Here is a 71615-nt window from a genome sequence, read left to right as displayed (position 1 = left end):
AGCTATCATCTACGCACAGTGGGTAACCCCCCCCGCCCCCCCCCTTACAACAGAAACAGGCTCACTGTTCATCTACTGACTGCGTTGCCCTTTAATCAGTGAAAGGATTTTCACAGTCGACTATAAACTAAGCGAAAAGCTTAGAGAGCCGAGTGCTTTGTGGCGAGAGAAGACAGGGGGGGTAGGGGGGGTGGGGGGGGGTGGAGCGTGGAAATGAGCGGCGCGTGAGGCTGTGACTCTTTGTGGACACAAGAATTTGTGTGTTTTTTTTTGTCTTTGGGAGGGAAGGGAGGTGCACAAAGTGTCACTCGGAAAATACCGCCTGTGATTACATTTACGCCGCTGAGAGTGCGCCGCGCTGGGCCCGAGGGTTGTTCAATCACAGGCGCTTTGTGCTACAGGTGTTTTTGTTGTTGTTGTTGTGTGAAAAAAAAAAAAAAAAGCCTCACCTGGTGGCATGTTAGGAGCAAGGCGGCCCAGACAAATATTCCCGAGAGGGCCTGAGCAGCCAGTGTGTTTAAAAACATCTGGTCCTCTACGATGGTCCCGTTGCTGGTCTCGATGATGGTCATGTTGGAGGGGTCGGCCTTCACCGGGAGGATGGGTGCAGCCAGGTGGACCATGGTGTCATTGTCAGCCGATGGATGCGTGGACTCCAGAGAAATATTCATCTGAAACACACACACACACACACACACACACAGAGAACGTGTAAGATAGGCAACATGACTGAGTGTACAATAACGCACACATTGTACTGCTGTTATAAGATCAAATGAGTCAAATAAACTCCAGTACATGGAGGTGAAAGGTAGCAGTTCTGTCATCCGTCATCAGCAGAGCGCTCACCTTGTCCCGATGGGGGGGTTGGGGGGCAGCTTTATCCCGGTCCGATGGGCAGGCGACCGTCCCGAACGCGCTTATAGGATCAACATGGGAAACGCGATCGCACCTTCAGAAGAACACAAACGCGACGTTTCACGGAGGGACCCCGACGACTGGCGCGCTGGACTTCCTCGTTTCGAAGCGGATCGAAGTCCACGAACTCGGCGGAGTAAAATCTCAAATAAAACGTCCAACAAAACTCAGCTCAACAGCTCGCGTCCCAACCGGAAGCAGCTAAACGGCAGAAACGCGAGTGGAAAATACCGACTTTTAAAACGCGAACGACGAGGAACCGGAGCGGAGAGTCGCAGGCGCCAGCGGAGATCAACAGGTCGCGCACAGGTGAAACCGGTCGACGTGGGTGTGACGTCATCACGTCGACAGATTACGTTTCAGCCGACCTACTTGTGCTGCTTCACTCATGTTTTGTTATGCGTGGTCACTGTGATCCGGTTCTGGGCAATAAAGGTGTAGTGTGACTTGTGTGTGATTAAAATAATCGAATATTTCTATTACAAGTGACTTGCATATGTGGGCTATTGCAATTCAATAAAATCAACCACCCATTAAAGTGAAATGAACACAACTCTGACCGAATAAAACATGGAGTTAAAGATTGATAGTTGGCATAATATACAACTGGCATATTATGAATGCAGCTTATTCGCTAAATCCATATTTTACTAGTTTAATCTTAAAAGCGAAAAACTTTAATTTAACATTATCACGGCATTTACCTAAACCCAAATATCATAATCAATCACATACAATTCCAAAAGATACTCACATTTACTGATGTTTAAAAATGGTAAATCGACAATCAACCCAGGCCACGGATCCTCAATGATAACTCTAACTTCATGATCTGCTGTTACACACTGTGACTACAGAACACGTTGCTTTAAAATGTGTTGAAAAATTAATGTTTAACTGCTTTTAACGCAATTTGCTAAATAAAGCAATTATATAGGGAATGGCCCACATTTTCTAGACTGACGGGATTATTTGATGCTTGAAATGTGTATTCAGTACAAATTCTAAAATACCCTTCACTGAGGCTGAGGAGACGAAAAAAGAAAAGTTAAAGGTTTAGCTTTATTTTTAAATTATCTTTATGAAACCATTTGGAACATTTGCATTCTAAAAAAAAAAAATAGCAAACAACATTAAGTTTTATACAAAGTAAAAGGTCAATACATATTTCAAACAGTGATGAAACCGAAGCTATTTGCCATCATTTTGCAAACCATAACGTAGTCAATGGACATTCTTATTTTCTGACAACAAGACACAGCACATCACAAAGACCTCAGTCACTTCATTCTTGCATAACCAGCAGGTTTCTTTTTGCCCTCTTCAAATTTTAGACTGGCAATTTTAATAAATCGTAAAGACCTTCAGTTGGAGAAAAAAAAAAAAAAAAAAGAACATGTACAAAAATGCGACATTTGCAAAAACACAGATGGTCTGCATTGGAGCCAGCCTTCAGGCTTCAGGCTTTGTGTCCATTCCGTTGACTCCCTACCAGACTTTGCAGCTTCTGATGATCTCTTTCATTTGTTTAATTGCATCTATGGAGGAATCCTTGAGGGACAGACCCATTAAGACGGGCCTGTTGCCAGCTTCTTGTGATACAAAAGTTGCCAGGTTTTTTGCGCAAACATGTGTCAGTGGCTGAAAAGGGAAACATAAATCAGGCGTTAGATCATCCCACAGATAAGAGCTTTGATGGAACATGTTTATGTCAGTAGAAAATTAACTGAATGACTTATTCAATCCTTGTACATGCAAAGGCTGGCCTTTGAAAACACTGATAAAATGAGGCCTGGCACAGACAGTTTGATACCCTGTGCATTTATAATCTTATATATTTACAATATCTTCAAAACAGCAAAGTTTTACAGGTCAGAGCTTGCTTTCCAAATCATTCCCACCGGGCCAAGTTTCCCGTGAACAAATACAACTTTTCCAATTACAGCCTGTTCTGCTGGCATCACCTACGTGGCAGATAGTTACAACTCTCAATTACAGCCGTGTGGCATTATTGATTGGGTTGTAACACACACACACACAATGTGTAAGTCTCTAAATAGGACTTACAATGTGATTACATTTTAATGAAACCCCTGACTTGGTGACTGGTTTTAGGTTATCTGGTAGCTGTGCGATCCAGAAAACTTTCCAACAACAGAGATGGAGATTCTGCTGTGGACTTGAGGCTTAAGTAAATTATACAGCAACATTAAATCAGGACCATTCCTACAGTCAGTGTGACTGGGCTTCAGCACTGTGCTTTCCTCCCTTAGTGTAGCACTGAATGTCAGTTACAAATGAGACGCAACACATTGATATAATATTGATCAAAACAAATTCACCCAGCGTACCTCGTCTTTGCCCAGCAGGACTTTGGTGGAGAATGCTGGGGTGCTGATATCATTAGATCTGGTGTCCGGTGTGACAGATATCAGTGTCCCCATTTTTCCGTACTGGGTGAGAACTATGAAGATGTAATTGCTGAACTCGGTACAGACGACCTGGGTAGAAACTCCGTTGACTTCTTTCTCGGTCTGCCTCGAGCGGATGATGGGCTCACTAGACGACATTGTGTTGATCCTGTGGAAGAAAAAGAAACCAATTATTATTATCACTTGTGATTATTCTGCAAATCATTTTCTTGTAACACACATTGGACAAGGTGGTGAAAAAGTTTAATGTCAACAGCTTATTATGATTAACCAATATAAATATATCTTAATAAATACTTCAGGAGTACAAAGGGAGAAATGTCACTCATTATGTACGACCGATGCACATAAAGCCGCACTAGTTTCAAATATGTGGAAATAATCAAAGATGAGATAAACACAAATGACTACAGGGATTCAAGTCGTATGGTTATATTGCACATTGTTAGTAAGTAGAAAGTAAATAAGCAAAGGACATTGTACAGATGCAGCAACGTACACACGCATTTCACATTTGTGTTCAAATCTACATCCCATCACTTGCAGAGACCATATTATTACTTTACAGCGGAGTTTGATTAAGATTTACTAGTAAAGTGAAAGAAAAGCTCAGCTGGGAGGAGGTTTAGCCAACGAGCTAACGCTACTGCTAACGCTATCGCTAACCTCGTAGTTGCTCTTACGAGGACAGCTTTCTCAGCACGTGTGTGGAATAAAATAGCAATCCTCACTCTTTATCCTCGTCCGTGAAAAGCGTAAATCTCCTTCTGCACAAAAACACTCCACTTTCGGCAACTTCAGCAGCGATCTGTGCTGCTCTGTCATTCACCAGATACGAACGTGCGCGGTCAGGTGGAGCGTAACCGGGCCGTGCGTGATGACGTAGATGAAGTCCCGACGTACTTCCGGGATGGATGTGAGTTTTTACATGTCTATGAGCTCTTATGCCAGGGAATAATTAAAAAGAAACTACTTCTAATTTAGATTATTAGCACCCATTAGGACGTTTAGTGCTTGAGACTGAAATTAAATTAAATTAAATTAAATTAAATTTGAAAAGTTTTACAGATTAGGCCAAACATTTTGCAATTACTCCTCAATTTGATTAAAGACAAATCCAATGAAAACAAAGATTCTGGAAGTGTGGAAGCAAATACATCATCACAAGGATAAATGCTACCATAAATATTTAAATCCTTGAGGAACCTGCAGCTGAATTGTTAACTTGTCTGAGAACAAAATATATCAAAAGATTCGATCATTTGTATTGTCCCCATAATTAAGCATCCTAACAGGTTCACCATTACGCGAGAGTCCAAACAAGTACAAAGTGTTTTAATAAGTATGATTTTAGCGAGGATTCGTGTGATTGTTATTAAACGTAGTCTTCATTTAGATTAAGACTTTTCTGCAATGAACATGGAGGCACTAAAACAAAGTTTTCTTCAAGAATTTAAAGTAATACAGAGCAAGTCATTGATAGACTAATGGTTATTTCATGGATGAAGTATTTCTTGCATATGCATGGTGATATTCATACAAAGGATGATTCTACTGAACTTAATTAAGTATTATCATGAGTAAACGTCTTTAAGTTTAAAATTAAGCCGATCTTCTGCCCTGGTAAATTTCAATCAACGTTAAGTAAGAGAAGCAAATCTTCGAATGCAAGAAACCACAGAGGCAAGATGTTTTCTAATTAAGCGTAAATGGAGCTTTAATTTTTAGGAGCAGATGAAATCTTGCATTCCTTTCTTCATTTCATTTTTGGGCATTTTTTTTAATAAACAGGCAAAAGAAAGAGAAGACAGGATCAAGTTTTTTGAACATGGTTAACACTTTTACAATACCAATGAAATGGAAGTATATATGGTCCATGGATTGTTTTAATGTTTTGCACATACTTTTTTTCAGTCCAGAGCTGAAATGTCAACTGAATTCAAACCCTATGTGTAGGCTCTGCAAGGACGGTTTAGTATGACCTTTACTCATTGGTTACATTTGACAAATCCAGATGTCACATCTGCATTCACAGCTCCGCGAGAGGTGAGCAGCGAAGGGATTTTCCCTGTTAGAAAAGGGGCTTGCGTGACCTTTTTTTTTTCAGGTGCACGTGCTCCACTGAAGTCTGCAAGTGCTGAAATAAGGCTCACTGATTCAAACGGAGCCATCCACATGAACATGGGACACTCACAAAGTCAAATAGAGCTGCCTCAGCGGAATCGTTATGCACCCTGAGTAGGCAGCAGTAGGTATGAAATTGGCTGGATCATCTGTGTCCTTGAATGGTAGAACATTCTGGCATTAGTTGTGTCGTACCGTCACAGAATCTGTCACATGTTCACGTGCAAAGGAATCTTTTTTTAAAAGCACAGTGAGATAATGAAGTCGTTTAATAAATTATGACATTAATAAAACATTTTTGGAATGAATATGCATTACTTGTAATTAATATGTATAACTATGCCAAAATGTAAATGACTCATTCTTGAGGGTAGAAAACTGCAAACACAAATCATTGACTGTACATAAGAGACGTTGTCATGGTGACATCCCCCTGTGGTTTGTAGACTGTTATTTTATAACCTCCAGCTTGGCATTTTGTTTATTCTACAGCTAGAAATGACCCGGCAGGGTTTGGCTAACACAACAGCTGAAAAACACACAGTGAAAGGGTTAAAGGTGCGATGACAAAAACAAGGAGGCACTCTCAGAACGCACAAGGCCTGCGGTGAGGACCTGTCAATCATAACGTAGCCCTGCCCTAAAGAATCCTTCGCTTTGTGGTCAATTTCACCCATTTTCAGCCATGGCTTGCTCAAAGAACTTCATGCTGTATTGAAGAGGACTTGAAACTACCGAATGAGACCCTGAACTCACATCACCGCGCGTTACAAACAATAAAACAGCTAAATGTTTAAAACACACTAGAAAACCCTTTTTCATATCAGTCTGAATCCAATGCACCTCGCTTCTATGTCACCATCAGCCATAAAAGGAAAAACAGACACGGTTTTTATTTCCTACATTTTCCATATCATTGCTTTTTGTTAACTTTGCCATATTCAGAAATATTAATTGCCGTTCGGGAGCTTAGAGAACACCCAGTGGCTGCTGAGAGGGTTTTTTTTTTAACGAGAGAAAATGGTTAGTGAGTTTCTTATTACTCGTTCCATGTCATATTTCTCAGTGAATTAGTGAAAAGGACTTATTTTGCATAATGGATTGTAGACTCACACCAACGCTTTCAGGGGGGGGGGAAAAACGGAAGCAGTCTAATCCATTTGAATTTGATTCAGATGAAGATATTTGTGAAAACACAGAGTACTCTTCCCCTTTTTCCAACGATCACCCTGATGCTCTGAAACGCATCGCAGGGCCGCCAAGCTTTGGACGGCACATCAAAGAAAGGCACGATTTTCGTTGTACTCGTCGGTGGTGATTATTGGTTTGAACTCATCACCGTTAACCTTCAATGACAGCTCCACGCGTCCAAGTTTAGGAACCAAACGTCCCTTTTGAACTGTCCCCCCCGGAAGACGGGATATTGTCTCATGACGTGTCTTTGGGCTATAAAAATGCTAAAGAAAACACAACGCTGACCGTCACACACATTTCGCGACGAGTGGATGGAGCTTAAGGCTTTTGTCAATTTCACCTCCTCCTTCTCCACCCGTGGAGCGTCGTATTTGCTGCATGAGGCGTCTCCCGTCATCGCCCTGCATTTCCCGTTGCTTTTGTTTGTCTCTCTTTAAATAACAAGTAACTCAAATTTGAGGTCATCAGTGAAACATTTTCCTCACACCGTGCTTCTTTTTTTTTTTTTTTTTAAATCACAGAAGTCTTTATGGAGGCTGGAGGCACAAAAAAAAAAGGGAACTTCATACCTCAGCGATGATTCTCACTCACTCACTCACTCACTCACACACACACGGACGCATACACAGACAGTTTACAATTATTACCCCTGTGGCCACTAGAGTGCTGTGCTGTATTGCAGATCGAGCTCACCGGCGACTCTACCGTGACATTTTAAAGTTGTGCTCAGGCCCCTGGGGTTAGTTTCCATTGAGTGTTTAAAAAAAAAAAAAAATAGAAACACGCCAGGAAGAAGCAAAAGGGTAGAATGCCAAATGTTCAGGGCGTTTTTTAAAGAAAGACTTAAGAAATAGTGATTTAACTTCTGTGCCTCCGGACCAGCCAACAACAAAGTGTTATAATAAAGCGTTTTTTCAGGAGTGTTTTAGTGTGACAATATGCTTTTATTAGGGTTCGGGCCTTTATTTTTTTAAAACACCTAAATCAGTACGAGCAGCACAAAGTCAAGCGGCGCTTTGTCTGCTTTGTACCGTCCAATAGCAGAAGGTGTTTTTAACCTATATAGTGGGGCAGGAATTAATAACCAACAGAGGTTTGAACAGCACAAAACATAAATCTCTCCCTATTTAAATGACGCGCTTGAGCAGCCTTCCGATCGTCTTTCCGTGAGACGTTTCTCCTTCATTCCAGTATTTCAACCCCACGGAGGAGCTTATGCCAGGGTCGGCATTGGGTTTTGTGACTGACAAGGCAAGACATACCTCACTCTGTCACATCTCAGCCTTTCACAGCGCTGCAGAAATCGTGAAATCCCGACCGCAACTCCTTCCCGAGGTGTCTCCGTGCTCCTCAAAAGGCAGAGACGGAACAACGTCAGACGCCAATTCCATCCAACTGTCACGGTTTGGCTTCGCTTCCTGTTTTAGTTTGAAGTTTCATGTCTCTTGTGGTCCTGGGTTAACTTCACTTCCTGCCTTGTCTTGTGATTGCGTGATTGATTCCACCTGTGTCCAATCACCTGCACCTCCCTTGTGTATTTAAGCCCTGTGTGCCAGTTGTCCTTGGTCGCGTCATTGTCCATGTCAGTCCTCGTTGGTGCACGTTTTTGGCTTCTGTTTGGTTCTGTGGTGAATAAAGATCACCTTCTGAAAACTCTGCGTTTGAGTCCTGCCTGCCTCCGTCAACCTGCACCCAGCACAGATTGTGACACCAACTGTTAAAAAAAAAAAAAAAGAAACAGACTCGCTGCATCGGGTCGTTTATCATCACTGATTTAAGGGCCTGTGCAATGTCGACGTCCATCCATAGCGCACAAGATTCAGACATTTATCTTCTTTGTTTTCTTAATGGATGCAGAGGCAGCAAATGAATACCTCACGGTGTAATAAAGTGGACGCTTTTGGAAGGTGCAAACGTAGCACGCCGTGGTAAACTTTTAATCCAGCTGCGATTAAGTAGTTCAGCTGAATCTCTCAGCTCACAAGCGATGTTTTCATTTTCTTCCTATCATCACGACACAAGGCGCGATGTATTGTGCAAAATCATGCGTACGTAACAAATAGTCAACACGTTTTTAAAGATTTCCATAGAGAAAAATCCAGACTGAAGGGGAGGACAGAATATACACAATTTCCACAACACTTTGTCCTCTGATGGAAAGTTTCAAGGTGCAGAGAAACCCCTTCTGGAACTTGAGATTCCTCCGTGTCCAGGTCAGCTGTGGAAACGTTCTCTGCTCACCATTGTTTGTAGATTTTCATCCTCGGTAGTTTCCTCGAGGACATTTGACTCCTTTTGTGTGTTTTTTTTTGGAGGGAAAAGGGGGAGGGGGGGGGTCTATCTTCATGTTTCCAGCAAGAATATTTAGATAATTAGCAGCGGCGATGAATAGCTTGAAACAAATTGTTCCCGTCTCAAGGGTCCTTTGGATATTAAGTGCTTCACATTTACGTTGTTCGGCCGTGTTTGGTTCTCACGCTTCGTATTTGTAATCATGAATCATCACTAACGACCTTCATTAGGTGCTAACTTAGTTCATCTACGTGCAGTCTGAGAGCCAGGCCCGGCCAATTTACCAAAAATATAATAGTTACACGAGACGTGATTAACGTCATCATGAGTGTGGGCCCATTGATTGGTTTCACCAGCATCCTTTCTCAATGGTCGAGCGAATTTGGTTGATGAGATCATTAACGGTAATCACTGTCAGCTGCTTTTTGACACGCGCGTGTCAAAAAGGAAACGTAAGCAGTGTGCCCTTTAGTGTTGTGTACATTTTCACACAAAAAATAAATAAAAAAAAGTGTAATTCACCTGATTAATTCAAACAAGTTTGCTAATTTGAGCCACTGATTATATGCTTGGACTTTGATGCAGAGCCTCATTAGAGCCGGAACGGCCACGAGGCCTTCGAAGCTGAGAAGTGACATGTTCCAAACTAATATTGATGTTCAGCAGCACAATGCGCCTACATTTGTTTCCTAATTGAATTATTAAATGCACACCGGAACCCTATTCAAAGCCTCGGCGCGCTGCCTGCGAAGCCAGTTCAAGGTGTTTCAACATGTATTTTCACACGGGCAGCGATTTTGTCCTTGAAGCCTCGGGAACTGGACTCAAATAGCATCCATTTGTTCTTCGCCACTGTTGCTTGGTGATTCCAAGGAGAATTCACAAACAGTGCCTTCAGGCTCCTTTGGTGACAGACGAGACGACACACACCGAAAACAAAAACCAGCGAGTTCACGTTGCAGATCCAAAACGTTCAGAAGCGAGGTTACATCCAGAGAGTATCGAGGAGCTTTACTTTCCCCTCTGATACGAGAGAGAGTCACGCCATCAGAACGTCTGGCGGAGCTTCTCACTCGTGCCGTCGAGAGGCAACCCGTCACGTGACCAAGTTCTTCTTCTGCTGTAATTCTGCTTCTTCTTCTACGTAATGGGCCACAATATTTTACCACGACGTGGCAATGTCTTCTCCCTAAATTCATCCATCAATCTGCATCTCTGTTTGATGACCCGGGGGGGGAGGCACACAGATGCATTACACACACCTAAGAAAAGGTCACAGAGAAAAATGGGGGGGGAACGGCGGGCAAATTGCCTCTCCTCGCCATTACGGGGTCTTTGTTACCGCGATGTGCCACACTGGAGGGCTGCCGTGAACTATGGGCTCTGATTTAGGCCCCGAGAACCTGGACTGGGGTGCATTCGTCATGTCGGGGGGTGTTTTCCACAAGAAACACAATTCCTGGTTCAACCTGCCTAGGGGGGGGGGGGGGATTAGGAAAAATCGAAAGAATTTTTTTTTTATCATCACTTGTTTATTTCTTTATTTTTGTGGTTGTCTAACATTCAATTAACTGTTTACTCAGCGCTATTTTACTTTCATTGGTTCTTTCTGTTTACTTGCTGCTTTTATTTTCGGTTAATTTCCTCTTTGATTAATACATGAATTGTGGCAGCATTTATTTTAAGTATTCAAGTGTTTTGGGGAAAGATCTATCAAATAATCAGAACAACTTCTTGGACTTCTCATCCCCCCCCCCCCCCCCTCCCCTCGGTATGGGGTCCTTCTCACATTCTACTTCGCTTTTCCACTGACGGGAATTCTTGTTATTTAATTTTTCAAATGAGCACTGCAGCAGTGTGCAAAAATAAACTTTAAGAGAATAAGTTAAGAATGCACTTGAGGCAATACATCGGTCTCACTCAGTGCTCACTCACTCAAGCTCAATGAATGAAGGAGACTTTCAAAGCCATCCCATCCTTTTTCGTTTGAAGACGCCAATGAAACAAATGTGGTCCCCGGACGGCAAAACAACGCACATCCGGGTTGTGTCACGATCTGTGAGTTTCTATTAAAGTTTAAATTCTTTCTTTTTTTTGTCTTCTTTGAAACCAATATGTTTTATACATACATTCTTACTGACCCAAATTCTATCTGAACCTTAAAAAGCAATCTTTCAAGCCTACACAAGGTCGTTTTTGGAGTGGAGTTTATTCGGAGGCCATGAAATTCTTTCTTGAGAGGAGCGGACTGGCGATTTCTTTCTTCTTCTTTTTTTTTTTACAATCACCGGTTCGGTTTTACTGAGTGAATTTAAGGCTCCTTGTGAAAAATGAACGCGAGCGGCTCTCTTCGGGGCTGTTTGAACCGGTGCCTGTTGCCGTCTTTTGGACCTGTGAAGTCGGCCCGGTGCAGCGCGCACGAATAACACACAAAAGCGCCACAACAAAGCAGACCGTTCACCGCAGGTCACCGCGACCTGCGAGAAGGAACCGGGCCCCAGACTGATGACACAATCACGCTGGAGTAATTCAATTGGGGAAAAAAAAGTAAATGACTTAACCCCCCCCCCGGGCCTTTCTGGCGGCTGGTTGGTTGGTTGAGTAACCTCGACACACAGAATCTGTAGGCAGGAAAACCTGCAGTCATTTTTTTTTTTTTTTATCGGTATAAAATGAGCTCGTAAAACCGGGCTACTTTTGAGTCGTGGTCATCACTCAGTTTCCGGTCTCGCATCTCACGTTTCGAATCAGACTGAAAACAGCGGGTGCGGGATGAAGTCCTGGAGACACAGAGGCCGTTTCTCAATATGCGTTCTTGTGTGGACTTTTGTTCTCGTGGACTCGTGAAACGTCATCAGTCGCAGCCCGAGTACTGTTCCAATTCTCAAGTCCGCATCTGGCCGAGAACGGTCATAATACCCGGATGTGGCTCGCCCCGCCCATTTTACCGGGCATGCATCGGAGCAGGCTCGTCTGTTCTTGTGAGAGACATATATCCCAGAATGCATTTCACCTCAGCAACAGGCAACATCGACAGAGGAAAATAAACACAACTTTATGTCGAAGTTTATAAATACAACTTTTTTTAAGTAACGTAATGTAATTTTCTGACTGAATAGTAAAATGTTTAAGTCAAAAACTAAAATAAAAACGTATTAGCAAGACCAGCTGACGTGGTGACGTCATCAAGTCAGCTGCTGTTCCAACTGCGGAAATGACCGTTCTCCGTTCTCCCGAACCTGCGAGTCAGGACTCCCGAGTCTGTCTCCCGAGTCTATTCTCGCGGGAACGCGAGTCCGTTCTCGCTGTCTTAGGTATTGAGAAACGGCCAGAGCCTCCTTTTTGGAGGCTGATCCCTGTGCATACATACATGGCAGCCGATTGGCTGTCACAGCACCGTGCATTGGCCCTGATAGGAGGGCTGACAGCATTAATAGTTAATAGTTGTTGTCTTCAGAATCACAAAGGGCAGATGTAACTCATTCTTGGGACACTTGATCCCCGGGAAGTCGTAAAAATAAAAATGTTAACTTTGTTCCAGCTCAAAGTGATTTCAGGCCCTCGAGGCTGTTCAACAATTAATTAGAGATTTCTAATGATGGAACCACATTGATGAATAATTCATGTCTCAAACCGCAGGAGTTTGCGTAGCCTTGAGGGAGATCAAAAAGCAAGCTTATTGTCATTCTTATCATTTGTATTACATTTATTTATTTTACATACGATGCATATTAACCTTTGATGAAATCTATTTGCATTGGGCAGATTTCAAGTGCAGAAGCAAATCACTGATGTACGATTTTCATCACTGATGATGTATTTAATTATGTGTTTACAATTAAAACAAGACTCAAATCAATGTTTTTGGGTTGTCAATACCATCCTTGTTATTCCAAACTAGAACTTTTTCCCATTAGCTCTTTCAATTTCCCTGCCTCGTGGAGTGTTTTTCACATTAGCATCACAGGAAGGATTACTGTCATGGATTAGAGGGGCTGAGTCATGTGTGGGTAGAGCAGGTAAGCAGAAGCAGCGGTGTTGCTATGGTGCTGGACTTGAAAGTACCCTTTATGTTTCAAGACATCAGACTTGCGTAGGCATCGTCTGTGCAGTTGTCATCCATTTGAGCGCAGGACTCTTGTGTTTACATCAATGAGGATTAATGTTAAGATGCCAGTTATCTGCATCCCTTAAAATCATTGCGTCCTTTGTCACTTGCAGAAATCTTTGTTTTTTTTATTTCACAAAAATGACATTTGAATTCAAAGCTTTTGACGAAGTGGCAATCCCAGAGTTTTTCCAACTACAGACACCGACGTTGCTTCATTACAGACTCAAGAGCTGACAAATCAGAGCGTGAGGGGGAATATGCACAAACAACAGAGACATTTCCACTCTCAAAAAGCAGGATGAGGACTTTGCACAGCGTATACATTCAAAGTATCTCCCTGGCGGAAGTAAACATGCTATCAGATTACTCTCCAACTCCTGCAGACACCTGAAGTGAGCAACACAGCCCCCGTGGCTCCGCTGTGGTGAGACACACAAGCGCGCACACAAGCGGCCTGAACACAAGAGCAGTTCAACCCAGTGGGCTGAGCGTGCTCGCTGATATAAAAAAAAAAGTCCCATCCGAGCCACTTTCTAACCATTGCAAATGATGCGCTTTAAGAGCCGATCAAGCTGAGGATCTGCCCACCAGATACCTGCAGCCGAGGGGGAGGACGGACGAGCCAACAAGAAAAAAAAAAAGAAAAGACAAATAGCAACGCTTCACAATGGGTCAGAGGGAAAATCTGTATGTATGAATGCAATTACAAGAGTGCATTGCATAGAAGGGAGCCACATCGCAGCACAATAGCCTCTCACTTTAATCGATTTACTGCTGCCCACATTATATAGATGTGATCAGACTTGTTCCTCTCTCCCTCCCTCTCTCTCTCTCTCTCTCTCTCTCTCGGCTCATTGCTGCTGTCCGTCAAAGTCTGATAGAATCTTGACATGTTGTAAATTAAAAACTTAAAAGTCACCTGTCTGAACTCCTGCCACTATCCAGGCTCGTTATTTTTGTCCTATAGTCAGCGCGAAAGATCGATTGACCGCACTGCTTCGAAGTGTTCACCTGCCACACAGACCGACTCCATAGTGGTCCTCGTGCAGTTCAGTTCAGTACCGAGGCCTCTGTGCAGCCGTCACAGCAGAACGTCAGCAGAACGGAGCCGACTGTCAGACGAACTGCTGCGGTGAAATATGTTTGGTTTTTTTTTTTTTTTTTTTTTTCAAAGGGATTTCGGTACTTTTGAAGCACTAATGAAGCCCGAAGTGAAGCTTCAATCGGGAAGACAGGCTGTGCAATCCCCCGTTCATTCATCAGGTTGTGTTGGCTCCATCAGCCGAATCCGTTGAATGAACCAACCGTAGGCCTCTCTGCTGTCATAACTGCTCGCCTCTGTGCTTGCTGTGAGGTGTCCTCCATGGCGTGCATCAGATGCTCCTCCACCCCAGACAACCCCCAATCTGCAGCATCTGAGTCGTGCTCATTACAGCGTTTTGCAGCAACCACCAGTGTCTGCTTCAAGTAAGGAAGCATCATAATAAACTCCCAAGCACTCAGAGCGATTAGCTATTGCATAACCTGAAACGGCGCCAAAGGGTTAAAGCCCAGTTTTAATGTAGTTCAGGCCTTCCCGGGCTTCACCATTGGGCTGCAGTCCAAAAGGACAATTTAAGGGAATTACTGAAGGCACATTAAGTTGTCAAGATAGCCATTCCATCAATGGAAGCCGAAAGAAACATTGTGTTGCAGCAGAGAAGTACGTCCCACACGTGCGGCATGCATTTCTCTTCTGCAGGGCTTTGTTAATTTTGCCGCATGCATCTCCGAAATGATCTCACATCACGTTCTCTGAAGCTGTAGAGTGAACTGTAGACTCTGTGATATGGGAACAGCAGCCTCTTGATTTGACTACACCTATAAAGAGCGCAATTATTTTTGTTTGGAAGAGGCGAGAATAATGTGTATTTATACTTGTATTAGTGCACATCGGCGTATCAGCATCACTGTCATCCTCCTCGCCTGAAATAACACGTGGAAAATCTCTGCAAAGCAATGCAAGCGCTCAAAGGTCTTTTGGCCGTTTGGGTGTATTAACGGTTTGAAGTGATGTTCGCTTTGGAGGAAATCCTCAAAAAAAAAACCATCTACTCAAGACAATTAAAAGCCTCTCAGTCATCATCACTTTTTAGAGGAAAACTACACGCCCCAATGAGTCAACAGATTAGTCATCATCCATATTCAGCAGCACGTGTGTATTTGCGTGTACATCTTGAAAGAAATAGAAATAAAGTGCTCACAGTACATATTAACAAGAACAGCGTGTCTATAATTGCAATAAAGGCATTTGAACGGTTTAAGATGCGGTTGGTTCATTTTTATTCTCTCTGCTTTGGAGTCACAATTATCTTTAAACAGCCAGAGAAGAATAGAGAACAGTTTGAGTTCTTTTTGTTACCTTCTGCAGGTATTTCTTCAGATCAGGAGGGGAAAAAAACCCAATAACTTTAATGTACACAAAGTATCTGTGTGTGACACACACACACAATCTGCTATATCATTCCGTATTTGCTTTTAACACTGAGTAAATAAGTATAAAGTACTATAAGAATCCAGGGGCTGAGTCCATCCAAAAGGAAGCGCTTGTAATGCGGTACTTCAGGTGTGAGTCGCTGTGAATAACTACACCTTAAATACCGGAACTTCTAAAATAAACGCAGTGAACCAACGCAGAGACTGCAGGTGTTGTTTGGGGGTGTCGAGTTGTGCCAAACCTTCAGAGATAGCCGCAGTTGTTGGTTTAACGCCACCGAGGCCTCTAATTCCATATTTAGATTGCAGCTGCTGGCGGAGGAACCAAGACCGAGGTCACGTGAAGAGACAGAAAAATCCATGAACAGTTTCACTTCGTTGCATTCCTTTTGTATTACTTTACATTTTAAGATCATTTCTGTCTCAACATACACACGTCCAAATAAATATCCCCTTTTTAATCTGGTGAAAAAAAGGGCTAAAGTGTTTTTCATTTCAAAGGGGTTGGGTGGGGGGGGGGTCAACCGTGACACGCAACAGGAAAAGCGTTACGCCACACAATGGATGGAGGAAAAGATGGCAGAAAAGTAGGGCAGAGATTTGCAAAAAGTCATTGCATTGCACTTGCATTTATTGTAAGTTTGACGATTATTATTCTGTGACAGAACCAGATGAACACAACATCTCAACAAAGGACACGGTATGTTATATAATGTCAGCTAAGTTTCCATTTCCTTTCTTTCTTCTCTGTTTCATCTTGTGAATGTGCAAAGGGGGGGTATTCGTAATGTAGTCCTCATTAAATATTTTGAATGAGATCTTGTGCAGTTACGGAAGCTTAGGTCCTTTGACTGCAATCGAATATGATCATCAGCAGAAAAAAAGTGTATTTTAATTAAAGTCTCTTGCTAAGAGATGCCCGAGGCATCCTCTAATCAAAGCTGAGTGTTGTTGAAAATAGGAATATATTCCTTTCAGGTTAAATGCAATGCTCAGGTACCCCTCAGAATAAAAGACCTGCAACTCGGTGTCTCTTCTTCGTGGCTGGATTTATTTATGTTTCTCTCGGGTTCCTTAGAAGTTGTCTGATGTCTGAGTGGAGGAACTCTTCTCAGTTGAACGGTTATCTAACCGAGTCCTTTTGACCTACTTCACCTACTGACTTTCTAATACACAACCTGTGCAACTCTTCTAGGAAATAAGAAACTGCACAGACTTCAAACCTGTCAACGTTTTGTTCTTTTTAAGTTAATCTTCTTAACAAAGCAAAACACAGGTTTGCCGAAAGGACGATTCCCTCTTTTTGCTGAAACACTCCTCTCGTTTAACGCACCTACAGGGGCCCCGGATTCAGGAGCTTTAGGAGCCACACCGGGCCAGACAGGAAAGTGTGTGTGTGAAGCGCGACGGGGGTCAGTGAATCGGGGGTGGGAGGGGGGGTCCGATATTCGGGAGGTGTTTTAAAAAAGAAAATGGTGTTCTTTTGCTCATTTGAGTGTGGGCGGGTTGTTCACAGTGTACAGATCAGAGTTTGGGACACAGTGTTACCTGAGTAGGTACTTCAAAGAGAACAGCCCGGCTGTATTTATGTACTGAGAGCCCCCGGGTTACAAAGACATGCTTTTGAGTGCCCTTAATTCACAAAAGAAGTGTTTCCAAGTCTTTCATTAAGGGATCAGGGGGGGGGGGGGGGGTCATATTCTTTTATGTGTATGACTCAAAGGGGGGAATCTCTACGCCGAAAGCTCTTTACTTCAGATCGGGATTTGGCTGCAGGTTGTGAATTAAAATTGTGGCTCCGCAGTCCACTGCTCTGCCCTTTACTCGGGGGGGGGGGGGGGGGGGGTGGGGGCGTCGTTACGGAAGGGCACGGCCCAGAGGTGAGTTACACTGTACTTAACAATAGGCCTTTAGAGGCATCAACTGATCGATTCAAACCCAATCCATCAAGAAACTATGAGTCAATTCTCTGCCGCTGCTAGCAAAGGAGTCAATATTTTGCTGGTATATGAGACACAAATTTAAACCCACGAGAGAACAATTAAATGCTTTCTTTCCATTGCAACTCAGAAAAGGATTGTTCTGCGGCTCACGGTATTTTTCTCCCACAGCCAGCCGTCATTAATATCACTAATTAGACATTAGATGGAAGAAGTATTTGGGCAACTGTTTGTTTTGCAGGCACTGGTGGGCTATTACTGCAAAATCATTTAAACAAAGTTTCAACAAAAGCAGCAGTCGGGGACACGCGTAATGTGATTAACAGCCAATGGAGGGCGAGGAGAGCCAAGCGAGAGGCACACATATCGAAATCATTGTTTCCCCGTCTCAGCGGGAACCGCCCGTCATGTCATTTAAGCGTATTGCTACCACGTTGTATCCGTGCGGCGCCTCTTCATTTACCCACCGACACGACGTCACATGACCCTGGGAACTCAATTCCTTACACAAAAGCTGTTTGTGCTAAGCTAACTGGCTGCTTACGTGAATCCAATCTTCTTTCCTTCACTCGTTGTGAAAAAAAAAAAACGTCAATCAACGCATTTCCTTTTCACGTCTTTAGCTTTGAAGGGCCGTGCGCATTTAGACGCTTTGAACGACATCTTCCGACAACCAGCCAAATGTGGGCCGCTCCCCAAACGGGGGTCACGAAGCCAGCGTTAACGACCTGTACTGCTTCGCTTGTAAAAGTTGATGTTGCCTGCGGAGTCTTCTTCTTCGCCGAGTGTTTACTTGCCGCGTACGACCTCTGCTCTGCTCAAAGGTCACAGACATCCCGCCGAAGTTTCCTGCTGCTGTTCGGCTGTTTGTTTGTGCCATTTCCCCCCCCCCCCCCCCACCCCCCCAACACCTGATTAGAAATCTGGGCGCCGAAAAGCCCAGTTTGACGCACGCCCAACACATGCTTATCTGCCTGCAACACAAGGTGAATGTTAATTCATCCAGGTTTGTCACCGCAATTAATTTAAAAACGGCAACAATATTTATTTTTTTTGTAGATAAAACGATAATTTCAAATGCCTCCCCGTTCGGTGCCTCACTGTCACCTTCACGACCTCCCCCCCGGAGAGTGAAAGTGTCCTGTGAATTTTAAATCAGCGATATGAAGATCCTTATTGTGGAGAGGTCACAAGGCTTCATTTTTCATTTAGCCTGTGAGACGGTGACTGACTGACTGACTCGCTATTAGCAGCAAACTATCTATTCAAGGGTTCAATAAGAGTTAAAAGTCTCCGCAAGGATTCGATGACATTCAGATAAGTTTTCACTGAAATGCATGATCCGATTCGAATGGAATGAAAATGCCATCTGTGCAACACAACTTTCATGATTTATTGATTTAAAAAAAAAAAAAAAAAAAAAACTGGATAAAAGACCTGAGCCTTTGAAGAGCTCCATCACATCCCATATTTCTGCGTCCATCTGCCACGACGACGGGCCAGCTTTCACACCCCGACTTGTTTTTTTTTGTTTTTTTTCTCCATACATGTTGTTTTGCCGAGTTTTTGCCAAGGTAATATCTCTCAGTGTGCACAGTGGACGCGGAAGCCTCTCTGCCGAGAGCCAGATTTCTGTCTGAGGCTCATGCGCAAAATTTAAAAAAATACCCGACAACAAAGAAATCACTGCCAGCAGCAAATTTCACTAATAACGTGAATTCAGCGACTAATTGGCAGCACACCAGCTGTTTCTCATCGCATTAATGAGTCTGTTTTGTCTTCCATCAGAATATTATCCTTAATCTTCTCAGGCCCCGGCTCCAGTGTTTCGGGGGCCTGAAGGTTCCCAGATCGAGATCCAGTCTGAAGCTGGAGCCTGAGGTTTGGGAGGAGGATGAGGAGGATGAGGAGGGGGGCTTCAGACTCACTGCCTTTTGTTGGTCCAGAACAACACGGATCACTTCTCTGCCTCTTCTCTGTCCTCCTCCGAAAAATGGCCCGCTGCACTTTTTGATTGTATGCAGATATTTTGTGCACACGCGTAACCGCGGGCTCTTGGAAATCGGCCACTTGAGTGAGACTCATTAATGGTTTCCTGGGAATTCAACCCTTGCACGTGCACTCGACGGTGTGAAAAAAGGTTAAAAAGGGGTTTTATTTTTTCTCAGCCCCGAAGAAGGCGAGTTAAATAAAAGAGGCTTCTGGCATTGTGCTGTTGAGATGGAACGATAGCCGCTCCGTGGCGTTGAATGAATATCCAGGTTCTAATTAAGTCGTTGTTTTATTTTAATGAGAATCTTTTTTCTTTTTTTTTGTCGTTGTTAAGTGTCACGGATCAATATCAGCTTGGTGCTCATTGGTTGATATTGTCTCCAGGTGTTACAGGAACACGTCAACAACTCGAAACCGGCAGCAGACAGACAGCGCCTACGTCTCCTGAGACGTCTCCTGAGTCCTGCCCGGCTGCATGGATGCACTCGACACCTCGTTGGCTTGATGCACCGAGGCTCTCACGGTGACATCATGCCGAGCTGTAGCTGGAGTTTTGTCCGCCATATTCGCCGCTAATTCTTATGTCCCACGTTTGCATGAGAAAATCTTTACCGCTGAAGTGTCGAAACGGACCTGAGATACTTCCGAAAGGAATGAATTTATTCTTCACCGTTCAATCAGTTCTTCTCAAATGTGGCACGGCCCTCTTTTTACTTTCTGATGTTTGGGAGCCACTGCGGCCTTTCACGGCAATGAGTGCAATTGGAATGACTCACGGAAACAGGAATGTTTTATTTTGTCGTTCGCCAGAAGCACAAGAGTGGGATCCATTCCCTCCTCGTGCCTCTGACACGCGGCGCCGCTTTCCTCGCCATTCCTCGCTCCTTCATCTCGTTTGCGACGGATGATTTCACCAATCCTCCAGACCGAAGAGATTGGCACCATTGCAGTAAATGAGCGCGCTTGTCTATGTAGCACAGTTCTTATTTCCCGGTGACGGGGAAATCACACGGAGCCATGCGTTGAGTAGACGCGCGTGGCGCCCCTGGGCCGAGCCCTGCTGCTGCACTCACCAATAAGCACTCTGGATATGGAGGTGCAGTCCACACGCATTGATACCAGTGTCTGCCACGTAGTGGTTACAAGTTTAGATTTGCATCCGTTACGTTTAATGCATGTTTTGCGATAAGCGCTGAAGTTGACTTTATCTTTCGTTTTCCTACGGTTGAAATCAGGCCGTCCCACATGCCTCAGTGTTTTTCGAAAAAAAAAACAGCAACGCGATGAATATTAATGCCAGCTGCGTACACGTTCGCCAGAAGAGACGCAGCCAACAATCGGTTTTGAATAATTGAGCACTTTTTGTAGCGTCAGCTAACTAAATAGCGGTCCACCTCACAAGCAGTCCTCGTGCACAGATCATGTCAAGGGGTGACCACGTGAGATAAGTGTGTGTTGAGCTGCATCAGAAGAATCCGCTCCATGAACACAGTCTGAGGTTTTCTTCCACTTCCGCGAGTCAAAGGACGCATTCAGACTGCAAATAAAAAAAATCAGAGGGACAGCGAAGGCACTCAGGTTTTTTTAAAATCCATTTTAATGAGATTTCCTTTCATTCGGTGTAACAAATTACTCTGAGGCCTTCTCTGAAACTTTCTATTTACGCTTCAGTTTAATGCCCCGATGTAAGAGAAATAAATAAATAAATCAAACGAAAGAGGAAATACATTTTGCAAGGTGACAGAGAAAATTGTAAAATTGTAAAACAAAAAAAAAAAAAGAGGCGACACTCATTTGCATAATAATGGATACTGGTGTGTTGTCCCGTACACGCTGCTTAACTACACTTTGAAACGGATTGTTCCTGCGCTTTGAACCTCTCGCTGAACAGCTGATGACTTTGCTCTGAGCAGAATGACAGGGAATTAATGAGAGACCATCTCTCCCACATCAGAGTTCTCTGTAAATTCATTTGAACACATCTGTTCCCCCCCGGAGTGTCATCAAGTGATGCGTCGGTGAAATAATATGTGGGAGCGACAGTCATTAAAAGGGGAAGAGCACGAAGCGGCAAAACGATACCCACCAGCCGACACTCGTTAGATGTCTCCGCTCTGGAGACGACTGAAATGATATCAGAGCAATAAATAGCGGGGAAAAAAAACACTAAAACCATGTGTCAGGCTTTAGTGGAACAGGCGTTTTTTGGCCTTGACCTGAATGAAATATTCAGAAGACACACACACACACACACACGGACACACACAGACACAGACACACACTCTTTGCTGGTAGAACTCGGGGCCAGCCTTTGTTCCGGCTCTGACCCCTCGGAGACACCTGAATCATTTTAATGGTTTCGTGGCGCGGGGGGGGGGAAGTTGGGGGGTGGAGGGTCCCCCCCACTGATTGCATCTGTCCCGCTCCGGCGGATATCTGTCCGCCGCGGCGACATCACAGGGCCACGCCAGTCCGTGATTGAAGAAGCCGCCGGGGGATTGTAACGGACCCCGCAAAACAAAACCCAGAGAGAAAAGGACTTTTTTTGTCTCCCGTCTGATAATAAAGGGTGAAGGATTGAGGTAATGTTGTTTCGGGTCAAAGACGAAGGAGAAATAAGTGGTCTTTTATTGGAGTTTTCCAGGATGTCAAAACAGAATCTAAAAAAATCTTTACACCGAAAATGTAGTTAGACATTTTGAGAAATATCGGCATCTCTGTAGTGCGCTACCCAATATGAAGATTTTTTTTTGTGTTTTCACACTCAAGCTTTTGTAGATTTGATGGAAGACATTTTTAACATCTGCATACCACATAACCTTCTATGGAATAAAATTTTCAGTATAAAAGATTTCCCTGACGCTTTGCTAGCTGCTAACGTGTCGCTAACGTGTCGCTAACGTGCCGCTAACGTGCCAGCTAACGTGCCGCTAACGTGCCGCTACGTGCCGCGTACCTCAGCTTCCTTCCCCTTTTCAGAACCGTGCGTGTGTGCAACTAGCGACGAGACGAGCGTTGAGATGGCCGACTTGACCCGACTTCTGATGCACACATAGTTTAATTTAAAGGTAATGCCCCCCCCCCCCCCCCAATACATGCTGAGAAAAAAACCCCAGTGCTTTATGTCTTATTTGCTGCAGGAGCCCATTGGCTTTTCACAGCCGAACGCCTCCATATGCTGAGCCGCCTCATGCACGAGAGCTGGAGGCCGGGGGGGGGGGGGAGGTCTGGAGCTGTCCTCGGCGGTCCTCCCCCTTACGCGCCACAAGACTCATTCAGCATTAAAAAAAAACATTTCTGCCACTTCCTACAACCAAAACAAAGCCTTTTCCCGCGAACGAATCCGTCTTCATTATCCTGCTGTAAGTGAAACACAAAATATGGAACCATCAGCGCGATGCAGCAGGTTATTCCTTTGGATCGCGGCAGCAGTAGCAGATGCTGCCCTTATAGCTGCTGATTCTTTTGTAGGTTCCTGATGTGGAGGCATTCATGACTCTTCCTGGCGCACTCAATCGTACCGCGGAGTTTACGGCAATTTTCCAAAATGTACAGTAATTATTAAAAAGACGAGCTCGCAGTAGCTGCACTCGATTCCAGGACATTAAGCCTCCCGTGATGAAGAGACTTTACTCTGGTGTTTTTCTTTGGCTTCTTTACAGTTAAGTCACCCCCCCCCATCCCCCTACCCTCCCCCATGCGATGTAGTCACTCCATTCAAAGTGTTTCCCTCAGAAAGAGATGTCTGATTATCTCCACTTGTCACAGTTCTAACCAGAGCTACGCTTCGGCACGGTGGGGGAGACACGCAGATGTTTCTGGTGGCGAAGGTGCAGGTGTCACTCCTATTCTGCAACACAAAACAAAGGCCCGTGATGGGCAAAAGAGGCCAAGACGTCTTTAAGGTTTCCCGCGGCGTGGGAGGCCGTGAGGGGGCCCTCTGTGGGAGTTAAACACACAGTGGGAGTAAATGGGAGAGTCAGTCAAACCACTGGTGTGTTTTTTACACAATTCAGTGTCCCCATGAAAGGCTTTGGGGAGTAGCAACAGAGTCTTAACGACACTGAAATAATTCAGTTAAACAAGGTGGACCTGAGGACTGATCAATGATTTATGATACTGATCGACACATGACTACAACACAAAAGATTTGTGTCGGAAAGTTTACAGAGCAGCCAATATTTATAGATTCAACCTTTTGTTTTTATTATATGACAGCAGCTCAAACCTCTTTTCTGTGACTGAAACAGGCATCGTGCTAATGTCACAGATCAGGAAATGTGCCAAAAAACACCTGCAGAGCTTTCTGGGCCGACTCAATACTTGTATAACATTGTGGTGACAATTAGCACTTTGTGCTGCACAAGGCTTCAATAATTCCATGACTGTACTTGATTGCAAACAGAATAATATTTGCTTAAAGGGCAAGGAGAATAACTTAAAAAGATTAACATTCACTACAATTATTTTCTCACACAACAAGCCATTGATCTATAAAAGATAGATAAAGCAACTGCGTCGCCCTGAAGCCATGTGATCCCTTCAAAAGAACCAAAAGAGCTTTTAAAAAGAACCACACACAGATTACCGAAAACCCACTTTTTTTTCTAAATACCCTCCTGTGTTAAACTTGGCAAACCAGTTTGTGGGCAGAGCAAACGTTTGTTCCCAACATGTCGGATGACTCAGCCAATGTAAAAAGTAGGCATCCGCGTGGCAGAAGGCTGAATGCAGATGAATGAACCTTCCTTGCAAACATCCCTCCTACATTTTAAATCCCAAACTGCTGTTTTTGGGAGGAACGATGGTTTGAACCGAGCGTCGTTCTGCCGTTGGAGAGATATTTCAACAGCAACCTGTGTGTGGATCCTGCAAAGGTACGACACACATTATTCAATCTAGTGGTAGTTCATGAATACATTCCTGTGTCAGTGAGCTAATGAGCCATTTTGTGGAAAATTGCAGTCGCATAAGAATGTCAACCTGACAGAAACAGGTGTACGCTTGTGCATTTTGTTTGTGTGTGTGTCTGTGTGTGTGAGAGTGTGTGTGAGTGTCAGGCTGTTATTGTGTTGTGGCTTCAATGGCACCTGCAATAACATTCCAAGAGCGTTTCATCTTCTCTCTTCTCACCTTCGCAGACAGCTCACAGAGAAAAGACGAAGCGCTTTCAGAGTACACCAAGACTATCCCTTCAAGCGTACCGTCCGCCAAGAAATGAAAGGCCCGGCTTGCGACCTTTGACCCCCCCGTCCCTCCATTATTCCAGAAAAAAAAAAAACCTCGGTAGAGCGACGGAAAGCTCTGCGGGGAAACAAACACCGGAACAGTAGTCCGACCCCCGCCGATCACGCACTTGGAAATGTGTGCTCCCCCCCCCCCCCCCCCCCGCCCCCTCCTCCCCCCTCCGCTACGCGAGGCTGGGCCATCGCTCCCTGACGAACGCGGCGTAGGCGGCCGTCCTTTAGAGCCGCTACGTACGCGCAGCATCTGTGTGGGCCGCCTGCCTCGGCTCGGCTCTCTCTCGCGGATTGGTGGGGGGGGAGGGGGGGGTTGCGCTGGGAGGCCCCCCCCCCCCCCCCCGGGTCGGCTTCCCTGACCTCTGACCCTGCGTCGTCTGTTTACACCCTGAGTCAGACGCCGTGAATGAAGAACAACGAAGACGAGACTGTGTAGGATTTAATCTGCATTCATGCATATTGATTGATGCATAATGGCGTTGGTTGTTGTTGTTGTTTGTGCCGATTGAGTCGAATAAAGTTACATCTACACAAATGAATGGTTGTCTGGAGACGGGGAACATCAGAAGTGAACTGCTCTTGTGTTGTTACATCTGCAGTTTTAATGGTAAAGTATCGTTGCCTCTGATGTAAATAATATTTAAATTGAGCGCGCAGCGTTTTAGTGCCGCAGTTCTGATGGATTGTGTTGTCATGTTTTGTTGTAAATAAACCCGACTGGTTGTTGGGAGTTTGCTCATTGAGTTATTTACATTGGTTTTATATTCATTTATATACATTTCACATTCAATTTTGCCAAAATGGAACAATTATAACATGACTGACTATTATTTAGCATCAAATTGGAATTAAACCTCTACTTTAAAGAGGCTTGATTAAATATCAGTACATTGAATATAATGCTTTTAGGGTAGACATTTGAAAACAGGACTTTTAACATTTAATATTCACACTATTAAAAGTTTTAGGTATAGTATAGTAATGAGTTATGAGTTGCCTTCTTCTAAATAAGCCACATGCTCGAGTGTCTTATGATGGTTGCACAGTGGTACGTCTGAACTTTACTTTGATTGGGATTGAAACAAGTGGAGATAATCACACATCACTTTGTGAGCTGCTCTCAGGGGGAAAACACTTTGAAATCAAGGGACTACATTGCTGAGGGAAAAATGAAAAGTTGTGCTTGCTTCTCCCATGGCGGCCAATAGCAACATTCCCAGTGGGAATTTGTTCACTTTAAACACCTTATATTCACACAACACTAACATTTAAAGTGAATTAAAGTGCTACTACATGAAGCGCAACTGAACAGATACATGAACTATACGTCAAACTATGAACTGTTAATGTTAGTTAGTGTAAATAAACCCAAAAGTTCTGCGTTTAAATGTTATTTTGTGGGTAAAAATTAAATCACTTTGCTTATTTAAAGTTATTAAACTTGTTAAAGAGTAACAGTTCAAACATTCTGGTGAATCTACATCAGTTTGGGGACTTCAAACATTGTGTTCCACGTCCCTTTCTGAACGTAAGGTGCACTGATCGAGGAAGGGAGCCCGGCCCGGTTTGTAGGCGTGGGTTCTGAGGAAAGACGACCAGAGCTTTAGACGCCCTCCACGGAGCAGGGTCCCCCCCCTCTCCCCCCCTCTCCCCCCCCCCTCCCCCCCTCTCTCTCCTGCCTCCTTCCGCTCCGCGCTGTACGTCTGCTCGAGATGCTTCTCAGGACATTTTGAGATGATGAAAGATGGCGTCAGTTCCACGGGATGAACAAAGAACCAGTTATTCCGCCCCCTTTGGGGTATGAAGCGGCTGCCAGCGCGTGTACAGACAGGTGAGAGGATTGTTGACTGTATAAACGATGGCATCGAGTCAGACAATCTCATCGTTTCACAGGCGCGCAGCCAAGCTTGTTAATAAAAAAAAAAAAAGAGGCCCCGGTACGGGGGGGGGGGGGGGGGGGGGGAGATTGCTCTGCTTTCAGAGCACTCTCGGATTTTGAATTATTCAAATACAGCGGTATTGTAACGTTCATCCTGCGCCCCTGAGTCACTAAAGCCGCCACGTGGAATCGTGACTGGGGAGAAAGCGAAGGAGAGCTCAGGCGACGTCATTGTCGTCATTGTACCTTGTACTTGCTGTGGATAAACTGATCCCACGGGGGGGGGGGGGGGGGGACACACGCCTCTGAATCATGCATGTAGTGGCATTTTCCCGTAAAATATAAGTTTATTTCCCCTCCTTCCTCCTAAGCTAATGGAAAAAAGGAAGGCCAAAGCAGGCACACGGCCACTTTTAACCATTTTTAATTATACATGTCTCGCATCCCCCCCGGCAAAAATAATCCCACTGTGCATCCCCCTGTAAAGTGTACCGACATGAGCTTGGACACTATTTACAGACATGGAGCTCCGGTCCCCTCGGTCCGAGGGAGGGCGGCGGACCTTGGGCCTAAAAAAAAACGGTGTACATCACATCAGATATTTTCAGCCTTCCCTCCATCCAGACCATAAATAGGCTCGTTCCGGAGTCACCTGGTACGGGGCGGCGTGTCACAGCTGCCGGAATGAGCCGCGTCTCTTTTGTCGAGCTCTCAGTGTAGGTGGTGTGTTTATCCCGCCGGGGTCACCGCGGGGCCCCGGCCCTCCTCGTGGAGTGTTTGCTGAGTTTGCCCACGCTACGCTCTCCCCCCCCTTTCTCTCTCTCTCTCTCTCGGTAGCCGAGCTGTGGAGCATCTTCACAAGGAAACACACACAGAGAATCACAGAGCAGGGCGAGTCCAGCGGGGGAAAAGCAGCCAGACAATAAACCTCGGGGACATTTCACTACCCCCCCCCCCCCCCCCCGACCCTCCTCTTGCAGAGCCACTGATAAGGGGTTAGAATATCTCAAATGGGTCTCCTTGTCTCGGGAGACAGGTGATGGATATTCCGGCAGGAGAACAATAAGAAGTTTCCAGCTATGAAAAGCAACCCTCCGCTCAGTGACGATGCCACAGCGGGAAGTTTTAGATCAATTATCATCTCGAGCGGGTTTTATCTGCGCTGACTAAATATTTAAATGAATGCAAATGGTACTCCCACAAAGGTTCGTGGCCACGGGATCTGTGTCCTAGTCCCACTCAGCGCTCTACCTGGTGTTTATGTAAATCATTCTTCAAAGCTGCTCTGCTCGGTTTATTGGATGCAGGTTACAGAGGTTCCTGTAAACATGTTTTCTCCTTCCTTTTATGGCTGTGTTCGGTCCTCGTGTCACCGCGTGTTATTGTCCACTCAATAAAAAGTTAGATGGAGCCATTAAATCCAAATGCTTTGGAATTGTGTACCTGCTGAGTTACTATTGAAACGGGGACATTTAACGGAGTACATCAAGTCAAATACTGCACAGTAGATAAGTGCACATCTGGGGGATCGGTCGTGTACCCCTATAGTATAAAGCAAAGTGTGTATATGCTGCTGTATGCATTTTATGACGATGATTAATAGATCAACATAATGGTTGCAGATTAGTTTCTTAGTAGATCAACTGATCAATCCGCATATTCGTTGTTGCAGCACCACTTTGCACGCGCACACCATTGGTGTTGCATATTTCAAATGTATTCACTTGTCCTGACAGCTGTGTACGGGGACGTTGGACTGGACAACAGCAGAGAGCGCTGCATCGCTTGTGCTGAGGACAACAACGCGGTACATTAGCGGGGCTTTTAAACCTCAGCCGCCCCCCCCCCCTCTTCCAAGTGCACCCTTTCCTATTCCTCCTTCACAGCGTTATCATTGGTGAAGCCGCTGATGATGTCGGTCCCACCGCTTGGTCAGTAAGATGGATGTCCTGCACTTTACTGACAGCCGATATTCCATTATATCAACCAGCAGCCAGCGTCTCCTCCCCTGAGTTATTGCCAGCCCTGCCACTCGCCTCAGCATCAAATTGGCTTAGCCGGTAAATGAAGGATTTGAATAATACATTCCACCTATCTGCCTCCCTCTCTTCTCCCCGGACTTCATTTAGTGACATTATAATCTCCTCATTTGTAGCCGTTCCTCAAGATTTACATGCAAGCATGGCCGCCCTCTCCAATGCAAAAACAAGTCATGGGTCCTGATATCCGAAGCAGAATTGCTGTCATCTTTATCTTTCTTCGTTCTGAGTTAGAGCTAATTATGAGAAAATCTATATTTTCAGTAACGTGTGCATGCTCTTAACTGGATTAAAACCTCTGGGATTGGGTTGGGCTCTTGGTCCCTCATGTTTAGCAAAACCAGAGTGATACCCCGTGACCTGTGAGATGGTTTTCTCTGGGACAGTTCAGTCCGCCTCCAAATAGCTTCTTAGTAATGTGGATGCTTCCCCAGCGTGGTAGTTAGATTGACCAATCGAACCGTCTGTCTTTGAGTCGATGTTCAACAGACCGCCGTGAGGGTTTCCGTGACAATTCAGGGACAAACATATTGAGAGAATCATTTAGTTGAACTTGAACTACTCAGGCAAACAGTTTTGCGTGGGCTGAGTGAGTTATTATTATAATTGCAAATACTCTTCAGACTTTGGTAGGCGTAGTGTTAAAGTATGATGCCGTCAAATAGGTCTATCTATTTGACCTCCATTGCTTGGCTTACTAAAACATGGTGTGTGAAAACTTAAAATATCTATTGATGGGCGTATTTAATGCAATATCTATCAATCCAATGGTGTGATGCCATGGCATTGCACGATTGCAAATATAAAAAATGAATATATTTACCTCCCACCGTGCGTAATAAACGATCAGTTTATTAGAAACAGAGAAAGCAATGTGCAGTAGGAATCAAAAGACATTAAAGCAATCATACCCCACAAGGTAAATTCAGCTGGGGAGGTTCATTATGAAAGCCCATCAATCTGTTGTGCTTCCTCGCGTTGTATCTGAAGAGAGAATAAAGAGGCAATAAAAAACACATTTCAGAAGAGTATCCTAATGCATGTGCTTCGAAAGAATGTGTTGCATGCAAGGATTCAGAACCAAAGACCTTTTGCTGCGACCCCCTCCCTTGCTTGTGTGCTGCGGTGCGCCCGTCGTCCTGTGACGTTCCACAGCTCCAACGCCGCTGCTGCTGCAGCGAGAGACGAGACGCTGCCAAGACCTCGCAAAAAAAACCACTGGGCCCCTCTCAGAGAGGAGTGTATCTGGAGCCTGGCTGCTGCTCCCCGACTCGCCCGGGTCATGCACCACCCCCCCACCCCCCGAGACGACGTCATCACAGAGGACATCAGGCTGCACTCTGCACGAATTACATCTGCCAGACGACATGGGTTTAACTCCCGAGTCCCAGCTCCACTGCATTGTGGGTGCGAAGTGGTACGTGGAGTGGAATCTATTTTCTATTCAAGAAGGGTCACCTTACCGTAACTTCCTTACATTTTATTTCAAAAGGTGGTTAACCAAAACACCCAAACGCCTGCATTGACATCATCTCCCATTTGTTTCAAACCCCCACAGTGTGCAGCGTGCACCACGTGTTTGGGGATTTGTATTCTGCAGGTTTCTTTTTTTTTTTCAATAATTCAACATTGATGTGTATTGATTTTCCTTCTGAGGGACCGAGGCTTGACCTCTTCAGTGAAGTATGGTCTACTTCAACAGCTGCCCCCCCATTTAATCCTGAAATATACACACTTCTGCTCTCACTAGGTTGCAGTTTTTACCTAAATGGTTTTCATTCAGAGTGCCGGGATGCTGGCATGAGAAGAACAGCTAGAAACATGTAGTCGTATAATGACACGTAGGTCCATGTGAGTCACAAATAGTGTTATGAAATAGTCCAAATAGTGTTAAATGGACGTATTGAGCACTTGTTTTTGGTTATTAAAGGGCCCCCTGCTGGTAGGACTACTGGACATTTGTGTTGGGGAAACCGCGTCTCTTTTCATAACCTCACCAAATGAAACATGCCCCCTTCCCTACTGAAACAGAGTCTTTTAAAGAACGTTTCCTGCCCCGGACGGAGGGAGGAAGAGGGGGTGGGGGTCGGGGCGAGGGGGGCAAAGTTTGCTCATAGATTGGTTGATCAAGCCCTGAAGCCCGCGTGACGTAGCTGGCACTCTTCACTCGGAGTGTCTTAACTTGAAACCTTTTCCGTGTACATGTTTTGTTGGTGTATATGACACAGCGGCTCACCATGCGCGTCCTCTCCGTCCGAAGGAGCGCTCGCGAACCTCCCGCCGCCGCCGCCCGTGACGAACCCGCCACCATTTATAGCCGAGCGGTGACAAACAATCTTATTATGAGATTTAAACTTCGCCTCGACTAGAACCAGGAGGGGGGGGGGGGGGGGGGCGGGGATCAACATGCGCTCCTCTCGCACTTATTCCGCCGCAATCTCCCAACTGACGACGGTCGAAGCCTCCCGTGGCTGTGCGTGAACGCGTCTCTCGCAGTGGGTAAAAGCGGGTGGGCTCCGGGGTGGGGTGGGGGGGGGTCGTCTGCTCGGCATAAATAAAGGTTGAGAGCGCCGAGAGGAGAGCTCAGCCCCGAATTTAATCACTCACCCGCTAAATGGATCCGTGAGAATCTCCCCGCTGACGCAGCACACCGCCGCCGCCTCGTGCGCCTTCAGCCCGAAGAACCGACAACTGGGATTCTTTGCTTCTTCTTTTTTCTTTTTCTTATTTGACTTTTTATTTTTATTTTATTTCATCTAACAGAAATATCTCGCGTGCCTGTGACCATGTCTCGTGTGTGACTTGCGGTAAGCTGCCAGCTTTGCATCGTGGAAGAGGCTCGTGCGCCGCGACCCGTCCAAGCAGGTAAGCTGTTTACGGCGCTCCGACATGTTTCACACCGCGGATGAAACGCCGCACTTTAAGTTGTTTTTGCATTCACCGGAGGGAGGGGGGGGGGGGGGCATAGCGGTGAAAGGCTTTCTTCGAGGGTGTGTTTGAATGGTTGCGGGTGCTGTGTGCAGAACCGACGAATAACTCTTCTCTCGCACGCCGTGCGCAACGCACAGCGGAACTTGTGCACGAAATCGGTGCATTTTACGCTCGTTTCTTCGCGAGGTCTTCGGCTGACTGAAGGCAACGTGTAGCTTTAACTGCGATTGTTGTGTTAAAAAAAATAGTCTTAGACGTTTCTATTTTTTGTTGTTGTTGTGAAATAGAGTTTTATCGTGTTGAACATTCATTTGCAGCAACATTTATACTTTTTAAGAAGAAACCGGTAGCTTCCGCCAGTAACACCGCCCGCGCGAGAGGTCGCTTCAGCACCGCGGACAGCTCCCCGGCCGCTTCGGCTCAGGCTTAATTTAGTTTCAGAGATTTACACAAATAAACAAGAGATCTACGCACGCCTCAGTGACCTCTCGTGTTCTTTTTTTGTATTATATAACATATATTTATTCACGTATAACAAACGGAATGGTTCTAACAATGTATAACAAGTAAAACATGACCGGGGCGTTTTATGGCCTGAACCCACTGTGCTGTCAGTACACATTCTTGTACTTCCAGTACAGTCGCCCCTGCAGTCCCACTGAGATTATCTTAGTGTAAAAAAGAATCTCATCAGGAGGGATTTGTTGTCCACAGCGATGGGTTTGAAAAAATATACGCTGAAACGTTGCCAGTTTTTCCCGGAAAGCAGCCACACGGCAACCAGAGAAATGACAAGCCCATTTGACTCTCTCCGACTTTCCACCTAGCTGCACTATACGGACGTATAGGTGTGCGGATCATCTCTATTCTTCTTAAATAATGTTACTGTCTCTGTGACATTTAAAGCCCGGAAAGCCTCCGGATGTTAAAGCTCAATCTGTTTCGTGCCGCTGGGTCCACTGTATTGGCGCCCCCCCCCCCTCGTTCCAGTCATTTCACACGGGAGGATCCGCCTGAGCTGAGCTTTTACCATCAGCGTGAATCACGGTCTCACTTCTTCCAACTTTTAACTGTCTGCAGTTAAGACGGTTTTCAAAGCGCGTTGGTCTCGCTGCTTCCTCTAAACCTGTGTCTCGCATTCGCCTTCGCATCGCCCTTTTCCTGTTCCCCCCCCCCCCCCCGTCTCCCTTATCTTGATTATGCAGCTGGATGATTGAGTCAGCTATTTTGTATGCAAGTTGCTTCAGCTTGGTTCTTTGTGGAGGAGAGAGGGAGAGAGAGAGAGAGGGAGAGAGGGAGAGAGAGATCGTGCCAAGGATACTGAGAGAGAGCTACAGCTCCTCATGACGACGAGGAGTCGAAAAGAGGTGAATGCCCTCTTCGATAAATTGCTGTTTGAGAGGGACAGATGTCCTGGGGGGTGGGGGGGGGGGGACAAGCCGTTTCCAAAAGGTGACTAACAGTTCCAAATGGAAACGGCAGCGCATCGTTTTTACATGTCTCTTTACGAGGGGTTGGCTTAAATTGAAGCGTCAAGAAAATGGATTTTAGAGGTATTTTAGTACTGGGAGTGTACAGATAGTGGTGGATTTCTTTGGAGAATAACGACTTTATGTCTAAAGACGTGATCCCCATTTTGAGTCCAGTAGTCTTTCCCCTTATAGCTCCCCATGTTGCTTTTGAACTCTGCCAGATTTACATGTAAATGCGTTTTTATCTCTGCTGTGATGCTGATCGTGAGTCAAGATGAAGGTGATAAGTGGTGATTGTGATGATAAAGACTGCACTTTACTCAACACTTTAGTAGTAAACCAAAAAAAAAAGAGGAGGGAAACATTAAACATGCAAATTTGTTGAGGTTTTTACACAGATGTCATGCTGTTAAAACGGTCCCAGAGGCCCGACTGGCGGCGATGCTTGTACGGTTAACAATGTGTACTCTTATGGGACCAGTCGGGGGGACTGTGGACAGAGCTGTGAAACATATGGTATGACAGCGCGTCATACTTCAGACGGAGCTCCACGGACCTCCGCAACCGTACATTTTAAAATCAACTTCCTCTGCTGTGAGCGCGGCGAGTGCCATTTTACGAGAGCTTGTCGCACCACCTCAGCTCCGAGAGTCCCAAGTGACACTCTGGCTGTTTCACCAAAAAGGACGAAGGAGCCTGTTTGTCATCGGTGTAAAAAGGGTTACGGTCACGACATCGGACGCACGGAGTAGATGGACATTTTTTAAAAAGAAAAAAAGAATTCCAGTGCCAAATGTCTGGATTTCAAAAGGACACATGAACCGTTGGGTTTTAATAAGACATCCTTTCATCTCCTGGAATAAAATCTGCTGACCTTTATTGGTTTTATTCGATGATGTAGCAGCTACCCTGACCTATGAGTCGCGCATCGCCGCCGGCTTGGAAACCCGTGGCAATGAATGCATTAGAACCGCACAAATTGAATTTCAACCTTCGTCCGCATATCAAGTGGATTGTTTGCGGCAGTCACAGCAGCTCTTTGTGGCAAAGGACAGGACCATCAATGAGACCTTCAGAGTTGCGCCTGAGGACAACGGGCAGAAGAAGAAAAAAAAAGGATAACTTGAAAAACAGAAAAACATGAACAAACTTCGCCTGCGATGCAGCGACTCATCAGCGACACGTAGCTGTCGCCTGGTCCCGTCTCAGGAGAGGACACGTGTGAGATCAAATAGGAGATGGTCACTCGGAGTGGCTGATGTTACAGTTTGGGAGCAAAGAGTCAGGTGCAACGCATTCCATCCAGGAAGCTGGAGACAGTGACCTCGGAATGGAGCAGTCGTGACATTTGACAGATTGTGGGAATCAACCGGGAGACGTAGGGAATCACTTGAGGGTGCGAATCAGTCATCATTTATTTTTGAGAGTGCACATAAAATTAATCCAACCCTCGTGAGTGCCAGAAACGTTCCTGTGTAGTTTCCCCAAGCCACCTGCTGGCTGCTGCTCGTGATAGATGGAACCCTCTGGTACAAACAAGCATCACAAAATGGCAAGAGTGAGGCGCGCGTCGAGCACGTCGCCGATGATGTCTCTCCCCCCCCCCTCGCCGTCTTCGCGGAGACCAAAAATTAATGAGATGCTGGGATGCAAAACACCGCGGCGGCTCGTGTCTGCAGGCACCTGCTCCGCTTGACGGATATCCTGTACACCGGGGCCCATTAAAGCTGGCGATACATAACAGTTCCGTCATTTGGCGGGTGCCGAGGGGGACTCCCCCCCCCTCCACCCCCCTAAATTTATTGACTTTTGTAACTTCAGATCACGCAGGAGATGACGAGTGCACAGCAGATTGCGTTTGTCACCTTTTTGCAGAGCGAGGCGGAGAGTTTCGTAGAGACGCTGGAGATCGAGCGGGAAGGGGAGCGCCGTGTGTGCGACACGCTTCCTCTGCGCAGTGGACACAACGCTGACCTTTGACACACACACACACACACACACAACAAAGCAGCGGCACAAAACACCCTTCACTTCATATCATTTAATACAATGTAACTGTCATCCATCAAACAGGTTTCAATAATCTTAACTAGTGGCCGTTTCTTTTCTTTTTTTCTCATGGCCCTACAGGGGGGGGTTGAAATCTGACCCGCGTAATCGAACCGAAGGGTAAAATATGGGGTTTTTCACAAATTAAGTCAGTAGTATGAAGTTGTCGTGACTTTAGAAGGAACAAGGAGGAAAATGATTTCGTCACACATTTTTCATTCATTGGATGTAACGTGGTGGAACGTTGCTGTTATAGGATATCATAGATTAAAGTTTAGTAACATCATAAGGACCGTGCACATACATGTATTCATGTTTATGATTAGAATGGCAAACTGTCTCCTAAGAGACACACAAAAGGCCTCCGTCTGTCCGTCCGCCTCTGAGAGGTGCACCAATCAAATTAATTGGTTCTTTGGGGAAATATAAAACCCAAGAAGTGGGTCCGCAAAGTCCACCAAACAGAAAGAAATGTGAGCTGTCACCAAATGTCCGTCAAGTTAAGATAATTCCGTACAGCATAGTCTGCGTCTCGTGCTCGGCGGCGAGCTGAGCATCTTTTGGTCGGATAATTATATTCGATTTGGGCTCAGTTGCAAATAGTGTCAGAAAATGCGGCTGATTAGATCCCTGGTTGGTAATGCGGCGCGATTACGCAGTTTGCAGTTTCCTACCAATTATGAAATCCAAACCCACGGCCTTTAGAGATGACAGATGCCGCGTGAATAAAAAGCCGCGCTGAAGGCAAAATGCTTTTCATCGCGCAGGGCGAGAACGAATTCTTTGAGGTCAACGGCTGCCAAAAGTCCCAAACGTGGTGATGAAAACATGGCCCTCCTCCCGCTGAATGTTAAGTCATCCCAGCCTGTGCTTGTGAACAGCTGATGCTCTAATGGCGCACTTAGGATTTAGTTAGGGTTAACTGCTCCTCAACAGTCACACCGCGTCCCATTTATCTGTCTTTGTCTCCAACATAAGTTGTTCAACCAACAGCTTAAGTTATATATTTTTTTTCTTGGAGAGGCTGCCTGTCAATCACAACGCAGCCAAACTCTGTGCAATTGAGGAGTGAAAATGACATGTTTTCATACACAGTCAGAGCTTGTTATTAGTGGTACCAATCTTTGACATCTGGAGCAAGCTGCACATAATCAATAGTCTATTTACACAAGACATTGTGCGCGTGCTTCTGGTAGTTCGATGGACTTTCCACTAAGAAATCAGGGAAAAACCTCATGAAACAAGTGAAAATGGTATGTAGCCCTTTCAAAAAGTGACCAAAGTAGCCTCCAAAATAATATTAGTATACTCAACAAATAATACTATACTATATGTCAGTATTTCCATTGGTATTGTAGATACAGTTCCGCTGTAAATTGAAGTAATTGTACTTCCGTGATGTCAATTTAATTGCGGTTCATCGTAAAGAACAATATGCACCACTTATTTGATCGTGAGAGTTTGTTTCCTCTAGAAAAACAGCCTCTTGGACTCAATGTGCAGCTGCTGCTGCAACACAAAAGGCTTCATCACACAACAACCGTAGCACCTGTTTTACAATTCGAGTTATTGTCTGAAAGATGGAAGCAAAACAAAACAGAAACCCTGCACTTTTTTTATTTTCCGGGGTTTTTAATGTCTCTGTTGTTGAAAGACGACCCCGAGCCGAGCGAAGGAGCTTCGAGCTTCTCAAAGGGACCAAAAGATCACAATATCACAAACTTAACTCAACAATGGGACGGATGCGGTAAAGACCAGCTGAAAGGGAGTTGACTCATCAATCATTCCATCAGCCGGTACCTCCAGGTATCTCCAGCTTTGCAACCTGCGGACGACCTTGTTTGCTGCGCTGCAGGGGTCAAAGGTCAGGGGTCTTTGTGAGGAAATAAACAAGTTAAACGTTTCTTTTTTTTCTTTTGATAGCTGTTGACTCGCCGTGTGCAAAGCTCCCAGAATCGGATCTGATGCCTTACATCACATCTGAAAAGCCTTTACAGCAACTCTGTCACGCTGGCGTGTAGCTTTTAAATGTTTCTGAGGTTCTGGTGCATTGCGACCCCGTCAATGCAATTTAATGTTCACCGGCTTAAACGGAGCTCCTTCATTTTTTAATTTTTTATTTAAATCAGTAAATCAGTTGAATAAACAGATTGTCAGCGAGCGAGCGAAAGATAGGACGGCGTCACCATGGCAACTGCCTCCAAACTTGGGAGCGAGCATACTAGCGATCTACTTATGAAAAATGTGCCAGTATTCACACCATTTCGGCGGGCCACAGTGTACCATAACACTCACGCTGGATCCTTCAACGTACCGCTCGCTGACACCGTCCCAGACTCCAACGTGCCAACGTGAGCCACTTGCGTGTTCCGATGAGACGATGCGTCTGTTCTGGAGAAGAAAAAACGCAGCTTTAACTGGGACCGGAGCCACAGCAACTGGGAGAGAAATCACTCTTATCTGCTCGAGCCCAGAGCAGTGAAGGGAGTGGTGGACTGCGCCGCTTACCGAAACACCACGGATCAAGATTCCCCCCCCCCCCCCCCCATCGGACGCCAGGCCTTTGTTGGAAGCTCGCCAGCTGCTTGCAGCAGAGAATCAGAAACAAATCAATGCATTTACCTGGATCCCTGCCGCGCTGAAAGCCGCTGTCTCTGAACAGCAGCCACACGAGCAACAAGTTATTTCTCTCCTCAACAGCCGCCGAAAATCACAGGCCAACGTCCCGGCGCCATGAGTACCCTTAAAAAAAATGAAAAAGAAGCCGATCATCATCCAGGTGGACAGCTGGCATCAATCCGCCGCTCCACCTGTTGCTTTTTCCTCTCAAAACGCCTCCACTGCTCATTAAACGCCCGCTGATCGCCCCCCCCCCCCCCCCCCGGTAATCCTCCCACCCCCCTCGGTGCGACACCAGCAGCACGGAGAGAGGAAACCGACCCGAGGTGGCGGATCCTCAGGTCTGTGAGGTGTCATTCCTCAAAAAGGCGCCGAGACGTGAAGCTATGAAACGGAAAATTTCCCGCGAACATCCGCCGGAATGAATCCAACACACTAAATCGGGGGGGGAGGATGAAGATCTGGGACGACCTTCTGGAGGAATCAGAGACGGGAACACGTCTCACTGTTCTTCTTCCCACGTGGTCCTGAAACCCGGCTCAAGCTCAGCATCGATCCGAAAGAAAAAGTGAAGCAGGGACCCCGTGAAACCAAATCATCATCATCATCATCCATCTCTTTTGCCTCGGTGATTATTTACAGCTAAACTAAACCCCACGGTGGCAATTTCAGCAAATGGATTTCCGCCCCATTGTGAGTCAACTCCGCCGCAACAACAAAGCGAACGAAACACAAAGCAGAGGCGCTCCAGCAGAAAATGAAGGGATTGACAGTCGCAGTGCGCATCGAATCCTGAGCCAAGCGTTCGGCCTCCTTCTAACCTGTTCAGTTGAAGGGTCTGCGTGAGGACAACGACGTGAGACGCGAGCTCCAGGAGACTCTCACACGGAGCTCCTGCTCCCAAATTCAACCCTAACCCTCAACGGAGAGGGAAGAAGAAAAGAAGTGACTAGACTGAGGAGCCTGCAGCGACGTCCCGAAATAAGGACGGAAAGTTCGTGGACCTTTCCCGGTTGTTCTGCTCTCCCCGAGGTTCTGACACGGCTACCAGAGGGGGGGGACGGGACTGCGGGTCTAAGTGCGTTTTTTCAGAAAGCCGCTCGACACCAAAGCCTCAAGCTGTAAGTGCAGAAAATACTCCTTCAATCGAAGGGGGGGGCAGGCATAGTGCTCGCCTCGTTTTATTTATAATGCACCCAGATCTCGGGCTCACTTGCACTAGCTGCAAAAAAGATTTTCATCAAGGAAATGCAGCCCATAAAACACAGCATGCGCGCATGCCCGCAGGCAGGAGATAAGCAGAAGTGTGAATCAACTACCAAGAGGGTTTCCCCCCCCCCCCCCCCTCCCCCCGCGCCTTGAAAAACCACAACCTCTTGTCCCTGATTTGATGCTGAAAAGCAGGCCACCTCATGACCTGCGAGTAATGAATGTCAACACCGTGCCATGTCCCCCCCCTCCCCTCACCCCCCTCCACCAGGATGGACTGTCTCGGAGAAAGGGACGCTTCCTTAAGGAGGACGTCACAGATGGGCCACGGCCCCAAGGGACGACGAGGGGAGGTTCGGGGGGGGGGAATGGGGGACGTGTGCAACTGGGCCTCGGCTACCAGCTTGGCAGCATCTCTTCTGAGTCTGAACGCGGGAGAACGTCTCTTTTATTTGAGGGCTTATTGGCCTTCAGATCCCTCTGGGGGGGGGGATGTCACAGTAATGAACTTGTTTTTTTGTCATACTTTGTAATTGTAATAATTGCGTGACTCTGAGTTGAGCGACCAGCCCCCTGTTATTTAAGGGAGCTGTAATTGGTTTTTCATCAATAAATTGCATTTTCCAACATTAATTATGGATTTTTAGTATCAGTCCTCCCTCCACTGGGGATAAACACAATAATGTGTGCGAGTGAACCCTTCAGTTCAGCAATTTAACGTTTGGCGTATTATAATTATATCAACAGCGGCATAAAAGAGCTTGAAATTGTCATTCATTTTCCCTCGAAGATACGAGCGTGATTAAGACGCATGATCTGTACTGACCAGCGTACACATCGACATCAGAGGGGGCGGACACGTCCACGAGGAGAGAGAGTGCAGAGCGTGAGTGACGGAGGGGGGGAGACCACCGGGGGGGGGGGGGGGGGGCGGGGGACACTGATTCACAACTCCACCCTTTCGTCTTGTATGCGACACATTCCCAACACATTGCCTCTGCAGGGAAACCACGACACGACACTAAAGTGCGCTCACTCGCTGGGGGGGGGGGGGCACAACACGTACAGTTCACAGCAGGTCTCCTCTTTTTCCGTGGTGATTAGAACCGACCGGCCGTCAGTACGCAGTACGTTTAAAGGGGGGGGGGAGAAGAGCTTGATCTCTGGTTGCAGCTGCAGCGAACTGCATGGAATTTGACTCCTTGATTGAGCGACTTTCTACAGGTTTTAACTTTTAAAAAACCAGCGAGTGACTGATAGCTGCTTCCGATTCGTGGCTTAGAGCCTAAAGTGCGTGCTCGGTGAATATGAAGAGTGAACACATTTTTTTTTTTAAGAACCCCTCCGGCCAGAGAATTTCTAAAGAGGACTAAAGAGGTCAGGTGGCCTTTTAGCCTCTTTAGATACTTATTATAGGCTGACCCCTGCGAGTGGACTTAGTGGCTCTAATGGGCCCGTTTGACGGGAGAGAAAAGACTAAAGATTCAGCGTCTCACGCCGTTTGCTTTTCTTTTCTTTTTTTTGATGGTGTAATAATTAGCAGCATGAGGCCAAGGTGATGTTTGCCTCTTACATAGATGTAAAATGGTGTAATTAGATGTCCACGTGAAAGGAATAGTAATAAGATTAAGCTTTCTTGAGCTCGTTACAACCTTTTAGTTTCTCATAATCTAATTATTTTGCACAAAACCAGCTTAAACCCGTGCTAACCTTTACAATGTGCCTTTATCATTCTGCTCTATGTCAACCATCTTTACCACCGCAATAGGAAATATCCACTTTATCGTTAATTAATTAATTTAGCATGTTTCATCACGGAATCGAGCAGGCTCTGCATCTGTTTTGTGTGCACGCTCTCTGGTCTGATGGAGCCGGGGAGACGCCGTGACTCATCCGCATCCGCGTTCAACGCCGCCGAACAGGAGACGCGTTTTTTACACCCTGGGACGCGTCGGCCTGCCGCGCTGTACTCGCAGAATAGGGTTCACCATCTCAGCTCAGCTGCCCGCGTGACAACTTTCGAGATTCATTCCACATTTTCAAAACAACGCCGCCGCCTGCGAGACGCCGAAGAGTTCAAGTTCATCCCCCTCTTCCCCCCCCCCCCCCCGCTGCTTCCCTCCAATCCTCGTGCGCGTCGGGCTGTGGCTCGCTGCGAGGAACAAGGCTCTTGAATTACATAACGAGTCCTTCGCACTGAAACTGGAGAGATGCCAATGGCAGCTTTGAGGGACCAGCTGCACCGGGCTCCTCTTCTTCTCTTTTTAATGTGCTCTGGATACGCAGCCATGAGCCATCACACTCCCCCCCCCCCCCCCCCCCCCCCCCGTAGCCTACATACACTCGCGTATCACTTTTCATCCTTTTACGGTCCTCTGGGTTCGGGCCTCTGAATCCATCAAGTGTTTGTCTTTAACTCTAAAGACCAGCGATGGCTTTAAACAGGGGGGGGGGGGCACTCACCTTCTTGTTTTGTTGTTATTGACTCAGTCAGCCGGGAAGCACGGAGCACTGGAGGCTTATCAATAGACGACAGTGCGACAATGAATTTTTTTTTTTGTGCATGGGCCTGCTGAGGTGAGGCTGCAGATTTGATGTTGTGGGAAACATCGTCGTACTCGACCGTCCTTCAGTATCGGGTCTGAATACCGGCTCCGAATGACCCGTCAGCATCGATTACAGGGGCGGGGGGGGGGGGGCACCGTGGAAAGGATCTGGGATTTTCTCTCTCCCTCAGAATTAAGATAAGCTCCTGCCTGCCTGCTTGAGATCCCCCCCCCCCCCCCCCCTCCTGCCCCCCCCCCCCCACGTTGACCCACCTGTTGAGTGCGCTGCAGTGAGACGGCGTGCACTCCTCCTCTCCTCCCCTCCTGTCGCATCCGAAATGAAACATTCTGCTTTTTTTTGTCTTTAGAATAGCAATGAACATGAGAAACGGCTGCACTTCTTAGGGAGCATTGCACCGTTTAAACCACAACGTAAGAAATAAAACCTTTTTAATCTTTGACTCTATCCGCTTCAAAGTGCTTCCCTTCCCTCGGGGGGGGGGACGAAAGGACACTTTGAGAGGACGGTTTGTCCGTGGTGTTTGGCCCTTTGAATGAAAATGACCAAAAAGATAAAGAATCACTTTTGGATACCATGACAACTGTCGCGTGAGGACACGTGGCCAAAGGAGAGGACGGAATAGTGACAGTCGTCCCCATCTGTTGTCGAGGGACGAGAGTCTGGGACGAGGAGTGAATTGCGATTATTGGCAGAATATTAACTCCTCACAAAAAGGAAATAATCAAATGAAATCTCAGGAAGAAAAATTGTAATTGTAATAACTCGGTCGCCTCTGCATCGGCGCCGCAGCAGGACCCGAGTCGTCGCTAATGTGAGCTCAGATATTCAAACTGAAATCTCGACTAAGATCAGGGCGCCGGCCGGCGGTGTGTTCTACAGCTTCAAGCCGAACCTTCTCGTTCCTCGCGGAAGGGAGTCTGGAATCTAATATCATTTCAGCAGGAGGGCTGATTGCGTCCCAAATGGCGCGCAGACGTTTCAACATGTTGAGTTAAATAGATACCGGGGAGAAAAAAATAAATGCATTTTCATGTTTTTTTTTTGCTGGGGGATTTCAATTTGACAAATACTGATCTGGGGTTTTATAGCAGAAGAGAATAAAATGTGTGCCTTCCTCCTAAACTCTTCATTACATTTCATCAGTGGGGAAACAAGGAGATTTTAATTACTGATTTTAAGAAAGCTTTTCTTAATTCTGGCCAATAATCCAACAGCAGCAGAGCAAAACTACACCGTACCGTACGTTTTATCAGCCTATAATTAACAAGGAGGGTCAATCTGGGTCCTCATCAGATCCTTTTGTCATTGTATTTACATTCACTGAAGGTAATATCTACCTCCCACTTTAGCCGTCCCCAGCTGTCCTTCTGTCAAACTGTTGGGACGGACAACTTCAAATTGGCAGAGTAACTGTGGCCATACGTGAAGACGTGAAGACGTGTGAGGTGCTGCAACAACGGCCCCCGGTAATTGGATTCATTTGGAGATGATCACTGTCCCCCATTAGTGCCGTTTGTGTACCGTGATTTAGACTCAATCTTTTATTGCCTTTCCCTGCCTCCTCCTCCCCCCCCCCCTCGGGAAATTAACAATTATCTCCCGTAAATTGATTTCTGCCGCGCAGCGAACGTGGCGCACGTGAAACCTCGCCCCCCCCCTCCACCACCCTCCCCCCCACACGCGCACTGGGGACAGGTGTCCAGGTACGCGAAGGAACTCATCGCGACCAACATATGAACACGAGTTCACAAAGGAATATTAATCTCTCACGCTTATGAGCGATTTGATTTTTATTGGTGTTATGTAAACAATAATTTGTGATGTAATGCAAATACATTAGAACCAGTGCTGTGATTGGACCACCCTCAACTGATTTAAAGGAAAATGCTTGTTGCTGCTTCCTCTTTTTTTTTTTAGCATTAGATTAAAATGTGCCTACAGAACGTATTAATCAAAATGCGTTAATTTCTTTGAACTCGCAGCGTATCATTTGGGGCCATTAAGCTGTAGTTTCACATTTACTGAACAGACATTGGAGCCCAATCTATCTTTTCATCGACCTCGTTGCAAACAGCGAACTTGTCCGAACGTTGGAACTTTCAAACAAACGTCTCCGCTGCACTTTTCCAAACTGTTCTGCTTGTCCACATAATTACAACAAGTCAACTGACTCCCCCCCCCCCCCCCACCACCAACCCCCCATCCCACACCCGCAGAGCCCCCGGTGCAGTTCCTGCAGGGTGCGGAGGCTGAAGGAGCTCTGGCTGTCTGAGAGGCAGTCTGGGTCTCGGGGGGGTGGGGGGGGAGGGCCTCGTCTCCGGGGGGGGGGGGGGGGAGGGGGGGGGCGCGCGGCGCAGACGCTCGCTCGCTCTCGCAGTTTGTTCACGCCCGCCTCCGCAGAGCCGGCGGCGAGGGGGGAGAAGGTGGGTGGGGAGGGGGGGGGGGGGGGGGGGGGCAGTCTGGGCCTCCTGCGCAGGAGAGAGTTCGCCCCTGCTCGCTGTCGCTGGACAACTTTTCCGGGTTCCACCCCCTCGCGACCCGAGTGGGTCTCGCGTGCGTTTCATCGAGGTGGAAGCGAAAGAAAATGACAACATTCCTCTGGGTGTGTTTTGCCTGTTCTGTTGTTTCTTGTTTCTTCTTCTCTTTTTAAACTTAGCACAGAGACCTTTTGGGTTGATGAGGTGGACGCCGTCAAACCCGGTCCAACAGCCACCTTCCACAAGCTTTTATTTGTTTTTTTTTACAACACAAGCATTTAAAAAGGTGTCATCTTCCAGGCTTTTTGCCTCTCACGGGGCTGGCTGCTAATGAGTAAAACACAGAAGGAGACCTTTACGTTTACAGCTCAACTGTACAGTCAATAAATTCATGATTCCTTCGTAGCAGCATGCAGCAGCTCTGGTGGTCATGGGTTGAAGCTGATTGGGTAATTGGGGGATTGTGAGCGGGGGGTGAAGTCACAGTCACGATCAAAAGCAAACACCAAGTAGTACTCGATGTGTTCAAGGCGACGCTTGGTGGTGATCGTCAGGATAGTCGGGGAAACTTTGGACTAATTCACGGGAAAAAAAAACCATCAGGCGAAACTGTGCATGAGGCCTCCTGGGGGGGGGGGGGGGGGGGGGTGGGTATTAGCATGTGTTCCGGCTCCGCCCCATGGGAGCTACGCCACTTCTCTCGCTGCCGGCAGCGCGGGTTGAAGTGCAACCACTTCTGCGCCCTGCGCCCCTGACACCGACGCGGCAAGTGTAATTATCTCCGAGGTCGGCCCCATTTCGGCGCCCTTTATATTTTAACCCTTTGGTCTTGATCCCTATCTAACCTGAGAGGCCAGTGGGGTCCAATAGGAACAATCCCACACATCGTTAGGCGGAGTGGGGTGGGCCCACCGGCGCTTATTGCAGCAGGATGGCTGACTTCTTTGATGCCATTAGCTTGTGTATCCAATACAGGTAATAATAAAAAAAAAACACGTGCTGAGTTAAGCAGTAAGAAAATCACATGAAAACTAAATTCTTTGTGGAACTTTGCTCTCTGGTTGGTACCTAAAGAGGTTTTTAAATAAGCAGAACCCTCATATGGTAAACAAACCACACAATATTTGACACCAGAGAGCTTTGTTCTGGTGTTAATGTCCGTTTTGCAGATTGCCCTCTTATGCAACATTGCTAAAATCGAGGGTATTTAATGCTTTTACCCCCCCACCCCCCGGTCCCCTGGTTGATGATTCTGAGCGTCAGTAGAGCGATGATGTCAGCACACAGGTGCTTTTAGGTGGCTGGTGAGCAGCCAGGTGGAGTGAGATAAAGCAAGGAGGGTCGGGAAGTACGCCGCAGATCACACTTAGGTGAACACATCTCTACCTTGACTTTCAGGTTTCATGAATTATGCAGCACGGGCAAAGGAAAACATTTGGATTCCCCCGGAGCGAAGACAAATACCTTTTGAACTGCACTTTAAGTGCACTTGTCTGAAAAAGGCCTAAAAGCCTGATATTCTTGTCCCGCTGAAGCCAAACCTTCCTCGTCACTACAGCGTAGTGGAGTGTTCAAGGGTTCCAAACATTTATAGACAGAGTAGTCTGTAAACCTGTTCAACCTCGAACCCGTAAAAAAAAAAAAAAAAAAAACTCCAAATAACCAGCCAATCAAAAAGTAAGACTCGCTCCATCAGTCTCCAAGTCTTCATTGAGCATTTATACGCTAGTGTGACGCTGCGTTGTGAGAGGAATACTGAGTACTGCAACACTTGTGGCGCAGCGTTGGAGAGAAAAAGTCAATGAACAAATGAGAGCAAAAAGATGGAGGGGGGGGATGGGGGGCAAATGAGGAAAGAGACAGACAAAGACGAAATAAGGAGGAAGGCTTTTGCGGCTTCGGACAGAAGCACGTGGGCCTTTGTGCGACGGCTGGCCGCGAAAAGATAAGGTCCGCTAATGGGCCGCTTCGTTTGTTATCGTACCTCGCTAATGCCGGCGCCGAGTAACGGCGAGCGCCATTCAGCGGGGCTTCACTTTGTTCGGGGGGCGGGGGGGGGGCACACAAAAGAAGAAGCAGCTTTAGAGCAGCAGCAGCGACAGGAAGCTCCTCCTCCTCCTCCTCCGTCCCTCCGTGGCTCTACGTGATGCTAATCCACACTCAACATGTGGTTTTTTTTCAAAACAGTACTTTCCATGCTAAAGAGCCAAACGCACACCGGGTACCAGCCCCCCCCCCCCCCCCCCCCCTCGTGCTGATCCTGCAGCATTTACCGCTGTGACGTACGACCTCATTGCTGTTGTCAGTCGTGTGACTTTATTATTTTGAGCTCGTTCCGCAGCTTCTCTACGAGGCGTCAAAGGATGGCTTTGATATTTTTTTTCAACCTGGAGTCTATTTTCCAATGTTCCTGTGTCCAAATGACTAATGGGGACACAAAAAAAAAAAAACTGCATCATTATTAAATGAAGGGCCCGTAGTGTCCTGACAAGATTATACAGCAGCCAATTAGCAGCTGTTGTCCACAGCGCCCCTCGATCAATACTTGTCCAATTTTCAGAAATTGGTGTCTCTATTAGTTAGGTAGCCACAGAATAAGGTTGAAGAAATGCGGTTCTCATTGAGACTTAATCCCTGAGTGAGTGAGGAAATGATCCTTATTAGAGTGGATGGAGGTGGATGGAGGAGGGACCAAGAACAACGTGAAGAAACCCAACTATGGACAAAGATCACAGAGAGAAGAGAGAGGAAAACCAGAGGAATGGAAACATCGCATCAGCAGGAGAAGATGGAGAAGACGGTTGAGCTGTCGGATCAAATTAGAACACACACACACACACACATTCCAGGCGACCAACACGAGTTCCAGCGCAGCTCGGCGCTCCGTGGTCCAGGTTCGCCCCCAACGATTACCCTCCTGTTCCCCTCCTCTCGCACTCCACTCCTCCCGCATTAGGTAGGAAACCCTCTCGGGGAGGTGGGGGGGGGGGGGGGACTGGGTCTGCGTTCGTGCCTCGGCATCAGCGATGAGACATTAGTCTTCAACGCGGCGCCTGATGAGGAGCTGGTGGGGGGGGGGGGGGGTTTACAGAGAAGTTACTTGTAGTACTTATAAATTTAGACACGGATGCAGAGAAAAAAAATCCCTGAATTAAGAAATAACTTGTGTTAGTTTTGCTTCAGTTCATTAGAATCTTTTTTTAATGGTCGTCTTTTAAGTCCTTTTAATCATCTCCCCCCCCCCCCCCCCCCTCAGGTGAATTTGTCTTTGTGGGTGTCCATGTTACTTGGGATTGGTAAATCCATCACAGCAGACAGCGTGCCGCGCCGTGCATCTCACAGCAGAGCGGTCGCCTGCTGATGATGAAGTTGACGCATCAGCAGCAGTGATTAACTGGAATTATGAGAAGCTTGTGGCGGTTTGTTTTGTAGAAACCACGCCGCAGGCTTTTTGAGGAGCTGCTTCGTGTCCGATTCATCGTCGTTTGAGGTGAACCCGCCGGGGGAACTGACATCATTTCATTTGACCCTGAAAACAGTATAGATGGCAAATTTTAGTGACCTATTTCCCAGAATTAAGAGGTTAGTTTAATCAGGCACAAGTTTCGCTGCCATAAACTTTGCTCAATGAACCACAAAATGAAATTTCTGGTTTATATCACACATATAAATACACTTTTATCTGTTAACTGTGTTTCAGACTGTAGTCCCGCGTTGCATTTGCACATTCCTGCACAACTCTTCATCAACTCTTCACTTTGACAACAGACTCATTGTGACATGCAGTCTTAATTTTCATTGTACTATTGCACATTTTCATATTTTTGCATTGCCGTTTTTAAACTATTGTTATTGTTATGCACCAAACGCCACGCCGAACGCACTTAGCAATAAAAAACCAATAAACCAGTACAAGGCTTGAAATGACGTTGGTCTATTTCACAGTCGCAAAGTGGGAAAAGAATTTAAAACAGAATTAATAACAAGCTCTTAATGACAAATCTTTTTTGGGGGGGAAAAAAACAGCACTTTTACGAGCACGGCGATGAAAAAAGTAAGGCCTAAGTGCACGAGGTTAATGTGCTTTAATAAGCACTTACAAAAAGTTTTGGTGGTGGAATTAATTCTGCTTGAATAACTGAGTGAATAATCTTGGGCAGTGAGTTGGCTGCTGCTCAGACTTTAATAACAACTTTGAATCTTGGATGACTCAGATAATGGAGGTTGATTTTTTTCTTTTAATTTCACAACTCTTTCATTACGCACATTCCTCACATAAAGTGTTCAGTCAGAACACATCGCGTGTATGAATGAGATGTTTCATGCAACATGTATATAGGGTACATCCCCCCCCCCCATCCCCCCCCCCCCCCCCCCCCCGGCTCACAGAGCACCGACTGCTTCATCACATCCAAAGTACATTAGCAGCCGCACTCAAAGCCTCTTAATGAATCAACTCTGGCAAGACCCATCCATATGAAGCCACTGAATAATGCTCTGCTTGTTACCCCATCCATCCCATAAGTGCTGATCGAGAGGGGGGGGAAGGAGGGGGTGGGGGGGGGGAATGGCCGCAGTGCACAGGTTGTTCTCCATCTTTTTCCAGACCCTTTACTGTACTTTGTAAGCTGAAGCGCTTCAGCGGCTGCACGCGCTCGTATCTCCAGTTACTCTCTGGATTATAGATGATGTCTGTTCATTTTCCCTTTTTAATAATTCAATTATGTCAAAGGAGCCAATTACACTAATCGTCACTCACATTGCAGGAATCGGGGTGGTGGGGGACATACGTCACGTGAGACTCCTGCAAAGAGAGAGCGCGAGCCGGGCCTCCTTTCGGGGGTGGGGGGGTTGGGGTGGCGGGGGGGGGAGTTTTGCTGAGTCATGACAATCCTTCCTCTCAGCCGCTGGTTGTGCTGTTCTTGGCGTCCGCGGAGTCAAGGAGGAGCGTCGTGCTGTGATTTATTGGACGGGCTTTATTGCAGGGAGGGGGGGGGGGGGGGGGGCCTGAAATGCAGGGAGATTTAAGTGCCCTCACCTGGAGGAGGAGGCTCGCGAAAGGGGTCAGGGGGAGAGGGGGGGGGGGGCTTTGCGGCTCGCACCAGTGTGAAAAGAGACGGCGAGGTCTGAATAATCCCGTATTCATGAGTCAAATACTCTCTCAACATTGGCCATTGTTTAATGTGCCTCTAAACGATGAGCTCTGCACACTGCGGCTTTTTCCATGTCATCGTATGTAGACACTGCAGCGATGTGGACCTCACACACAGCCCCCCCCCCCCCCCCCACCCCCCAAGTAGAAAAGGCGAGATGAGTTGTGCCATCTTTCATTTAAGATCCCAGTTACGCATCAGTAATGTAGGGTGTTTTTTTTTTTCACAGGCACAGCTCTCCACTGTAAAAAAAAAAAAAAAAAATTCAATCTCGACTGACAACCTCTGCAAACACTCTGAATGGTGTTCACAGAGGCTGCATCAAGTCCAGGCTTTTACATCTCATTTATGTCTCCTCCGATCTCATCAATTTAACTGCATCTCCTCCTCGTGGCTGGCTCATACCTTTTTTGTCCTTTACACAGTAAAAAAAAAAAAAAAAAAACCAAATGGCCGCACTGCATTTATTTCCAGCTCAAGAAGAGGACAGGAGAAAAACCAAAGTTTAAAGACGTGGTGTTTAAATCCATTTTCATTCAGTTCCACTGGGCTCTGATGACAGGACCCATATTTAAATGAGTGCTGTTGATATTTTGCTCTGCCGCAGGTCTTAATTAATTCGTGGTAGCATTGCCCGAGATGCTCTGCCGCTGCTTCTTGATATGATCTTTTTTTTGGAATTAAGAGGACGCCGCGGGTGGGGGGGGGTGCAGAAGTTGCACTGCGACGACGTCATCGCTTTAATGCGCCATTCGCGTTCCCAAGTGAAAGCGTTGGCTTCAGAGCCAAGAAAAACAAAGAGGTTGCACAGAAAGTGTCGGCGGATCATCTCCGTGCCGTGTGTGTGCACCGCGTGGCACGTGGCCTTCCTTTTTCCCCGTGAAAGGACCCACTGATGCGCCCTCATAATTCCAGCCCACTTATTCCACACAACAACAAAATCCCCAGCCGTGTCACTCAAGAGCTGAGACTTGAAGGGAAGCAAGATGGTCAGGAGAATATTACATCATCAAGTAATACGTGAAGATAAACGCACCTTCAAAAGAACCCCAGATTCCAGCAGGAACGAGTTGTCATGGTAATTCAAGCAGACCGGAGTGGTTTCCATTTATACTTTCTCAGTTCAGGGTCTGGATGTGAAAAAAAGCACGTTTACTTCTCACCTCGGAGAATCTGAGAGGCTGCAGGCTCCAACCCGCCCTGCACGTTGGTTCAAGCAGAAAAGAGCCTTTTTATTTTTTTTGTTCTCCGTTACATCTTATTTTCATGTCGGTCAAATCTATTCGGAGGATCTGATGGAAAACAGACGGTTGGCCCGCGTGCGTTTTGTGTGTCGCACGCAGACCAAACCAAACATCTCCCCCCCCCCTGACGACGAGGCAGAAAAAAGTGAAGGGTTTGAGGGGACGCGTCGTCACGGCAACACCTGCACCCGGGGCACTGGGGGGGCGGGGGGGGGGGGGGGGGCTCTGACCATGTCTATAAAAACAACGGTCCAGCAAGTACATTTCCTTCATGTTATGGCAGTTCTCTAAATATAGGGAATCATGGGGAAAGCCTTCTACTTCTTAATCAAAATTCTTCATGCCGACCCAGTGATTGTCCTGCAGCCCCTTCACTATCTGTGAAAACATCCAGTAATAGTAGAACTATTATGCAGAAAATCAAGTATTCAGTTTGAGTGTATAACTAGAAGGTGGCTTATTAACAATTTAAATCACCTAAATTGTTGAACCAGTACAACCGAATATATGCATCCGATTAACTACATTTTTTTACATAAGGCGGCATGTACAATTTAACTTGAGTTGTGCGCATCACGACGTCTCAATGGCGCGGTTTCTCTCTCTCTCTCTCTCTCTCTCTCTCTCTCCAGAAAGCCTCCACGCAGCTCAGTCATTTTGCACTTTGCCCGTTAAGTCCTCCAGCCGCCATGTTCTATTCTCCTGCTGAGGCCATTACAACGTGATTATGTGTGCTCCAGAAAGCAGGCCATGCTGGTTAAATATTGAATGAGTGAAGGAATGGCGCACCAGTATCTTGCTTTCATTAAGCTATCAGGAAACCCATTCTGTCTCCAAATGTGTTTTTTTACTGTAGATAGCATTCGCTATGGCTGAGGCTACAGTAAGTATTGCCGCCTATGTCTATTTTTAGGAAGGCAATTTCAAACTTTACTGTGTGCAAACGCATGCGCGTGGCCAAGTGTTTGAAAGGAAGCCTTTGTGTGTGTGTGTGTGTGTGTGTGTGTGCGTTACTTTGCTCGAGGCTTGTTGTTTGTGGGGTTTCCATGAGGGAAACGAGCCGCGTTGCTTCATTCCACTCAGGCTCTCAGAGTGTAAACCCCACATTAAGATTAGAAAATAATATGTGAAATCGAATCCACCAGCGTTTTGCATCGCATCCACGACTGCGTTGGATGCGTTTGGTGTGATTATGGTTCCGCGCGCATTAAGGATCCGTTGTACTCAAGTGTTTTGTGGGGAGAGGGAATCTTTCATTTAACTTTCATTTGTGGAAATCAAACAACATGTGGACTGATCGTTAGACCAAACCAAGATCTATACAACAGGAACTTTATTCCGGTTTCCGATTAATTTGGTTTAGTTGGGTCGCCAATAATTGCAACAGTTAGTTGCAGCTGAAAAAGGTCAAATCTTTAACACACAATTAAAACCGCACCATCAGTTTCTGTCTGATCTGTTAGCGCTGACGATGACCAAAGGGGTCGAGGTGTATTTAAACGCTGAAGTAATCTTCTTGACAATCTACTGCTTTTAATAATGAGCTTAATATTGTGTGATGTGTAACCGATGTTTGCTCGGGGACGAGACCCTGTAACCTCCTGGCTGCTGTTGTTGTTCTGAAGGCCTTCACTCTGTGGAGCACTTAAAGCGCACTAATCTCCTCCTTAATGAAGAGGCACGAGAGGACGCACATACATTGACTCCAGGTCACTTCTTCCCTGCATATTTTAACTTCTTTATTCGTGCACGGTCCGGCAAATCTAAAATCCCTCTCCTCACCTGTTACTAATTGGATTTTTTATTTTTTTATTATCTGAACAGTAACAGCCCCAAATCATCTGAAATGAACCAAAACATCTTATCGGCACAATAAATAAATATTAACTAATTCTCATAGAAAGTTGACCGGGGAAAAAACAAACAAACTTTTTCTATTTCGGTGCCTCGGCAGCTTGGGCCCCGTCGGTCACATGGTGCCGGTGCTCGACCCCAGTGCTGTGGGGTCGGCGTCCTGCAGATGTGCCAAAAAAAAAAAAAACTCAGCTCCTCAAGACCACGTGGGATCCGTCCCTCCTCACAACCTCCGGGCCGCCCCTCGTTCACGTTCACTGTGATTTATATTAAAGATATAAAAATAGCATCCACTTGCTTTTCATTGCTACAACATGTTACTGCACACGTGTGACGCCTTCTGACTCGGTTTCATTCGGAGCAACAGACAGACGCAGAACAATTTCAGCCTCCACCTAAAGGAGGATCGATATTACACCCTAATGATGGCTGCAATATTCTCGCCTTCATCTTCCAGACAGCCCGTTACCAACAGGGAACAGAAGGGAAAATAATACGTATCTACGCTGCAGAACTCCAAAAGCACGCAGATGAGTTTAACTTTCTATTCAGTTCTCTGCTCCACAAAATACTCTGAATATAATATAATAGAAAATTCTTTAAAGCCCTGAAGGAGGGGGGTGTGTGTGTGGGGGGGGGGAGAGGGTTGCGGGGGGGGGGGGGGGGGTGCCCTCTGGATTAAAGCCTGGCAGGACGGGGCAGCTGCAGGACGGGCCCTGCCAAGGACAGAGAGCTTCCCCATGCCCGTTCAATGCCCCCAAAATGGGTCATTGAACAGCTAAATGGAGTCATTATGACGAGTAATTAAAAGCATACCGCAGAAGACTGCCGAGTTCGCCTTTTTCTCTCGGTTCCGCTGCTTTTTTTTTTTTTTTTTTTTTGCGTGTGTGTGTGTGTGTGTGTGTGTCGTCTCGGCCTTTTGCCCCGAAGGCAGCTGCCTCGGGGGCCACTCAAACTATCGCCCCTTTCACCGGGATGCAAATAGCGGCTTTAGCGGCTAATTGAATCGCATCATCTATTGCGCTCTCGTTTACTGGACTCCGTTTCGACTCACCAATGAAAATGCTCAGCTTCACGTCATTAAGCTGAAGGGGATGTTTGATTAATTCGTAAAAACTTACTTTGTCAAGACCCGGATAGTGAAACACAGGATTTCATTAGCTTTGCTTGCCTGATAAGGCTCATGAAGTGGTTCCGACTTTTTTTTAAAAAGAGCAAAAAAGGTGGGACGGGAAGCGCCAAAGGAGGCTTTTTCATCACAAGGCTTCCATTGAATGTCCAACCAAAACCAGCGGCTCAAAAGCATCTCGAAATGAATGAAAACGCATTGACATCTTTCCTTCTGTCGTTAGGAACGTCGGCGCCGCAGGAGGTCACCGGGGATGCTTTCCCACCCCGCCGATTTCAACTCAGATACCCGAGGCAAGTGCAGGTATTTCTTTTTCCTCTCGTGGCTCGAGTCGACTGCAGCTCTGCATGAGTAAATGCCCCGCTAAGAGGATCAGTGAGAATCCTTCGCTAATCCACTGTTCAATACACAGGACGAGAACGCCGCCAAAGGCGAGTCGCTCAAAGGACGCGTCATCCGGTCCTTTTTAATGGGCCCCACTGCTGAAATGTGGAGTCATACCTCTGCAAATGTCAAGGAATGCTCAGTTTGAGTTCTTGTTCTGTTATATATATCTATTTATGTATTGATATATATATATATATATAAAAAAGGTAAATATCAAAGGTTTATGCTGCTGTAAAATGAGAAATGCAACGTCATGGGGCAGCTATAAACATCTGGTCTTTAATTTAAAAAAATAATAGCAGTCATTCCCGCACTGGAAAACAATACCTGACTCGGGCTGCGGTGATGTGGCCGTTAGAAATCAAAATGAAACTCCAGCGTGCAAATCTCATAAAGTGAGATAGTAACGGCCGTTCGGTGGAAACAATGAAGACTGAAGATGATTCATCCTGAGCTTTATGCATCATCTTCCGAATCAGCCTCCGCCGAGTGTGTGACTTCTGCCAGAAAGCACTTAGGTTGATATTCAATTTGGAGTTTGTGGAGTCATCACGAACAAAAGAAGTCCTCGTGATTGTGCTCTTGATGCATTTCAGTGGGCGCAGCTATGTGTATGTCATTTTAATTTAAACTACAAGTCGAGAGACAATGAGCTTTTCCCTTAGTCCTGACAATCACATAAGAACAGGCATGTTTGGACAGATTTGAAAAATTGGACACATCGAATATGTGTTGCCGGATCACTAGATTTAATCCTCCCTGCCTTTCAAGTGGGGGCCGAAGGGATTCTTCTTCTGTCCAACTGTCCAGAAACATCTCTACCGACACAAATACGAAAAACAAGCACAACGAGCCAAGCAGCTCAGTGCCGCCCTAAAACACGTTGGGAGACCCACGAAAGACGTCCAGCCGCTGCCGTTGGACCTGAAGACGTCGTGCTGCTGCAGGATGGAGGTCAGCGCCTGTGTTAGCGGGTCCGTGAGCCGCGGAGGGAGCCCAAAACTCCCAGTTTAATTATTTTATTCGATCAAATAAAGTGTCCAGACCAGTATTCTTTAAGGAGGACTCGTAAGTCACAGTCGGCGTGTAGGTACATGTGATTGTGTGCGGGCTGTGCTGCAGGAGGAAAAGCCCTCCGTAAGAAACACCAGCACTCCATCAGGAACCTTCTCCTTTTGTCCAAGTCAGCGCTCACGATTGTGTTCCTCAGATTAATTAATGACCCTAATTCACGTTATAAACATTAGCTCCATTTCTGAGCTAGTTTCATTCACGAAAAGCCATAAATAAGTGTCATAATACAATAATTCAATTTAAAAAGGATATTACGTTGCATAGAAAGTCTGCGTCCTGTTCATTTTAGTGATATATTGTAACTTCAGTATCATATTTCATTATGAGCAGTCCTCAAAAATACTAGGAATTAAAAGAATAAAAAAAAGTATAAGAGGATAAAACTGTCCCAACCTGATTCACAATCTGTCTAAAACGTCAGGCCTGATGTTTTAAATACACTGCTGAAGGTCATCGATCACTCTGGTGATCATTATCCGGCCCGGGTCGCAGCAGCAGCAGCATCATCATCATCATCATCATCCCCATCACGCTGCTGCTCCTCCTCCGTCGGCCTGATTCCTAATTGATGGCACCGGAGAAGAGTTATTTGAACGGATTACCGCAAAGAGCATCATGGATTAGCCCGAGAGAGACACGGATCCCCGAGGGAGCCTTAAACCGGTCACACGAAGTGATTATAAAGCATCCGTGTGTGGTCGACAATGATTGGGCTCCCTCCTCGTGGAAGGGATTCGACCCCCCCCCTTCGACCCGACGGATCGCCCTCGACTCCGACGCAGTGATCGATGCCCTCCTTCGGGATGGAGAAGCCACTGGTTGTAAATGAGGCTTTGGTTTATTGCGTTGATGACTCAGTCGTTGACGACGTCTCTTTGGGCGAGAGCAATGCATCGCACCACGCACCACCCCCCCCCTCCACGGCAGCACAATCCAAATTTAAAAGGCCCGCTTCGCACCTCCTGATTAACGATTTGGGGTGATTCCTTTATTGCGACGGCGTTCAATCAGCATAAAAGTCGACGCAGTGCTCCAGCTGCCCCCCCCCCCCCCCCCGACCCCCCCCGGCGTTCCCCCGCCTTAATGCGCTGTCATTTTTAAGTACTTCTTCACTCACTCGACGCTCCCTCAGCCCATTAATTATGGGACGAAGGGAATCATCTACAAGAAACATGGCCGCCCTGATTAAAGGTTTGAAGGTGACGGGGGGGTGGGGGGGCCAAATCAGACGGAAAATGTCTCGTGCAGCTTTTTGTCATCGAGTGTTAAAACCCAAAGTGGTATTTGTGAAATGAAGACCTTTAGTCAACGCGGGGGAAAGCCCTCGTGGTGACGTCGGATCCTACTCGAGAAGGGAGGGGGGGGGGCGAAGGGGGCTTACGACGGACTGACAGACACCTGTCGGCCATCAATTACAAGCCTGCTCCCCGCTGATTGGACGATGTCAGCGGGGCGACGGGGCGTTTCCCTCGACTCGCGACACCTCGGCTCCCCCCCCTCTCATGGCGCGGCACTCAGTCAGACCCCAGAGGACTCGGGGCCCGCGGTTTTCTTAATGGCGGCGGCGGTTGGTGCACGTGAGTGGGACGGGGGAGGAGACGGCCGAGGAGGATTACAAGCCTTTTAAAGGCAGGCTCTCTTGCCATCTGCTGCCGTTTTCCTTTCCTCGAAAACCTTCCCCTTTAACATCTGCTGCCGTGAGACGTTACGCAACGTCCTTTTCTTGTTTTTTTAAGCCCAATGAACTCGTGTGAGAGTCGAGTTGCTATTAAATTCAAATTCATTCATAACGAGGGGGCTAAAACTCAGGTATAGAATCTTCTTTTGGCACTTTGAATCTTGTTTGGTGCGATTTTATTACGTCTTAATCTCTCCGACTCCCTTCGTTATTTGTTATTCAACGTTTTAACGGGAAGAGAAGCGTCTATAATTGACATTGAGTTTGGTTACTTCTGTTTTAACCTCAGCGATGATTTATGCTTCTTCCTTCTCGTATCTTTTCTCAGAAGACAGCGCGGCATCTGGAGGGCCGCACCTCAACTGGATTACAGATTAGCATCGGTGTGTCTAACTGTCCTACTTGGGCGGCGATGTGTCAGGACCGCGCGGACGAGGACCCCGGGGGGGGGGGGGGGACATTGAAGGCGTAATAAATCCGCTGCGTACCATCGACCCGCGTCCTCGGACACCATTTGTCTCCCGACAAATCCGCTCATCGTTCACCCTCGCAAATGCAGGCGGGGGGGGGGGGTTTACGTGTTCTCCGCCATGACATCCGTGCATGTCAGTGCGAATGGGGGGGGACACAGACGGTTGGGTTGTTGTTGTTTTTTATATTAACGGCTTGTGTAACCAATGTTGGAAGCACCTCTTAGAAACCTCATTAAAGCGTGTGCTCCTTTAAATAGTTAATGATGTGTTCTAATGAAATCCCTGGCAGAGAGGAGGAGGCCCGTGTGAAAGGGAGGTTGAATTCATTGTTACAACACGCGAGAGCCACTGAGGCTTTTCATGCAAACTACCATCATTGTCCTTGCTGTTTTCTTTCTCAGAAATCAGCAAAGCAACCCCCCCCCCCCCCCCAACACACACACACACACACTGCGTCTGTGGAGGTCAATTAAAATGGACAACAGCAATAAAAATGCAAATCCTGACACAATGTTATCAGAGGGTTTTATGCGTGTCCCTCCCCACTAATGTCCGGCACCTTTATTCCTTGCATCCTGCTCCCTCGATTCGAGCTAAGAAGCTTCCCAGCGACGTCCCCCTGTACTTCTCGCGTCCGAGACCACGTCCCGCACTCCTGTGATCCCCCCCCGCCCCCCCCCCCCTGTGTTTCCTTTCATTCCAGCACTCATCATGGACGGATCAAATTGCAGCGGCAGGAAAGTCACACTTTTATGACATCCTTTGCAATTGATTTTTTTTTCTCTCTCTATCACTGTGACTGCCTCCTCCTTTTGGGTTCTGGAAAAAAAAAAAGCAGCTCAGAAGTTCAAACATAGTCATTATCCCCCCCCCCGCCCCCACCCACCCCGCAAAATCCGATGATGATGATGATGAGCGCATCTCCCTGAGCACCATCTATACTCCCACACACACACACACACACACACACACACACATTAACAAACCCGGAAGCTGGTGCCGCCACCATCAAATTCTCGAGCTCACTACCCGTGGCTGAATTACTGATTACTGCCCGTGAAGGTAGGTTACCTCATTAAATGCTCCATTTGTATCTCTGCCGGGGGGGCTTTTTTTTTTTTTTGAGCACAGGGACAGTCTGTGCCGAACCGGCTCAGATCTGCTTCAGGAATCACATGAGCAGACGCAGCCCAGATGAGACTAACCCACCAAAAAAGAAGAGGTTGACGTAGAAAAAAAAAGCTAAAGAAGCTAAACATGCTAACTGGGTGGGGCAGAGATCTTGGGTATCTATACTTTACTGGAGTGTTTATTTTACAGACTGCTTTTCACTTCTACTCCTTACTTTTTCACCCAAATATCTGTACTTTCTACTCCTCACATTTTAAAAAATAGCCCCGTTACTCACATTCATTTTGGCTTGTGTTCCAGCTACACACAAAAAAAAAAAAAACATCAGGATAAATGGAGTGAATTGGATTGTGGTTGGATGAGAAGTGCAAACATTTACCGTCCAGACGCCCCGTTGGTTTCCTCCGCGATGACGGATGACACAAAGTGGTCGGTGCAAGGATCCTTTTTCAGGCCGGCGGGTCGAGGTCGGTTCCTCCGCTGATCGGTGGTGGCGGTAAAAGCTGATCTCAGTGAACCCTTCTCCTCCTCCTCCTCCTCCTCCTCTTCCTAATAACTAGTTCATAACTAAGTTAAATGAGTATCTTCATGACATTGGGTTTGCTGAGCATGTCTGCACGGCGTCTTCAATGAAGTGACGTAGGAACACTGAGGGATTCTGTATCTGTTCAATGTTTTGATGTGTTTCCCCATCATTGTAACAGCGGTGCCCCCCCCCCCCCATGAAGTAGTAAACCTATAGGGGAGCTATGCAGTCTAATCAGTGGGAGCAGCGTGTGTGTGTGAAAATGAAAATTTTTGTTTTCTTGGTTTTAAATCACACAGCATGCGGGTCAATGCGCGCCTCCCTCCCTTTTAGCGCCGCCCCTCCCTGAATGTCGCCATGTTTCCAGCAGGTCACGTGATCTGAAAGGCACCTTTGGATCATGTTGTAACGGAATGACATGTTCACTGAGCGAGGTCACGAGTTAAGAGTTTGCTCATAATGGGCATTTTTTTTCTCATTACAATAGTTTTGAAACCAGTACTTTTATACTTTTACTTAAGTAAAACGCTTGAGTTGATACTTCTACAAAAGTGTTTTTAAACCCTGGTACTCCTACTTGAGTAATGATTGAGAATACTTTTGACACCTCTGGGGTGGGGGTAATGTTCCCCTTCCTCACTGCGGCCGATACTCCGTCATGGCAAACATCGATCGCCCCCCCCCACCCGTCAATCAGAGCGCCGAAGGCCCGGCTGACCCGTCAGTCAGGAGCACGCACGCCGCTCCACGCCAAAAATGAAGAAAATGGAATCAGCCGCAGCAGTCGCTTTGTGAAGGTTAATTGGCGGGGAAAAACCCCGGCTCAGCGCGGCGAGGCGATTGACAAAGATAAGGCCGGTGAGTCTTATCGCGGGGGGGGGGGGGGGGGGGGCGTTTTTTTTTTTTTGTCAGCGTATTCTTTTAAACATGAGATTTTAAATAAAAACACGTCCAAAGAGGAGGCCCGGGGTAAATCCACCGGACTCCCTCGACGCGCCGCCGCGAGGCTTTTCGGGGCTCGGAGGCCTCGGAAAAACAAAGGCGCCGAGCTGGAAAATTGCGCTCAAACCCTTTTCGGGGGTGTTATTCGCCCCAAATTGTGTCTCGCTATCCGAGATAAAGAATTAAATTAAACGCGAGTCCCCTCTGATGAAGGCTTTTCTCTTCCTCTCGTTCGTTTGAGAGGGAAGCGTCGCGCATGTGGAGCAGGGCGCACCTCCTTCTGATGAATCCCGCTTTAATTCTGCCGGAGCGTCCGTCTGAAAAGACGTGTTCATCCGAAGCTCCTCCGCGGGGTCAGCGTCTTCATCGGAGGTGTCACCCCAAAAAAAAGCGAGGGGCCTTTATTTTGTAATGAGATTTTTGCACTGAAGAACAATAGAGTGAGATGTTGGGGGATTTACAAGCGTCGGGCGGCCCCCGGGGGCAGTGAGTCACTTAAGGCTTCACCAAAGTGCGAGCGGTGTGTGGAATACAAAGTGGCGAGTGGGCTCAATGCGACTTCACCACCAGTGAAATTCAGTTTCAAATTCAGGGTGTCAGCCCGACCTTTGCACCCAGCCGGGCCTTAATTATCCACAAAAGTTCCGTTATTTGACATTTAGCACCAGCGTGTCACTAGTATTAATTAAGATCAGCCCACACTGGAGCATGTGTGAGTCATCCTTGTGCTTAGCTGCAGCCAATTAGCAGGTAGATCTACTAATTGGCCGCAGGATGCTGTTGTCGTTTGAACTGTTTTTAACCATCGCGGAGAAACAATAATTCCAAGATGTCTGATCATTAGTAAAAGTAACAACTTCTTCCTGATGTGACATTTTTTTTTTTGGTGTTCCTTAAACAGCTATTGCCTAACTGTGGTTTTACAGGCGAGCAATTTGTTTTGTGATTTGGGTGCGAAATATGAATATTGTAGGAGAAAATTGAATTAAAAACAAAGAAATAAAACGGACAATAACAAGTGTAAATATATTATTTAAATGTATTTGGTGTATCCAAGTGCTGAACCTCTAGCAAACAGTAGTCAGGCATGACATGACCATCAATTATTTCGCGCGGAATATTCCCAGAGTAATTAATGCATGAGTTTAATATCCTCTGACATAACACGAGCATATGGGCCCCCGTCCTCCTTCCCTCCAAAAAGCAATTCAGCCGCTCAACGAGCACCACGTTTTCCTCTTCCCCAAGAGAAAGTATTTCCATTTAAACTCAATTGATTCCCCACGTCTGGCTTCCAATCTTTACTCATTTTTCATTCCCCCCCCCCCCCCCCCCCGAGCAAAAAAAAGAGCATCGTCAGTGACATCAAATAAAGGGCCGTCGTTGGTATGGATGAGGGGGGGGGCCTTCCCCTAAGTCGCCGTCACAAAGAGCGAGATGGGGGAGGAAGGAGGAAGCGGCGGCGCCCTCCGATCCTTTCACGTCGCGCTCCTGTTGACACTCCGTGCAGAAGGGGGGGCGGGGGGGGGGGCGGCGTTGGTCGACTCTGCATACAGGGCGACTCGTCCGCTTCACGTCTAAAACGACGCCGCGGCGTATCAAAAGAAGAGCCCTGTTGAGTTGGTGTCTTGTCGCCTTTTTTTTTCTCCATAAAACAAAACAAAAAGGAGCAGTGATTTCTTTCTTTTAGCAGAAGCGAAATAAAAGCAAGAGGCCCCCCCCCGAGCGGCCGGAGCGGAACAACCCTCTTTTTAAAGAACGGTCGTTTGAATGGTTGTTCAAGGAGCAGGGTCTCAACAGGTCGTCTGCATGGGGAGAGAGAGAGAGAGAGAGAGAAAAGCCTTCATTACCCGGGCGCATGGAGCCTAAATGGAGAAGAGGCCGTGGAATGGCTGCCTGTGTCTGATAGGGGAATAAAACTCAGCTGTGATGCCCGGGGCGTTCTGGCCCGCTGCACTCCGGGCCCTCGCGCTGTGACCACACAGATTGCCGCCGTTATGGAGCGTCGGGTCCGTGGCGACAAACAGACCTCCGTCTCTCCAAAAGAAAAAATTTTAAAAAATGTCAGCACACCCTGCACCGGACGCCTCGGGCTCGTTCCAAGATCTACATAAACAATTCCATCTGCATTTGCATGAAACCAGAGCACCAGAAATGTATTTTGATGTTAGTTCGTTGCTTTCTTTGTCGCTTGACTCAACACCTCAGGCGCCTTCTTTTTTCTTTCTTTTTTTTCCTGTGGATTCTCGAGGACATGGCGATGTGATTTTAAAAAAATCTGCAGGGCAGAAGCTCCCGCTCCACGCTTGCGTGTGTGTGTGTGTGTGTGTGCGTGTGTGTGTGTGTGTCTGTAATTCATGCATCGCTTTTTCGGCAGTGAGTCAGCGGCGGGCTCGCCACCGTGAGTCACTGTGGACAAAACAGAACACAGACGCGTCGCCGCCGAGTGGAGACTCCTCAGGTGGAACTCAAGCGTTCCGTTTAGTCGCGGCGGCGGGGTTTGGTCACGTTAAGAGGTCACGAGGCCCCCCCTCCACCCCCCCCGGGAAAACAAAAAAAAACAACGCACCGTCGAGGTTCTTTTTGAGCTGCATTTTCCTCGTATTCATTTCATGGTGCGTTTGTTTTCGCAGCCTCTTTGAGAGGTTTCTCCCCCCCCCCAGGTTGCTCCTCTGCCGCTGCTCCTTTTTTTTTTTTTTTCTCCCCGCCGACGAAGGTGGTTTCCGTAATGGCGGCCTTTGGCATTCTATTCGGCCTCCGACCGCGGGCGGCGTTCATTCATTCTCTTTACCTCGCTTGAATGGCGGAGTCTGGGGGCCCTTTTCACTTGATCGCCCTCGAAGCTGTCGAACGGCGGCGTGAGCCGGGCCGGATTTACGATTAAAAAAAGAGAGAGACGGCTCGGCGAGCCGTAGCTTCACACGGAGCGGAAATTAGCCGCCGGCGTTTTTCTGCGCGCTATCTGACGCCGAACAGATTCTCAGCGTTTATTCAGCGCAGCAAAGCTTACTTTGCTGCGTCATGCATTTTAGATGCCACATTTGGTAGGGGTGGGGGGGTGGGGGGGGGGGATAGGTGAACAACAGTGAACCGTGTCTTCCCCCCCCCCCGCCCGAAGCAAATTTGAAGCTAAAGATGAATAAATGAACTCCGCCCCGCAGGCCGGCTTACAGTGAGTCCATGTCAAACACACGACGCGTCAGATAACAGCGGGATCGCTCCACTTATCAGTTTATCAGCGAGCAGCACACTGTTTACTGGAAAGATCACGTCCCCAACAGCAACGCTTGTTATTCTGGCATAGTCTGTGTATACGCGCAAACATGCAGTGCCTACGCATGTATGAATATACTTTTTTGGGGGGGGGGGGGGGGGGTTTGTTCGTGCATGTGATATGTGGAAAGCGCAGGTATTTGTCCAATAAACGCAAACAGGAGAAGCCCAGAGGCACAACGTGGAGCCCAGGACACACAAAATAAAACAGCAAATAATTAGCATTTACGTTCCCTTCTTTCAACGTACACTTCATTTGAGAATCGATCGCCCAGCCAGTGAGGCTTCAGTTGTTTCACTTGATGTGCGATGAGGAAAAACCACCGCACTCCACGCGTGTGATTTGAATGTGATAAACTAGGTTTAACGACAGCGGGAATGGCCTTTAGGTCCTCGGTGGCAGGCTGTGGGGGGTTGAAATGTATTCTCTCCGCCATTAAGTGTCACATTTATTTCATTCTAACAGTGATTATCCCCGTTGAGAGGAGCCTGAGATGTTCTTCAACACACAAAAGCAGCTCCCCCCCCCCTCCACCCCCCGGTGTCCCTCCAAAAAGGAAACAAATGTTGGCCTTGGTCAGAGGCAGAGCTGCTACATTTGACCCGTTCATAGAATACAACTTAATTCAGGACTCTCGTTAATTAGAAATTAGTGATTAACACATGCTTTAACGCTAATCTGAAGGTTGCCAGCGGAAACCTCCTTGTGACTAACTTAATTAACGGGGTCTGTGTTCTCTTTGATCTGCTTTGTATATTTTAACCTGCGGTGGAGTCTAAACCTCCTCTTGCAAAAAAGGAATGTATTGCTTGAAAATACATTATTATTGGGGAGTCTTTCGAGCAGCAGGTTGTGTTCACTTCTTTGTCACAATAACAAAATGAGGGCTGTAATAATGACCGATTTGGTGGAATGATAGAATAAGGTTGTGTTCCTTTTTTCATGGGATGCTGCCTTTTGTATTTGAGCAGCAAGATTAACACAGAGTGCCAAATCAAGAAAATTGAATTTGGGGATGTTTCTTTTCGTCTTCTTTGCTATTTTTGTTGCTCGCCACTTTTTTTTTTCTTTTTTTTTTACAAAAGATCTACATTTCATTTCACTGTCGTCCAAGAACACGCTGTGCTCAATTTCACTCTAGCATCCGTGTTCAAGGATTTCGGGAGCTTTCAGAGGAAAATACTAAATACATTGATCCAAAGGGTCTTCTCGTGTGTTGTTGTGTAATTGATTTAATGCAACTTCTTAACATTTGCCAGCCTCCGGTTGTGTCTGACAGAATGGTGTGTAATGCTGTGAAAACAGGGACCCTGCTTTCCCCAACCTGTCAAACTGGTAATTGGCCAACAGTTCCCTTAAATTGGAGTCTGCCACAGGGGCTGCGAACGCGTCTCAAATTGTGGACGGAATAATTGGTGGGGCGAGAAGAAGGAGGGCGGGCAGTGCACAAGAATCTCAAAGGCTTCCAATGCGACATTTCTGAAGCAACAAAAGCAATATAAATATACTTCTTAACCCGATCAAATGTAATTAATCTCAACAATGTCCTCTTGTCATTTGCAGGTTATTCCTCCATGCACATGCGAGAGACCCAGAGAGGAGGACGGCGGCAGAAACAGTGAGATGAGACCATTAAACGATGGTGAACACTAAGGAAAAAAAAGCACAAGCCAACCTGAAGCGGTTTTTCACTGCAGCCAAACCTCAATGAAAGAAGCTCGAGGGACGAGGGACGATTCGCCGAAGCGCTCTGATTGCTACATGGCGACGACGCCATCCATCGATGAGGAGGAGACAAACAAAAGGATTGTTTCTGGCTCGGAGAACAGTTGAACATCCGGGCTGACATCCCAACCAGATCTCGGCTGTACTGAAAACAAGCGGGTGTCCCCCCCCACCCCCCGCGCTCCCATCTCCCATTTATTTTTCGGGTCCTGCACATGACTCTCAGAGAAGCCCCCATGGCCTGCGGCTTAGGCGTGGTGATGAGTGCCTTGTTTTGGTCCGTAGCCATTGTATATTTCACTAATATCGGCAGAGTCAGTGGAGACTGCTGGTTAATTGAGGGTGAAAAGGGCTTTGTGTGGCTTGCGATTTGTAGCCAAAACCAACCACCTTATGAGGCCATCCCACAGCATATCAACAGCACCATTGTGGACCTCCGTCTGAATGAAAACAAAATCAAAAGCATCCATTATTCTGCCCTCAGTCGCTTTGCCAACTTGACCTACCTGAACCTGACGAAGAATGAAATCTCCTACATTGAGGACGGGGCCTTTTCTGCTCAGTTCAACTTACAGGTCCTTCAAATGGGCTTCAACAAGTTGCGCAACCTGACAGAGGGGGTCCTCCGGGGTTTAGGAAAGCTGCAGTACCTCTACCTCCAGGCAAACCTGATTGAGACTGTGACACCCAATGCCTTTTGGGAATGCCCCAACATCGAGAACATCGACCTCTCCATGAACCGCATCCAGCAGCTGGACGGGTCCACGTTTACCAGTTTGACCAAACTGACCACCTGCGAGCTGTACACCAACCCCTTCAACTGCTCGTGCGAACTGCTCGGCTTCGTCAAATGGCTCTCGGTGTTCCCCAACAGGACGAACGAGCGGATGGTCTGCGACTCCCCGCCGGGCGTCTCCGGTTACAGCTTGCTGAGCCAGAATCCCAACAACCCGACGTTCCGCAACGCGCTGCACATGCTCACCACCGTGTGCACGGATGACTACGTGACGCCGTTCATCCACCTGCCCACCGAGTCCTCGACGCCGCCGCCGGACCTGACACTGTGCGGGCTGGAGGACTGTCCCTCGGGCACAGAGCCGGAAGACATCACCATCAGCACCTACAACGTGGTGGAAGTGAACCCCCTGATGAAGCTGAAGCAGGTGTCCAACACGGGCGCCACCGTCACGGTTCAGATTCCTCACCCCTTCAAGAAGATGTACATCCTGTCGCTGTACAACAACAGCTTCTTCAGCGACATTCAAACCCTGAAAGCTTTGAAGGAGGACGTGGAACTGAAAAACCTCAAACCCCACACCAACTACACATACTGCGTCTGCTCCATACGTAACTCCCTGAGACACAACCACACCTGTCTGACGATCACCACCGGCACGCTGAAGGGAAAGGCCAGGGACGCGAACAACGCCACCGCCACTCACTACATCATGACGATCTTGGGCTGCCTCTTCAGCATGGTCATTTTCCTGGGCGTGGTCTACTATTGCCTGCGGCGAAAGCGTCGGCAGGACGAAAAGCACAAAAGAGCCGGTAGCCTGAAGAAAAACATAATAGAGCTCAAATACGGACAAGAGCTGGAGGGGGCCACCGTGTCTCGGATGTCGCAGAAGCAGCTGCTGGCCGGGGAGAGCATGGCGCGAATGCCCTACTTGCCGTCCGCGGCTGAGTTGGAGCAGTACAAATTCCAGGAGATGGGCGACACGCCCAAGATGATGAAAGGAAATTACATGGACGTGCGCGGCGTGGACCACCACGAACGCAGGGAGTGCGACATGGGGATGGCTGGGAACAGCCAGGGGTCCGTGGCGGAGATTTCCACCATCGCAAAAGAGGTGGACAAAGTCAATCAGATAATTAACAACTGCATAGATGCCCTGAAGTCGGAATCCACCTCTTTTCAGGGGAAATCAGGCGCGGTGTCCACCGCCGAGCCCCAGCTGGTCCTGATATCCGAACACCCGCAGGGCAAATCGGGCCTTCTTTCCCCGGGGTACGCCGACAGCTATCACCACTCCCTGCAGAGGCACCGGTCCTCCGACGCCTCGCCAAAGAGGCCCAGCACTGCCACGGGGGGGCCCATGCGAAGCCCGAGGCCATACCGCTCCGAATCCAAGTACATCGAGCAGACCTCCCCGAAGGGAGAGAGCCTCCTCTCTGGCAACCCGGCCGCCGCCATCCTGAGGGCCGAGGCGGAGAAGATGCGCCAGTACGGCGACCACCGGCACTCCTACCCCGACGCCCAGATAGAGGAGCTCGAGGGGCCCGACGGCCACAAGTCCTCCATGTTGGAGCCGCTCACTCACTCCCGCTCCAGAGACTTGGCGTACTCCCAGCTCTCGTCCCACTACCACAACCTGAGCTACTCCTCCAGTCCGGAATACTACTGCAAGCCCTCCCACAGCATCTGGGAGAAGTTCAAACTGCACCGGAAACGGCACAAAGACGACGAGTACATGGCCGCGGGCCACGCCCTGCGCAAGAAGGTCCAGTTTGCAAAGGATGAGGACCTGCACGATATTTTAGACTACTGGAAAGGTGTGTCGTCCCAACAGAAATCATAACCTCTTTAGCTGCTTTTGAAACATTGGACCACGCATTGACACGAGATGACACGGGGACGTCGTCTCGACATTCCAATCAATGGATACTTCCTTGTTATTAGCAACTACTTGCTCAAGATGATCACGTTCTCTTTTGAGTGTGAGGGGAATGGGTTACAGAGTCTTTAAATTTGTCATGTTATGTAAAGCATTAATCGGGAAAACTTGTATCGATTGAAGAGAAAATATCTAGCAAATGAATAATACATATATATAAATATACATATATATATGTGTGTGTCACAATGGATTATAGGTTTTTGGGTATCGCATGGCCAAGTCCTGTGACAGTGGATTTGCTGTTGTGTAATATGAAACTACTATATGAAGAAATTACTGAAACTTCAACGGTTTTTGAGGAGTTGTTTGGACCCTTCACTCAAAAAGGACTTTTTTTTTTTTCTTCCCTCCCTGCATATATTTAATTCAACAAAAACTATGTACAGATATGGGCATCTATATTTGCAATGTTGCTGTGTAGATGGATGAGTATAAAGTGGCTGATTCGGGTTTTATCAGACGAACCGCTGTTCATGGGGAATAACTCGTTGCTGAGGAACCTTCTTGTCATTTCCACCGTCACCGCCTGTTTTTGTAACAATCTCTTTTTTAAAACCTTTTACATGCGTTTAAAAAAAAAATCCAGATTCCGTTTCAACGTCCCCTCTTATCACACAACGCAGTGTTCGCTGCATGGAATCTGACAGGAATGCGGGGAGCGTCTCCATCATTCCGTCTCTTCAGCCGTCATTTGTATTTTTAGTACCAAAGCAGAAACAATCGGAAATGTTTACAATATTTTCTGCGCGGTCGAGGGGGGGGGAATCGTGAAAAAAAAACAACAACAAAAAAAAAACAACCACACATCCGTAGATCCGTGCTTCTTTTTTCTATCGTGTCGGTGGTTGGGGAGCGTTACCGTAGTCACACAGGCCTGCTATTAACCACTAACATGTCAAAGGGCGAGCGGCGGCTCCTCGTCACTTGTTCAGAGGCCGCCGGGAGCCCGATGGATGAATGTAACAGATACATATTTCTGATCTGTCTATGGCAGCTTTTGTGTAAAAAAAACATAAATATATATATATATATATATATAGATATATATATATATTTATTTCATGCTATTGACAAATGTGGTTTGTTTGTTTTTTTCTTCCTTTGCTTCAATATTTCTTCCAGTGTATTAAAATGCAAAACGTCTTATCCGATTAATGCAGGAAAGTAGTTTGTTCTCTGGATGGGCCTTGCCGCTTGCTGAGAGGTTTTGTTTTATTCTTAAACTGCTAGGCTGTTAAAATCTTTTTGTATACTATGGAAGCTACGTACCAGACGAAATATCGACGTGCTAGATTCGAATTTGAGAATGTGAAACTGAATCCTCTGACTTACCGGCTGTGAATTTGTGTATCATGACATCTTTTTTTAGTAAATATTAATGCTTATTCTTTGTAAGGTGTTTATGTAACTTTTTCCAGAAAGGCTCATGATGGCTCACTCACGTTTTCATGGACGAACAATAAATCCCAATTTGGGCTCTCCCACACGTCTGAAGAATTGTAATAAAGTAACTCAACGCATTATAAGGTAAAGAACAGCTTTTGGAGGTTAAAAGGTGATCATCAGTGCTTTGTGTGAATATTAAACACCTTAAAATCAGCAGCACAGACAAACCCTCGGTGACCTAAGGGAATTCATTTATCCAGTGAAGTGGGGGTTTTTTTCTTCTTTTTTACTCCTTATTCCCCCTTTATTCATTATGTCGGTATAACTGCAGGCACGAGTTCCCCCCTTTTGTTCATTTTCTGTCACAAAGCTGCGTCTATTTCATCCAAGTGTGTCATGAAGCTGCTTTTACTCACTCATGTGAAGTGAAGCATCCATGAGCCTGATGTGAATGTGTTATGTAAGGACCTTCTAAAGTGTTAACTTGGTTGTCTGACTTAATATTTTCAACCGCCTTAAGATTTTGGGATATGTGTACAAGTGTAAATTTCCTTTTGTTTGATTCAAAGTTGATATTGTTGACGAGTCTCCATTTGTTGTTATTTTTATAAAAGCGTTTCAGTTTCCTCTGAGAGCTGTCAGGTTTCTGGTTCATTTAGCTACTTAGCCACATGTTTTTTATACTGCATATTGTAGCACTTCTGTGTCTAATAAGAGTGTTGACGAAATCTTTAGAAAGATCAGCAGTTGTTGTTCATGTGCATCGAAACAAACAAGAGCACAAAAAAAATGTGTTTTTTTTATTTTATTTCCTAATACTATGTTATCTGCTTTCAGACAAAGTACTGTGAAATAAAGTTAAGGGCGCACATACAATACACGCCGGCATCTTTATTACCACCTCGGGCCAGACCCGGCTCACCTGGATCCAGGCCCGGCTGGAGAACATCTGCGGCTCTAATCGGTACAGAAAGTGACCACCTGCTCTGCGACATCATCGGCGCTCTGGCCTCCACTCGGCTATTCATGAGCCGCGGCTATTTTTAGCCGGTTTTGAGTAGTTTTCTTCACAATCTTGGCACCGGTCCCTGGGATTAATTTCTTTTAATCTGAGTAAGATACGAAGTCAGCAAGACTTTCTACAAGTGAAAAATATTGAGTGTTTCCAGCTGAACTCAAACCATTTTGTTACTTCCTGCTGACCTCTACCTAGAAAGTGTAAAAAATGCACAAATTTCTGGCAAGTTTGCTTTATATTTAACGATGCATTGCACGTGTTACCAATTTCCTCTTCACACTGGTCTTAAAGGTAGAGAGAGAACATACAATTGCATGAAAGACAAAGGGAGAAATCACAAATGTAATGTTTACATATTCTGCCTCCGTCTTCAGGTAATGAACAGACAGTGAAATTGATGATCATAGTCGAGCATCATTACTAAGGTGCTTTGTTGGGGCAGCATCACACAAAACAAACGAAAATCTAATGGCAGCAGCTGTGCCGTGTGAACAGCTGTATTGCCATTTAAAATGAGCAATGACAAAGATAATTACAGATGACAAAGGTAGAGCCACATAACAGCTGACTGCACAACCAAAGGAAATGCCTTCGTCAAACCAGATCCAGTTGACATAAAGCGTAAGATGGCATGGAGCTAGACTTAAAGCTACTACATGGAATTTCAATTCTTTGTAGTTTTTGGCTTACCACGTTCCTTTCACATCGTTTTTTTTACCGACCTGGTTTTCTTGTTTGATTCTTCATTGGGCCAAAGAATATGGCCCGAGTCACATGCCACATGGTGTGTCGGGTCCCAGCGGGGACAAACGGACCAGCGAGCCAAGTGAGTAGTCATCAGTGCATTAACATATTGGTTTCAGTTGATTATTACTGTTCTACGAGATCAATCAAAAAACAATCAGAACGGCAATAAAATCTTGTTGATGTCATTTTTTCAATATGACATATTTTGTCATTTTTTAAAAAAAATGTTTCCCACCCAATATTTTTTTTTTCATTAAATTTTAACATTTTACCTAACAAAGTTTTGCTCTGTTTTCAAAAGATTTTTTGATTTTGATTAAATTTTTTAATTTTTTTTTCCAATAATTTTTTTGACCTAACAAATTTTATTAAAGATTTAATATTTTTCAACTTTTCTTTTATGAAATGTTTTGACTTAGCATATTTTGACTTTAAAAAAATAAAAAAATGTTGACATAACATTTTTTTGTATTCCATTTTTCGATTTCGAACATTTAGCATTTTTTATCGAATTTTTTTTCAACTTTTTTTTCCATGACATTTTTTGACCTATGACATTTTCCATTTTTTTTAACTACTATTTTTCAATTTTTTCCATGACATTTATATTATTATTATATTTATCCTCATATTTGTTTCTTTTAAGTACTGAAAACATTAAATGTATGGTGAGGGCAACATCAAGGTATCTTTCCGGTCCATTTTGCCTGCTTCATACAGGGAGCAGAGATATATTCTTTCTCCTCTCACACTCTCAATAGACCATAGCAAATTGTAGCTGCATGTTGCACGGGCCCTGAAATTGTCATTAATTTGCCATTAAAACTATTGCACAAGTCTTCTTTTGAAATGTTCTTTTTAATGTGTTCACTCCCACCTTTGACAAGAGTCTAAACCCAACATTAAAGATTCTGTGTGCTCCCTTGCCCTGTTTGAGCTTTCTTGCCGCATGCTATGCGTCGTAAACAGATGCAGGGCTTCTTGATTAGTGGAGGCCAGTAAACCGCCTTCGAGATTCCTGCTGCAGGTCAACACTGTTTTTTAATGTATTTTCCAACCGTCTCACTTAGCTCACTTCTGTCCTCCTTCAACCACAGCCAATACTAAATCGCCCAATAAGCAGTGCATGGCTTGAAGCTAAAAGGAGTCTCCCCCTTTTCTGAAAATGCATTGGAATTCAACAACAAAGCAGCGACCACGTTGCTTTACTTTGCTTTACTCACCTCGGCCGT

The 71615-nt window shown here is 46.5% G+C and overlaps 3 protein-coding genes across 5 annotated transcripts in view; 1 reads left to right on the top strand and 2 right to left on the bottom strand.

The window, feature by feature from the left end:
- The window catches only part of tmem184a (transmembrane protein 184a), an 11084-nt gene extending 9860 nt beyond the window's left edge, over positions 1-1224 (bottom strand). Inside the window, exons 1-2 of the mRNA XM_037476649.2 lie at positions 850-1224; positions 450-671 (exon numbers count right to left, since the gene is read on the bottom strand). Of these exons, the coding sequence (XP_037332546.2) occupies positions 450-671 (222 nt within the window). The 5' untranslated portion in view covers positions 850-1224. The remainder of the gene's footprint in view (positions 1-449; positions 672-849) is intronic.
- A 976-nt stretch (positions 1225-2200) lies between these two features.
- On the bottom strand, positions 2201-4248 carry psmg3 (proteasome (prosome, macropain) assembly chaperone 3). 2 transcript variants are annotated; one of them, XM_037476655.2, is made up of 3 exons: positions 4017-4248; positions 3270-3498; positions 2201-2559 (listed from the first exon to the last, which is right to left on the bottom strand). In XM_037476655.2, the coding sequence occupies exons 2-3, from the start codon at positions 3486-3488 to the stop codon at positions 2407-2409; spliced, it is 372 nt and encodes a 123-aa protein (XP_037332552.1). In that variant the 5' UTR covers positions 3489-3498; positions 4017-4248; the 3' UTR covers positions 2201-2406. The 2 variants fall into 2 exon arrangements, with proteins under 2 accessions (XP_037332552.1, XP_037332551.1); XM_037476654.2 differs by having other exon boundaries at positions 2207-2559; positions 4082-4246.
- A 26796-nt stretch (positions 4249-31044) lies between these two features.
- Positions 31045-69776, top strand: elfn1a (extracellular leucine-rich repeat and fibronectin type III domain containing 1a). Of its 2 annotated transcripts, XM_037476255.2 has the most exons (3): positions 31045-31501; positions 53565-53644; positions 64390-69776. In XM_037476255.2, the coding sequence occupies exon 3, from the start codon at positions 64767-64769 to the stop codon at positions 67131-67133; it is 2367 nt and encodes a 788-aa protein (XP_037332152.2). In that variant the 5' UTR covers positions 31045-31501; positions 53565-53644; positions 64390-64766; the 3' UTR covers positions 67134-69776. The 2 variants fall into 2 exon arrangements, with proteins under 2 accessions (XP_037332152.2, XP_037332154.2); XM_037476257.2 differs by lacking the exon at positions 53565-53644.
- Positions 69777-71615: the final 1839 nt, after the last annotated feature.

Source organism: Pungitius pungitius, chromosome 12 (assembly GCF_949316345.1).
Source record: "Pungitius pungitius chromosome 12, fPunPun2.1, whole genome shotgun sequence".
NCBI classification, from domain to species: Eukaryota; Metazoa; Chordata; class Actinopteri; order Perciformes; family Gasterosteidae; genus Pungitius; species Pungitius pungitius.
Note: the sequence above shows the minus strand (reverse complement) of the source record. Positions and strands in the feature narration are given on the sequence as shown.

Excerpts from the sequence above, each read along its gene's own strand:
- psmg3 (XM_037476655.2), bottom strand. The coding sequence starts at position 3,488 with ATGTCGTCTAGTGAGCCCATCATCCGCTCGAGGCAGACCGAGAAAGAA. Across the intron at positions 2,560-3,269 it reads TCCTGCTGGGCAAAGACGAG|CCACTGACACATGTTTGCGC; the intron begins GTACGCTGGGTG and ends TTCCCTTTTCAG.
- elfn1a (XM_037476257.2), top strand. The coding sequence starts at position 64,767 with ATGACTCTCAGAGAAGCCCCCATGGCCTGCGGCTTAGGCGTGGTGATG.